Source organism: Gopherus evgoodei, unplaced genomic scaffold (assembly GCF_007399415.2).
Source record: "Gopherus evgoodei ecotype Sinaloan lineage unplaced genomic scaffold, rGopEvg1_v1.p scaffold_36_arrow_ctg1, whole genome shotgun sequence".
Taxonomy (NCBI): domain Eukaryota; kingdom Metazoa; phylum Chordata; order Testudines; family Testudinidae; genus Gopherus; species Gopherus evgoodei.
This window is the reverse complement of record NW_022060038.1, coordinates 70,370-141,990: the sequence shown is the minus strand read 5'-3', so window position 1 is coordinate 141,990 and position 71,621 is coordinate 70,370. Positions and strand designations below refer to the sequence as shown.

Here is a 71,621-nt window from a genome sequence, read left to right as displayed (position 1 = left end):
TCTGCAGAAGAGAAGAGTGAGGGGGGATTTGATAGGAGCCTTCAACTACCTGAACGGAGGTTCCAAAGAGGATTGAGCTCGGCTGGTCTCAGCGGTTGCAGAAGACAGAACAAGGAGCAATGGTCTCAAGTTGCAATGGGGGAGGTTTAGGTTGGATATTAGGAAACACTATTTCAGAAGGAGGGTGATGAAGCACTGGAATGGGTTCCCTAGGAAGGTGGTGGAATCTCCATCCTTAGAGGTTTTTAAGGCCCAAAACCTTGGCTGGCATGATTTAGTGGGTGTGGGTCCAACTTTGAGCAGGACATGGGACTAGATACCTCCTGAGGTCTCTTCCAACCCTGATATTCTGTGATTCTATGAAAAGGAACTATTGACTCAAATTCTCCTTTTGTGATTTTATATTGTATCCATTTGTTTCCACCTCACTCTCGTTTCTAGTTAACTCTCCTTTTTGCTTAACTAAACTGACTTCTGTTCTATTATTAGTACTCACAAGCACCACATGTAATAAAGGAGCGGTGATTTACTGCAAAACTGAATGTGACATACTATAAGCGTCTTGTAACTCCTGTATTCCTCATCTGTATATAATTGTGATATTGCTTAGAAAGCAGGCCATGCGAGGTGTCAGGGGAAAGATTATGATCAGCTGCAAGTCACTATTCTCTCTAAATATGGACGTTAATAGTGTATATGAATTTATGAGACATGCGTTTTATGGTTGGCACTAAAACGTACTGTAAGGTGGGGAATCAACCAGATATTAGCTCCCCAAGGACAACAGCAAGGAACGTAACCAGCGTCCGGGCAGGGTGTGAAATAGCCCATCAGCAGCCATTGTCCAGCAAGGGAGCTACAATTTAATGACTCACCTGCATAAGGCCATACCAGGGGAACTGCTCAACCTTGCCTGGAGACTCAGCAGTGTCCCAGACATTCCTGGACTTGTGTTCTTTCAGCACATGGGACTGAGGGTATGAAACAGAACAAAGAGACCCCACGCTTGGCCTTTCTCCTGTCCCCACCTATGCTGCAAACAACAAGGAGAGAAGACTGAAGACTCCAACAGAGGGGACTGGCCCAAGATTCAAGGGTGAAATCTGTGTGCTGAGAACTACAATATCCAGTGGGGTGATAGAAATTGCTTAATCCAGGTGTTGCCCCATCTAATAGGGTTTATATTTTATATTATTTTGGTGACTAAAGCTGATTTCTTGCCTATCACTTATAATCACTCAAAATCTTCATTTGTAGTCAATAAATGTATTTGACAGTTTGTCTTTACCAAGGAGTTTGCCTGAAGCGTGTGGTAAATCTGCGGAGGTGTTGCAAGGGCTGGTGTATATCCACTTTCCATTGATGAGGTGGGGAACCAGTTAATAAATGTGTACTGCGCGTCTTCAGCAGTGCCAGTCGGTGTATTGCTGAGGTAGAAGGCTGGGAGCTGGGAGAATTTGGTTGGGGCCTTTCCCTGTGTGATTCATGAGCGGCTTTGGGAGCATTCATGCAATCTAGCTGGGGTGGGGAGGAGCTCCACATTCAGTTGTGCTGAGTGATAACAGCACCTTGAGGGGTTTGTTGCTGGTCATTAGCAAGGCATTGAGAATTACAGCCCAGGCTGCAGAGTTCACAGGGCCCTTCCCTCGCATCATCCGTCCCCCGAGCCCCCACCCTGTACCACCGCTTCCCCTGGGTCCCAGTCCCAAACCTTGCTCCCCAATCCCCTGCCCCCCCTCATTTCTCTCTACCCCCTCCCTCTGTCATTCACCATTCTGGCTGTAAGCATTGGGAGGGCTTAACTCTCCAACTTCTATAAGTGATGGGGCCATGGGCCTTGGCCCCCCACATTCTGGTGCCTCAGCGTCCAAACCTGAAACCCTTTAAATCAGCAGCCACTTAGGAAAATGTTTGTCTGGAGTGCAGGGGACTGGACTAGATGACCCATGAGATCCCTTCCAGCCCTACACGTCTAAGATTATCACTGGGTAATGCCCCCTTGGTGTTTCAGGTCAGGTCGACTGTCCTGATCACTTCTGTCAGTGAGGGGCAGAGTCAGAGATTTTGTCTTCTCAGTCCAGACTTGATAGCCTGCAATAGTAAAAGGTGGCAGAAGAAAAGGCTGACATTGACGTGTTTGACTCTGTCTCCATTACTGTCTGTGTGTCAGGGACCACAGGTCTTGAACATCAGTCTAGAGGGCCCTTAGGCACCAGCACACACCTGTTACAAAGTCATTACATTATATGTGAGCGTATTTGATTCTTACGTTTTTGCATGAATACTGTCTGTGTCTCAGTTTCCCTGTGTGCTGCACCAATGCACAGGTGGTGGGAATACGGGTGTGTGACTATTGCTGAGGCCTTTGGGGTCAGGTGACGTCGCTCCAGCTGTCTGCATGTAAGCGATGGTCGGTGACCTTAGTCACCTGAGACCCAGGAGGGGGATGCAACCATGTGACAATTTGCCTAGGAAGAGAGACACAGACAAGGAGGAGGAGTAATGGGCATGTCAGAGGTTGGGCCACTGGAAGCTGGGCAGTCTGCTGTGGGGGACTCGGAGAGATGGAAGTCCAGGATGTCTGTCCTGGTCCTCCCAAGATGAATTTTCTGAAAGACAGAGGTTTTTTGCTAACAAGTTCTGTTCTTCCTTTTTCCATTCTGTCTGAGAGTCATGGCTAACTGTGGAGTTGGGGTGCAAGGCCCTCTGGTTTCCCCACAAAATCCTCTTTCACCTTTGGAGTTTTCAACATGACTAAAAAGACTTGAGCTGTTCAGCTTAGAAAAAAGACCTCTAAGGGTGAATCTGACAGAGGTCTATAAAATCATGCCTGGCGTGGAGAAGTGAATAGAGAAATGTTATTTACTTTCTCACAATATACAAAAGCACAGGATGCCCGACAAAATTAATAGGCAGCAGATTTAATACAAACAAGAGGACATATTTTTTCACACAACAGAGATGTAACCTGGGGAACTCACTGTAAGAGGAATGAAGTGATGGCCAAAAGTACAACTGCATTGAAAAAAGAACGAGACACATGTATAACTGGGAAAACAAAGAAATAGAACAGTCCATGGAGGATTGATCCATCAATGACTATTAGCCAAGACAGTCGGGCAATTCTTACTGAATTGGAGAGGCAACGTAGTGACAGAGGATATGGTAAAAGCTGAAGTGCTCAATGCTTTTTTTGCCTCGGTCTTCATTGGCAAGGTCAGCTCCCTGACTGCTACACTGGGCAACACAGTGTGGGGTGGAGGTGAGCAGCCCTCAGTGGTGAAAGAACAGAGTAAGGACTGTTTAGAAAAGCTGGACACGTACAAGTCCATGGGTCCAGACCTAATGCATCCAAGGACGCTGAGGGAGTTGGCTGATGCGATGGCAGAGACATTGGCTAGTCTCTTCAAAATTTTTTGGTGATTGGGGGAGGCCCCAGATGGTTGGGAAAAGGCAAATCTAACCATATTTTAAAAAGAGAAGGAAGAAAACCCAGAGAACTACAGACCAGTCAGCCTAACTTCAGTCCATGGCAAATTCCTGAAACAGGTCCTCAAAGGATCCATTTTGAATCACTTGGAGGAGAGAAAGGTGATTAGGAACAAACAATATAGATTCATCAACGGCCAGTCATGTCTGACTAAACTAATTGCCTTCTGTGATGAGATAACTGGCTCTGTGGATATAGGGAAAGTGCTAGATGTGATATATCTTGACTTTAGCAAAGCTTTTGATAATAGTCTCCCACAGTATTCTTGCCAGCAAGTTAAAGAAGTATGGGCTGGATGACTGGACTATAAGGTGGATAGAAAGCAGTGACCCTGAGAAGGATTTTGGAGTTTGCATCTCTTTGTGGAAGGTGCTGTAACAAAAATCAAGTTAATGCGTTCAATCCAGGGCTGACTGGGTATACTTCTAGGGCCTGTGTTATACAGGAGGTCAGACTGTGGTTCCGTCTGGCCTTAAACATTATGAATCACCATGCTTGCTGTTGGGTGGTGTGTGGGGGACTGTGCTGCCCTAGACATGTCCTCTTGGGGTGGATCTCCAGGTCGAGGAGGCCCATGAAGACACAGTCAAAGCCACGCCTGCTCAGGTTCTGGGCTGTGCAGTGGAGGGCCATGCAATCCCTGTGCTGTCTCCCTGAGGAGACTTTCTCCTGACTTCCATGCTGGCCCCAAAGTGTGCTCACTTTGCCACAGAGGAAATTAAGAAGGAAAGAAACAAACCCAAGGTGACACAGCAGGTTGGAGGGAGAACAAAGTCTAGAGCCCCTGTCTCCCAAAGTTCAGCACAGTGCACTTCGCATGCTGTATGGCATGTCCTCCTTGGCTACTGCTTTCCACACACACACTGTGCTCTCCCTCTCTCATGGTGACTCTATGCTTGTGCTTTCTTGGTTTGTGGTTTCCCTTCAACTTAGAACAGAGACTTATTCAGTCTGGCTGCTTTTTGTGGAAGTGAGCAGTGTTGTTGTAGCCATGTGTATCCCAGGATATTACAGAGACAACATGAGGAGGAAATAGCTTTCATTGAACCCAAATTCTGAGGTAAGAGAGACCAGCTTTCGACCTAACGAAGTGGAAGGACATAGTTCAAACACGCCTATAGTTCCAGTGAAAACCTGGCTTTAATTTCCAAGTCCCAGAGCATTTTATGTTGCCTCCTTTAGCTCAGCAGGGACCTTCTTCTGCAGCATTGATGAAACACATTGATCACCCGTTTCAGGATCTCTTTTGTTGTCACCCCATAAACAATGGGGTTTAACATGGGGGGAATGAGCACATAGAGGTTGGCCAGGAGGTTGAGAATATAACCCGGGATGATGTGCCCAAATCGGAGTGCAAAAGAGGAGAAAAAAGCCGGTGTGTAGAACATCAGTATGACACAGACATGGGAGCCGCAGGTGTGGAGAGCCTTGAGCCGGGCTTCCTTGGTGGGGAGCTGGAATACGGCCCTGAGGATCAGTCCATAAGATACAGCAATGAGCATAGCATCCAAACCAATTACTAAAATAGCCGTAGCTACGCCATACCAGATACTGACTGTGATGTCGTCGCAGGCCAGTCGGGCTATGTCCACATAGTCACAATAATTGTGAGGCAGGCGGTTGGTTCTGCAGAACTTCAGCTGCTTCACAAGAAAGATGAGAGGGAAAATGAAACAGAAACTTCTTGTGACAACTGCCAGCCCCATCTTCCCAATCACAGAATTGGTTAGTATGATGGTGTATCTCAGGGGGTTGCAAATGGCAACGTACCGATCAAACGCCATGGCCAGCAGGATGGCCGACTCGGCCAGAAAACTGACATGGATGAAGAACATCTGCGTCAGGCAGGCAGCAAAAGAAATTTCCCCTGCTCTAAACCAGAAGACAGCCAGCATCTTGGGCACTGTCGTGGTAGATAACAGCAGATCAGCAGCGGCCAGCATGGACACGAATAGATACATGGGCTCATGGAGGCTTTGTTCTGTTAGTATGATGAATAGTAGGAGAGAGTTTCCAAAAAGTGTTGCAATGTACATCAGACAGAAGGGGATGGAGATCCAGACATGAGACTCCTCCGTACCCGGAATGCCAGTCAGGACATAGGTCATGGGGTCTGAAAAGGTGTGATTGTCAGCTGGCATCATGTGCCATCATTTGGATTTTCTGATCAGTTTCCTGTAACTAACAGCAAAAGAGACAATCAGTGAGAAGGTGAGTAGTGGCTAGGACTGGACTGCATTTGTTACAGTGTGACATGTTCCTCCCGGGTGTCACCTGGAACTGGGTTTTCATTAAAAATGTACACACTTGGACTGAGATGGAGATGGACATAGGAGACGGAAGTGTGGAGAGTCTCTGGGTTAGGCTAAAAGGGGTAAAAAGCACAGGGGATGTCGTGCTGGGAGTCTACTACAGGCCACCTAATCAGGCGGAAGAGGTGGATGAGGCTTTTTTCAAACAACTAACAAAATCATCCAAAGCCCAAGATTTGGTGGTGATGGGGGACTTCAACTATCCAGATATATGTTGGGAAAATAACACCGCGGGGCACAGACTATCCAATAAGTTCTTGGACTGCATTGCAGACAACTTTTTATTTCAGAAAGTTGAAAAAGCTACTGGGGGGAAGCTGTTCTAGACTCGATTTTAACAAATAGGGAGGAACTTGTTGAGAATTTGAAAGTAGAAGGAAGCTTGGGTGAAAGTGATCATGAAATCATAGAGTTTGCAATTCTAAGGAAGGGTAGAAGGGAGTACAGCAGAATAGAGACAATGGATTTCAGGAAGGCGGATTTTGGTAAGCTCAGAGAGCTGATAGGCAAGGTCCCATGGGAATTAAGACTGAGGGGAAAAACAACTGAGAAAAGTTGGCAGTTTTTCAAAGGGACGCTATTAAGGGCCCAAAAGCAAGTTATTCCGGTGGTTAGGAAAGATAGAAAATGTGGCAAAAGACCACCTTGGCTTACCCTTGAGATCTTGCGTGTCCTACAAAATAAAAAGGCGTCATATAAAAAATGGAAACTAGGTCAGATCACGAAGGATGAATATAGACAAATAACACAGGAATGCAGAGGCAAGATTAGAAAAGCAAAGGCACAAAATGAACTCAAACTAGCTATGGGAATAAAGGGAAACAAGAAGACTTTTTATCAATACATTAGAAGCAAGAGGAAGACTAAGGACAGGGTAGGCCCACTGCTCAATGAGGAGGGGGAAACAGTAACGGGAGACTTGGAAATGGCAGAGATGCTTAATGACTTCTTTGTTTCGGTCTTCACTGAGAAGTCTGAAGGAATGTCTAGTATAGTGAATGCTTACGGGAAGAGGGTAGGTTTAGAAGAGAAAATAAAAAAAGAGCAAGTAAAAAATCACTTAGAAAAGTTAGATGCCTGCAAGTCACCAGGGCCTGATGAAATGCATCCTAGAATACTCAAGGAGTTAATAGAAGAGGTATCTGAGCCTCTAGCTATTATCTTTGGGAAATCATGGGAGACGGGGGAGAGTCCAGAAGACTGGAAGGGAGCAAATATAGTGCCCATCTATAAAAAGGGAAATAAAAACAACCCAGGAAACTACAGACAAGTTAGTTTAACTTCTGTGCCAGGGAAGATAATGGAGCAGGTAATCAAAGAAATCATCTGCAAACACTTGGAAGGTGGTAAGGTGATAGGGAATAGCCAGCATGGATTTGTAAAGAACAAATCGTGTCAAACTAATCTGATAGCGTTCTTTGATAGGATAACGAGCCTTGTGGATAAGGGAGAAGCGGTGGATGTGATATACCTAGACTTTAGTAAGGCATTTGATATAGTCTCGCATGATATTCTTATAGATAAACTAGGAAAGTACAATTTAGATGGGGCTACTATAAGGTGGGTGCATAACTGGCTGGATAACCGTACTCAGTAGTTGTTAATGGCTCTCAATCCTGCTGGAAAGGTATAACAAGTGGGGTTCCGCAGGGGTCTGTTTTGGGACCGGTTCTGTTCAATATCTTCATCAACGATTTAGATGTTGGCATAGAAAGTGCGCTTATTAAGTTTGCGGACGATACCAAACTGGGGGGGATTGCAACTGCTTTGGAGGACAGGGTCAAAATTCAAAATGATCTGGACAAGTTGGAGAAATGGTCTGAGGTAAACAGGATGAAGTTCAATCAAGATAAATGCAAAGTGCTCCACTTAGGAAGGAACAATCAGTTTCACACATACAGAATGGGAAGAGACTGTCTAGGAAGGAGTATGGCAGAAAGAGATCTAGGGGTCATAGTAGACCACAAGCTTAATATGAGTCAACAGTGTGATACTGTTGCAAAAAAAGCAAACGTGATTCTGGGATGCATTAACAGGTGTGTTGTAAACAAGACACGAGAAATCATTCTTCCGCTTTACTCTGCGCTGGTTAGGCCTCAACTGGAGTATTGTGTCCAGTTCTGGGCACCGCATTTCAAGAAAGATGTGGAGAAATTGGAGAGGGTCCAGAGAAGAGCAACAAGAATGATTAAAGGTCTTGAGAACATGACCTATGAAGGAAGGCTGAAGGAATTGGGTTTGTTTAGTTTGGAAAAGAGAAGACTGAGAGGGGACCTGATAGCAGTTTTCAGGTATCTAAAAGGGTGTCATCAGGAGGAGGGAGAAAACTTGTTCACCTTGGCCTCCAATGGTAGAACAAGAAGCAATGGACTTAAACTGCAGTAAGGGAGATTTAGGTTGGACATTAGGAAAAAGTTCTTAACTGTCAGGGTAGTTAAACACTGGAATAGATTGCCTAGGGAAGTTGTGGAATCTGCAGAGTAGGTTAGATAAATGTCTATTAGGGATGGTCTAGACAGTATTTGGTCCTGCCATGAGGGCAGGGGTCTGGACTCGATGACCTCTCGAGGTCCCTTCCAGTCCTAGAGTCTATGAGTCTATGAGCCCATCTGTGCTCCCTTTCACACACTGTGCTCCTGTGACAACCTGCAGACCTGCTCCAAATCTTACGCTTAAACCAGCATCCACACACATAGAGACACACCCCGCTGCAGTTACATGCAGGCTCACTGACCAGCCACTGCATGAACCAACAATAAAGAGGCTGCAGCCAAATTAACCACCAGCTTCCCAGATTCGTACCCCCCACTGGAGTGTAAACCCAAAATGTTACAGTCTTACCCTGCCCAGAGAACTGTACAGCGTAAACTCATAGAATTCCCCCCCTCCCTGAATGTGGAAAGGAATATACAACAGCCTCTGCCAGTCGAGCTATGATTTTCCCAGGCACTTCATTCCAACTCACTAGTGTAGATAAAGCAAAAACACCTTTATTAACTACCAAAGATCGATTTTAAGTGGTTATAAGTGTTAGCAAACAGATCAAAGCAGATTACCTAGCAAATAAACAAAAATGCAGCCTAAGATTCATATAGAATCTTAAAATCTATTTTTCATAGATAATAAACTTATTCTGTTATAATCTAAACCATTGAGGTTTGACTAGAGTGCTTGGGGAAAATCTTGGCTTGGTTAACCCAAGTGTGCATGGTTGTCTTCACACTGAGTGATAGGTGTAGGGGTATTAAACACACACACTGCCCAGATTTATCCAGGGCAGGATGGTACTGCTCTGGGGTCCTAGCCTGGACAGCTGGTAGTTCAAAAGTCTCTGTCCAGTTGCAGCTGGGTGTGTCTCTACCTGTGTGAATGCTGGTGAAAGTGCAGGCAGGAGGGCTTTGCAGCTTGTCACAGCAGTACAGGGTGAGAGGGAGCCCAGGCTGTCAGCGGGCTCAGTGGTACCCCAGTTCCAGATGGCACCCTGGGGGGAACCTGTCACAATCAGTATCAAAGCAGCCCTTATAATTGGTTCCTCCTGGGTTATTTTGGACATTTACAGCTATGCTGCTTAAAACCAGCTAACTTCTGCAAACCAGAACAGACCCAGTCCTGGGGTCCTGATTGATTTTCATAGAAGTGTTGCCTGAGTGAAGATCTCAGGATTTGGGGTGCAGAATATTACAAGGCCTGAGGAGGTTTGCAATGAGGTTTACTCTGAACAGTCACGTAACCAAGAACGTCCCAGTCCAGAGCCCACTGACTTCAACAGGAAGACCCCAGTGACTCCTGGGGGAGTGGATCAGGGTAACCCAGTGACCTCTTCCGAACACCCAACCTCAGCGCAGTCACAGGAGCGTATCTCAGAGCCACGGCTCCCGTCCTGCCCCTGCAGTCAGAGTTACGCACCCCCATTCTAGCCAACCCCAGCTCAACATTTCCCAGGTTTCATGTGTTTCCATTCGCCCCTTCACAGATTCATTCCATGCAAACTACTCACCAGGCTCCGGCCCCAGCTGAGGAGGAGGAATCTCTGCCTGTGGCCAGGTCAGGGAGCTGTAGGCGGCAGGGAATCTGCACTGACCAGGGCTGAGGTACAGGGATATTTATACTGCTGCCCTGGGAATCCCAGGGGGAGCTCAGAGCCAGCACCGAGCCCCAGGGACCTGCCTCTGTGCCTGGCTCAGCTGAGGAAAAGCAGCAGGGAATTAACCCTTTCCTTTTCTTATGTGATGAATTGGGACTGTTCTTACTGTGGTCTGTGAATGCTGAGTGGGGGGTGTTGGCCTGGAAGGACAGTCTGCACTGGGGGATGGGAGACTGGCCTGAGGGAGGAGACCTGAGCATGTAATGCTAGAACCCAGGAAGGGGTTAGAGGCCAGGTGACACCTCTGCCTGGGACACTGAACAGAGGCCGAAGGAGAGGCTGGGGGGAGTTGTTCAGCTGGAAGCTGGCTGGGAAATGAGACAGGCACCAGATGGGACTCGAGTCTCTCAACGGGGCTGAGGCCTCCCTGGGGCCCCAGATGGACCTAACTAAAGGGGGTCCTGTTGTCTGTACCGGCAAGACCTGTCCTGGACTGTGTTCCTGTCATGTAAATAAACCTCTGTTTTACTGCCTGGCTAAGTGTCTCGTCTGACTGCGAAGTGGGGGGGCAAGACCTGGTGGCTTCCCCAGGACCCCACCTGAGCGGACTCGCTGTGAGAAGTACATGGAGAGGCACATCCTGAATGCTCCAAGGAGAGACCCGGGATGTGAAGTCATGTGAGCTGCTTGTCCTAAAGACAGTCTGCTCCGAGGGAGAGGACGCTCCCCAAAGTCTGGACTGGCTTTGTGGGATACAGTTGCAGAGCATCTCTCACGGACTCTATAACAACTGGTGGCAGGAGTGGGATATACTGCACCCTCTGGACGGAGCTTCCTGCAGTAAGTGACTGGGGAGCAGTAAAGCGAAGGGGGATTGACGGGGACCAGGTGAGCTGGAGATTCAGAGAGATATGGTGTGATGCAGTAGGGACTGTCTGTGTGGGGAGTGGGAGAGCAGGGGAGGACTTTAGGGGATGAACAATGCCAGGGCCTGTAACCTGAGCTAGGTAAGGGAGGGGAAAGGTCAACACCTTTGCCCGGGAAGGGGACAAAGGAAGGGGGTGGCAGGAGGGAAGCAGTTTGAGTTTGGGCTTGGGGCTGTGTGGGCGGAATTCAGGGTATCCTAGCTAGGATCCAAGCACCCTGAAAGCCCAGAAGGACTCGGTGGAGGGGTCCTGACTGTGCCTGCAAGCCCTGCTGTAACCTGTGTTCCTGTTGTCCAATAAACCTTCTGTTTTACTGGCTGGCTAAGAGTCACTGTGGGTCCCAGGAAGAGGGGTGCAGGGCCGGACTCCCCACACTCCGTGACAACTGGTGACAACGGTGGGATATACTGCACCCCGTGGACGGCGCTTCCTGTAGTAAGTCACTGGGGAGCAGTAAAACGAAGGGGTGATTAACCCCTGGGAGTGTGCGCAAGAAGGGCTGGTGCACTAGGGGTCCCCCTGGAAACTGTGGGGAGCGGCGAGCACCCCAGCCTGTGAGTGCCCAGCAGGAAGATGTATGCCAAGCTGCGCAAGTGTGACCTGCTGGAGCTGTGCAAGCAGAGGGGGCTGCACCCGGGGAGGCTCAGCAAGGGCCAGCTGACTGCCCAGCTGGAGCAGGGAGACCGCATGAATGAACGGAGCCCTGTCTCTGAGGGACGCAGCCGGGCAGATGCAGCGCAGGCACCAGTGTCTGTCCCCGCTGGGAGTGGTCAGCCGGCGGACGAGGGCTTCCCGAGACCCCCCCTTCCTAGGCCTAGGGGAAGGGCGGGGAGGAGCCCAGTGTATACCGAGGGCACCGTGACACCCCCGGCCAGCAGGGGATCCTCCCGGCGATGCTCACCCCCCAGCAGGGGATCCTCCCGGCAATGCTCACCCCCCAGCAGGGGACCCTCCCGGCGACGCTCACCCCCCAGCAGGGGATCCTCCTGGCGACGCTCGGCATCCGTGGAGCGGATGCGGCTGGAATACGAAAGGGAGCTGAGACGGGAGGAGCTCGAGTTAAAGAGGCAAGAGCTGGAGGAGAAGGCGAAACAGCGTAACCATGAGCGGGAGGAGAAGGAGAAACAGCGTAAACATCAGCTGGACCTGGCCCGGCTGAGGAGCAGTGAGGCTCCGGCTGCGGTGAGTGAGGGGGGACCCAAGCCTACAAAGAGCTTTGATAAGCACTTGCTGCCCCGGCGTAAGGAGGGGGAGGACATAGATACCTTCCTGACGGCCTTTGAGAATGCCTGCGAGCTGCACAGGGTTGACCCTGCAGACAGGATCGCAGTTCTCACCCCCTTACTGGACTCCACAGCCGTGGAGGTGTACAGCTGACTGAAAGGGGCGGAGGCAGGGGTCTACGAACTGTTCAAACAGGCCCTGCTCCGCGAGTTTGGGCTGACTCCTGAGATGTACCGGAAAAAGTTCCGGAGCCAGCGTAAAACCCGTGAGGTCACATACCTACAACTGGCCAACCGGGCGCAGGGGTATGCCCACAAGTGGACAGCTGGGGCCCAAACTAAAGAGGACCTGCTTGACCTATTCATACTGGAGCACCTCTATGAGCAGTGCCCGTCCGACTTGAGGCTGTGGTTGGTGGACCAGAAGCCGGAGAACCCGCAGCATGCAGGCCAGCTGGCCGACCAATTTGTGGACAGTCGGGCAGGGGATGGCAGGGAGGAGTCTCGAAGGAGCAAGCCTGCCTCAACGCAGAGAGAGAGTCATCATGGGACCTCCCAAAGGGGGCCTATGGAGAACCCCCCCAAAAGGGGAACAGCCAGCGGCAGGTCCCTCCGACCCACTCAAGGGGACCCACGAGACATGGGCTGCTATCGCTGTGGCCAACGAGGCCACATACGGGCCCAGTGCCTCAAGCTCGGACAGACCAAGCAGACCCAACCTCAGAGGGTGGACTGGGTAAAAACCCAATTGGAGGAGGGGCTACATTCCCAGGAAAGGGGGGCTGGCAACATACCACCTGTGGATGCTCCAGGCTCCGGGTTTTTGGTTTACCGGGTGGGCGCGGGGCTGCCCCTCCGGAAGGAGTGCATTGTTTCCCTGGAGGTAGATGGGAGGAAGGTCACTGGGTACTGGGACACGGGCGCAGAGGTGACGCTGGCCCGGCCCAAGGTAGTGGCCTCAGATCACATGGTGCTCGACACCTACCTGACCCTGATGGGCATGGGCGGGACCCCATTCAAGGTGCCCGTGGCAAGGGCACACCTGAAGTGGGGGGCCAAGGAGGGCCCCAAGGATGTGGGGGTACACCGATATTTGCCCACTGACGTGTTAATGGGAGGGGACCTCAAGGACTGGCCTAGTAACACCCAGAGTGCCCTGGTCGTGACTCGTAGTCAGAGTCGGCAAAGGGCACGGCACCCCGACAACGGGGAAGGTACTCGACCCGAGGTGCAGGACCCTAACCCAGGGAGCGGGGAACGCCCAGGGGCACGGTTCAGAGAGGCTGCGGCCTCAGACCCAGCCAGCAAGAGAGAGCCGGTCCCCATCCCTGTCCCAGCTGCTGAGTTCCAGGCCGAGTTGCAGAAAAATCCCTCCTTGCGGAAGCACAGGGACCGGGCTAACCACAGTGCATTACAGATCATGAGGAGAGGTTGCAAGGAGAGGTTCCTGTGGGAAAAGAGGTTCCTGTACCGAGAATTGGTTCCCCCAGGGGAAGTAGAGTCATGGGGGATCAGGAGGCAGCTGGTGGTTCCCCAGAAGTTTCGTCACAAGCTGTTGTACTTGGCCCATGACATCCCTCTCGCAGGGCACCAGGGAATCCGGCGCACCAGGCAGAGGCTGCTACAGAACTTTTACTGACCTGGGGTCTTTACCCATGTCCGACAGTACTGCCAATCCTGTGACCCCTGCCAGAGGGTGGGGAAGGCCCGGGACAAGGGGAAAGCGGCTTTGAGGCCTTTACCCATCATAGAAGAAGCTTTCCAGAAGGTGGCCATGGACATAGTGGGACCTCTCAGCAAGACGACCCGGTCGGGGAAGAAATACATCCTGGTGGTGGTGGATTTTGCCACTCGCTACCCCGAGGCGGTGGCCTTGCCCTCTATCGAAGCAGACACAGTGGCAGATGTGCTGCTGACAATTTTCAGCTGGGTGGGGTTCCCCAAGGAGGTCTTAACGGACCAGGGGTCCAACTTCATGTCGGCCCTGCTCCGGTCCTTATGGCAGAAATGTGGGGTCCAGCACAACTGGGTCTCAGCGTATCACCCCCAGTCCAACGGGCTGGTGGAAAGGTTCAATGGGACGCTGAAGATGATGCTAAAAACATTTATGAACCAGCACCCGCAGGATTGGGACAAGTACTTACCTCACCTGCTGTTCGCGTACAGGGAGGTGCCCCAGGAATCTACCGGGTTTTCGCCTTTCGAACTGTTGTATGGAAGGCGGGTAAGGGGGCCCCTAGACCTGATGTGGGACGAATGGGAGGGGAAGGCCGCTCCCGAGGGAGAGTCAGTGATGGAGTATGTCCTGACCTTCTGGGAAAGACTGGCCGAGCTCATGGGCCTGGCCAGGGAGAATCTGGCCCGAGCTCAGAGGAGGCAGAAGGTCTGGTATGACCGCACGGCACGGGCTCGTGCCTTCGCCACCGGGGATCAGGTGATGGTTCTCATCCCCCTGAGGAGAAACAAACTCCAGGCCACCTGGGAAGGGCCCTTCAAGGTTATCAAGCAACTGAATGAGGTAAACTATGTGGTGGAACTGTCAAACTGGGCACATCACCGTCGGGTGTACTATGTGAACATAATGAAACCATACTATGACAGGGGGAATGTGGTGTTGGCCGTGTGTGGACATTGGGAGGGGCAGGGAGATGACCCCTTAGTGGATCTATTCCCTGGGACCAAAGCAGGTTCCCCGGTGGAGGCGATTCCCCTCTCTGATCAGCTGACCCCGGGCCAGCATGCTGAGATCAGGGGGGCGCTGCATCTATACCGACAGCTGTTTTCCAACCAGCCTGGACGCACTAATTTGACTGTCCACCGGGTGGAGACCGGGTCACATGCCCCTATAAGATGCTCCCCTTTTCGGGTCACTATAAAACTGCCTAGGATCTTGAAAGAGAGGTCAGGGACATGCTGGCTTTGGGGGTGATCCAGCCGTCTTCCAGCCCTTGGACCTCGCCAGTGGTGCTGGTCCCCAAGAAGGATGGGTCAATCCGGTTCTGTGTGGACTATCGAAAGCTCAATGCCATCACCGTGTCTGATGCCTACCCCATGCCCAGGCCTGATGAGCTCCTAGACAAGCTGGGAGGTGCTCGGTACCTCACCACTATGGATCTTACCAAAGGCTACTGGCAAGTGCCGCTGGACGCAGATGCCAGGCTGAAATCGGCCTTTATCACCCCTCTGGGGCTCTATGAGTTCCTGACCCTGCCCTTCGGCCTCAAGGGAGCGCCGGCCACCTTCCAGCGCCTGGTGGATCAGCTCCTGAGGGGGATGGAGAGTTTTACCGTGGCGTATATTGATGACATCTGCGTCTTCAGCCAGACCTGGGAGGACCACATGTCCCAGGTTAAACAAGTCCTGGACCGACTCCGAAAGGCTGGGTTAACAGTAAAGGCTGAGAAGTGCAAGGTGGGGATGGCTGAAGTATCTTACTTAGGCCATTGGGTGGGGAGCGGCTGCCTGAAGCCAGAACCAGCCAAGGCGGAGGTGATCAGAGACTGGCCTGCTTCCCAAACCAAAAAGCAGGTCCAGGCCTTTATTGGGATGGCGGGGTACTATTGAAGGTTCGTGCCCCACTTTAGTGCCATAGCCGGCCCCATCACTGAACTGTGCAAAAAGGGGAAGCCAGACAAGGTGATTTGGACTGAGCAGTGCCAGGAGGCTTTCCGGGCGCTGAAGGAGGCTCTGGTTAGTGGCCCAGTTCTGGCAAACCCAGATTTTGACAAACCCTTTATGGTGTTCACCGACGCCTCAGACATGGGACTGGGGGTGGTGTTAATGCAGGAGGATGAAAAGGGGGAGAGAGACCCCATCGTGTACCTGAGTAAGAAGCTGCTACCCCGGGAACAAAGCTACGCGGCCATCGAGAAGGAATGCCTGGCCATGGTGTGGGCCCTTTTGGGCTTGGGCCTGTGTGGGCGGAATTCAGGGTATCCTAGCTAGGATCCAAGCACCCTGAAAGCCCAGAAGGACTCGATGGAGGGGTCCTGACTGTGCCTGCAAGCTCTGCTGTAACCTGTGTTCCTGTTGTCCAATAAACCTTCTGTTTTACTGGCTGGCTAAGAGTCACTGTGGGTCCCAGGAAGAGGGGTGCAGGGACGGACTCCCCCACACTCCTTGACACTCCCTGATACAGGTTCTTATAGATTCAAAATAGTAAGTAGTAGGTAGATAAGGCGAGTTAGGCTTATGTTTGTTTTCTTTATTTGCAAATGTGTATTTGACTGGAAGGATTTTAATTTGTACTTGTATACTTAGGCTGGGAGGGTATTCCCAGTGTCTATAGCTGAAAGACCCTGTAACATATTCCATCTTAAATTTACAAAGATCATTTTTATTGTTTTTTTTCTTTCTTTAATTAAAAGCTTTTCTTGTTTAAGAACCTGATTGTTTTTTTAATCTGGTGAGACCCCAGGGGACTGGGTCTGGATCCACCAGGGAATTGGTGGGGAGAAAGGAGGGAAGAGGGAGAGAAAGTTTAATTTCTCTCTGTGTTAGGATTACTTTCTCTCTCAGGGAGAGTCTGGGAGCGGGAGAGACAAGGAGAGGGGAAGGTGGATTTTCCTCTCTGTTTTAAGATTCAAGGAGTTTGAATCACAGTGATCTTCCAGGGTAACCCAAGGAGGGGAAGCCTGGGAGAGGCAACGGTGAGGGAAAGTGTTTACTTTCCTTGTGTTAAGATCCACAGGGTCTGGGTCTTGGGGTTCCCCAGGCAAGGTCTTGGGGGGGACCAGAGTGTACCAGGCACTGAAATTCCTGGTTGGTGGCAGTACTACAAGTACTAATCTGGCAATTGAACTTAGAGAAATTCATGCTGGTACCCCATCTTTTGAACGCTAAGGTTCAGAGAGGGGGTTTATACCATGACAAACTCGAAAGCTTGTCGCTGTCCCCACTAGAAGTTGGTCCAATAAAAGATATCCCCTCCCCCACCTTGTCTCGCTCTGTGTTTATGTAAGATGGTAGGTGGTAGAGAGAGGGGAAATCTGGAGCTGCTCTTCCTCTCATAGCACTAGAACAAGGGACATGCAAAGAAAGTAAAAGGTGGCAAATAAAAACCAATACATGGAAATACTTTCCCACAAAACAAATAATCAAACTGTGGAACTCGCTGCTGCAGGATTTTGTTGAGGCCAAAACTTTGGAAAAATTCAAAAAGCGATTGGACATTTATCTATCAAAAATATCCAGAATTACCAGACCTAATGACCACACACATTTTTGAAAGGAAAGTGACCCCTATGGCTCAGGGTTTAAGCCAATCTCTGTTAGAGATATGGATGGGATGCAAGGTGTGAGGAGAAGATTATCCCATATCCCCTCATGAGAGATACTCACAGCTTCTTCTGAAGTATCTAGGGCTGGCCACTGCTGGCGACTGGCTATTGGGCTCGACGGACATGGCTCTCATCCATTCTGGTAATTCCCATGTTCCTCTACCAAGGCGCAGAGTTGACCTGCTGCAGGACCCACCCTGGGACACACCTCAGCCTAGATTTCAAAAGGTGCTGAGCACTCACAGCTCCCACTCTCTGCTATTGGAGTGGTGGGTGCTCAGCAGCTGTGAAAGGTCTGACCCTGAATGACTCAACTCAGCATCCAAACAGGAGCGTTGGAAGCTCCGAAAACTGGAGGGGGGGGCACCGGTGCCTGAAATGTGGCCTGCACCCCCGCAATGCCTCTTTCCCCAAGGCCCAGACTTGTCCCGCCTCTGCCCCTGAAAACCCACCTCACCCCTTCTCCCCAAGCCGCTGCCTACACCACCCCTCCCTGAGGCCCCATCCCAACCCTTCTCCGCGATCCCCTATGCACTCCTCTCCACCCCCTCCACCGTCACTTGCCATTCTGGCTGTAAGCACTGGGATGGCTTAACCCTCCAACTTCTATCAGTGATGGGGCCAAGGCCCTTGCACCCCTCCCCCATTCCTGTGCCCCAGCATCCAAACCTGAATCCCTTTAAATCAGCCGTCACTTAGGAAAATGTTTGCCTGGAAAGTAGGGGACTGGACTAGATGACCCATGAGGTCCCTTCCTGCCCTACACGTCTAGGATTATAACTGGGTAATATCCCCTCAGGATTCCCCATCAGGTGGGCTGTCCTGATGGCTTCTGTCAGTGAGGGGCTGAGGCAGATAATTTGTCTTATCAGCAAGACTTAATTGGCATCAGTAGTTAAGGGCATCAGGAGAGAAGGTTGCCATGGGCCTGTTTGACTCTGCCTCCATTACTGTCTGGGTGTCAGGGACCACAAGTCTTGAACATCGGGCTAAGGGCACTTAGGCTCTAGTAACCCCCTGTGACAAAGTGGGTTTTTCCTCCTTATTATGTTGTACACAAGTGTATTTGAGTCTTATGTTTTTGCATGAATACTGTGTGTGCCTCAGTTTCCCTGTTGTACTGCACCAATGACTAAGTGGTGGGAATAAGGCTGGGTGACTTTTGCTGAGGCCCTCAGAACCAGACGAGCTGGCTCCAGATGCCTGCACATGAGCGATGGCTGGTGCCCTTCCTCACCTGGGACCAAAGAGGGTGTATGATGTTGCACTCCATATGCTTTTTGAATATATGCTTATAAATGTAAATATGATGTAACTGGAATATGCTTTATGCAAAAAGGTATCATTACAAAGCTTATCATCTACTGAGTGTGATCATCCTATTTGTTTGCAGGTATTATTTCTCTGTCTAGAGTTAGGAGAATAAGGGCTTGTCTACAGCACACAGCTTTTAGTGACAAGGCTTGGGGAGCAAACAGCTGTGCATATCTCTCTATCAGTGTTACAGAGGGTGGAAAATGTATGAGTTTATCCTGTGTAAGTTTTATACAGAGTAAAACAGATTTATTTGGGGTTTGGATCCCATTGGGAAATGGTTGTCAGGTTGCTAGCGAGGTAATTTGCTGAACTGTATTTGGTTAAAGTCTGCACCGTTGAGGGGCTGGCCCAGGCCTGTGTTGCAGCAGGCTGGCGTATCTGGCACAACAAGGCAGGGTTCTGGAGTTCCAAGCTGGCAGTGATAACGGGCTCAGAGGTAATTACAGCTCATCAGGTGACAGTCCCAAGGACGTGTCTGTCATCCAAACTGTCACAGGGGGATGCAACCAGGTGACACTTTGCCCAGGAAGTGAGACAAACAAGAGGAGGAGGAGTAACAGGCATGTCAGAGGTCAGGCCTCTGGAAGCTGGGCAGTCTGCTGTGGGGGACTTGGAGAGAGGGGAGTCCGGGGTGTCCAGCCCAGGGTCCCCCAAGATGGAGTTTGCTGAAAATCACTGATTTCTGTGCTAACAAGCTCTGTTCTACACTCTGTTCCTTTGATAAATAAACCTTCTGTTTTACACACTGGCTGAAAGTGACAACTGACTGCAGAGTCGATGTGCAGGGCCCTCTGGCTTCCCCACAACCTCCTCTTTCATCGTGGGGGTTTCACCGTGACTCGGATGATGCGGGAGTTGGTGGTCATGACTGGGCAGGCGATGGTGTTCTCTCCGCTCTCAGCCAGGCTTAGGGAGGCTCAGGGAGGGCCCAGGAGAGCCGGAGAGGAAGCGGGGGGGGCTGGTTTGCTTCACTGTGGTGAAATTCTTTGTCTTGTTCCTGCTGCTGTGATCACAGATCTATGGGTGGAGGAAGCAGGAGAAGGGAACCGACCTCCCTCAGCCCTTCCTAATTCCAGAATCCAGGCCCCAGTCATGTATACCAGACCCCACCTCTTCACTGCCAGGGCACCAGCTCCCTCCTGCCCTCCTGCTTCTCCAGCAGTTCACCGCACTGCCTGACAGCTGGGCCGACTGTGACATCATCGATGACATCTTTGTGAGCAGTAATGTCATTGGCAGCCCTACCCCCCTGCTCCCCGAAACGGACAGACCCAGGAAAGTTGCTGATCCATCAGAGAGGGCTCAGAGAAGAGTCATGGGAATGATTAAAGGAAGAGAAACCCTGCCTGATAGTGATGGGCTCAAAGAGCCCAGTCAGTTCAGTTTAACAAAGAGAAAGTTAAGTCTAATGACAGTGTGTAAGTACCAACACAGGACACACACATATAAGAATCAGCTCTTCAATCCAATGTTGGAAGTGGAAGCTAGACACATTCAGACTGGGAATAAAGTGGAGATTTCTAACAGCAAGAGGATATAACCATTGGGACAATTTATTAGGGTTGTGGTGGATTCTCTATCACTGACCATTGTTCAGTCAAGATGGGATGTTTTTCTAGAATTTTGTCTCTGGGAATTATTTGTGGGCAGGTCTCCAGCCTGTGAGATGCAGGGGATCAGACTGCATGAGCATAATGTTGCCTTCTGTCCTTGGAATTAGTAAATCAGTGAATAATGGGGATATGAAACCACCAATGGGTCAGTTCCCCTGGTCAGATTCTCCTTGGCCTTGGTGTGATGTCTAGTCTGTAAGCTCCTCAGTACAGGGATCACGTCTCAGTTTGGGAGGTGCCTGGCACAGGCCTTTGGGCCCCACTGGAAACAAAGTTAAATAATAATATTCAGCTGTTCATCAGTGGATCTCAAAGCAGTCTATTAAGGATGTCAGTGTCATTATTCCCATTTTACAGAAGAGGAAACTGAGTTACAGGGAGGCAAAGTGATTGGCCCAAGGTTCTCCAGCAGGGTGGTGGCAGAGCGCTGGGATAGAATGCAGATCTCCTGAGTCACATCCCATATTCACAGCCTGTATCGATGTCATCCAGGGTCTTCATCTCCCTGCCATGCAGATACTTTACCCTGGGGTTACAGGACTGGCCAGGAGAGAAAGGAAGGATCCTTTTCTCTTGTCCTTCGGTGATGTACACTGAGAGCGAGAGGCAACAAACCTAGAGTTGGCGTGTAACAGAGTCTGTAACTAACTCTTTACCTGCCTCCTTCTTCCCGACCCAGAGGGGCCCCCCAGCCCCAACCAGAAGTTACTGTAAAAATGGGAAAATTAAACAGATTGTGAACTTCCAGTTCACTGAGGTACAAACCTCAGTCGGGGGAGGTCCAGGACGATTGGAAAAAAGCAAACATAGTGCCCATCTTTAAAAAAGGGAAGAAGGAGAATCCAGGGAACTACAGACAGGTCAGCCTCCCTCAGTCCCTGGAAAAATCATGGAGCAGGTCCTCAAAGAATCCATTTTGAAGCACTTGGAGGAGAGGAAGGTGATCAGGAATAGTCAGCATGGATTCAGCAAGGGCAAGTCATGCCTGACCAACCTGATTGTCTTCGATGCTGAGATAACTGGCTCTGTGGATATGGGGAAGGCGGTGACGTGATGTATCTTAGCTTAGGCAAAGCTTTTGATACAGTCTGTCCTGGGGCTGGTTTTGTTCAACATCTTCATTAATGATCTGGATGGTGGGATGAATTGCACCTCAGCAAGTTTACAGATGACACTAAACTGAGGGAGAGAGGTAGATGTGCTGGAGGGTAGGGATAGGGTCCAGAGTGACCTGGACAAATTGGAGGTGGTGGAATCTCCATCCTTAGAGGTTTTTAAGGCCTCGCTTGACAAAGCCCTGGCTGGGATGATTTTGTTGATGTTGGTCCTGCTTTGAGCAGGGGATTGGACTAGATACCTCCGGAGATCTCTTCCAATCCTAATATTTTACAATTTTATGATTCTATGAAAGAGAACTATTGACCTAAGTCAGTGGCGGATTAATGATTTTGCTGCCCTTAGGCCTTTAAATAATCGCTGCCCCCGAAAGCTGGCCCCATATGAACTTGTTTTAGTTTTTTTTAGTTTTAGTCTGTATAGTGTGATTTTGGTGTCTACATCTTTGAGTGGCAAACTTATTAATTAATACTGTATAATCCAGAGAAGTTGTTAAATCCTTTTCAATTGTCAAGAGAGAAGGAGAGTTTAATTTTTCTTCACTGAGATTAGCCCTCAAATAGTTTTTCACCGTTTTGAATGCCAAAAATGATCGCTCTGCTGAACAGTTTTTAGCAGGTGTGCAAACGAACATTCGGAAGGCAATCTCAAGATTTGAATATACTGAAGGAATGTTTCGATTTATAAGAAGGCTGCAATATCTTAGAATTGACTTCTTTTCATTTTCAGGAATTTCAAAACCTTCCAAATATGATCAAAAATGTAAACACTCATTCATGAGTGATTCTTCTAAATCGCCTTGGTAGCATAGCTGTAAGTTTTTAGCATGAACTGTTATATCTGCTGTTGAACTATTGGTAATGTTAGAGAGAAACTGAAATCTGCCATAAATTTCTTGATACACATTACTTCTGCATTTCAGTTCAGAACATGCAAGATCTAGTATTGTTCAAAAGGTATCTACTTTAAATATATCTCTACCACACATTTCCACTTCAACTTTGCGTGTCTCCTCAACTTGCACTTTATGCTTTCTTTGTCACTTTGTGTCAAGTTCATAGTCTTCAACTTCAGGTCTTTTTTTTTTGGCTTTCTCTTCGTACATATCAAACAAGTCCCGTATAGAGTTAATGTATCCTATTAGTGAGTTGTAGAGTTCTACAACTGTCTGTATATCAGTACAAACATTTTGCAGTTTTTGGCTAGTTATATGAAATCTTTCCAAGAGTAAGCTCCAAAATACAGCCAGAAAAGCTGCCTCAAGTCGATCAAGTTTTCGCTGCAGGCCTGCAGCTTCATTTCATGTAACAGGTTTCTCAGTAGCATCTTCCTTTATTGTATCTAAAGCTTTAGTTATAGCATTCCAGTTTTCACTCAAATTATGACAATCTTCCACTTGAGATGACCAGCGAGTCTCAGAAAGTCTTTTTATTACTTTACTGGCTGGCTTCAAATTAGAGAGTAAAATCTCCCACTGGTGAGTAGAGGCAGAAAAAAATGAATAAAGATGTTGGACAGTTGAGAAAAATGAACATGCTTCTTGACAACTATCTGCTGCACATACTCTAACCAGATTTAAAGAATGCGCAGAGCAAGGCACATACACAGCATAAGGATTTATAATCTTAATTCTTGCTTGCAACCCGCTATAGACACCGGACATGTTAGTGACATTGTCGTATGACAGGCCATAGTAGTTTGCAATATCTAATCCATAACAATTCAAAGTTGGAAGTACAGCATCAGCTAACTGTTCTGAGTTGTGGCCAGTATTTGGTAAAACACAAAGAAACCTCTCTGCTGGTATGCTGTCATCGTTTACATATCTCAGTATAAAAGCCAATTGATCAACATGAGATATATCAGGAGTTGAGTCAACGCTTCTTGAGAAATATTGGGCTTCTTTTACTTCTTTAATAATATTTGAGATCACATTTGAAGCCATCAGTGTTATAAATTCATTACATGTATAGGATGAAAGATAAGAGAAGTTATCTCGACCTTCATTTCCATAACGTGCAATGTGACTTGCTAAAAACGGGTAGAATTCTGCGACAAGCTCAAGGGCCATCATGTAATTGCCATTATAAGGTGATACAAATTTTTCCACCTTACCTCTAAATGCAAGTCCTCTGCTTGAAAGTTTCTTTACCACTGATACAATCCTCTTCAACACATTTCTCCAATGTATAATGTCTTCTTCCATTTGAAACTTTAAATTCATATCAATTCTTCCAGATATCTTGCCTCTCCTCACCATTGTCAGTACACCCGCTTTATGTTCAGTCAAATTTTCTTGTTCACGTAGTCAAGCTGATATGTTTTTCTAGTCGTGGTATCCACTCTTCGCCAAACTAGAGATCCCTCCAAATAATCAACATGGGGCGCAAAACACGGCTCCTTTGCTCTCCGAATAAACAAGATATTGCCATGGCTTTACTTCACCATTTAAAAGATGTCATTCAAACACATTTTTGGTTAGAACACGCATTTTATCTGTATATTGTCTTTTTGAGTTAATAAAAGCATTATCGATATTTTGTTTAGTACCATGTGTTGATAAATACTCAATTGTAGCATCATTCAATATCCATTGGGCCGGGTCGACACTTATGGTAGATATTCCAATGTCAGACTGAATTTCTGATTGATGTGATTCACAAATCTCTGCAGTATTGTCAAAGATATCCAAAGCAACATGATTCTTGGCAGTTTCTGATACTCTAGTATTTGGAACATTTTCTTCAACACTGACCACAGCCGGAATTTCTTCATTAGTTTTAATATGTACTTTATACATATCAATATTTTCAATATCAACACCAATATTTTCACTTTTTACTTCACTACTGCTTTCAACTTTTTTTTCTGTCTCACTGTTGGCACTTACTGATACAACAAAGGAATCCATTTTCTGCATTTTTGCTATCATTTCATTTTCTCTTTCTTTCTTCTGTATAGCATTTTGCCACCTTAGGCCTAGGCCTTGTTGACCCAGGCAATAATACGCCACTGACCCAAGTTCTCATTTTGTGATTTCATATTGTATCCATTTGTTTCCACCTCTCTCTCATTTCTAGTTAACTCTCCTTTTTGCTTAACTAAGCTGACTTTTGTTTTATTATTAGTGCTCACAAGCACTATGTGTAATGAAGTGGTGGTGATTTACTGCAAAACTGAATGTGACATACTATAAGCGTCTTGTAACTCCCATATTCCTCATCTGTATATAATTGTGATATTGCATATAAAGCATGCCATACGAGGTGTCAGAGGAAAGATTATGATCAGCTAAAAGTCACTATTCTCTCTAAATATGGATGTTATTAGCGTATATGAAATTATGAGACTTGTGTTTTATGGCTGGCACTAAAACGTGCTGTAAGGTGAGGAATCAGCCAGATATTAGCTTCCTGGAGTCAACAGCAAGGAAAGTAACCGGCATCCAGGCAGGATGTGAAATATCCCATCAACAGCCATTGTCCAGCAAGGGAGCTACAGTTCAATGTCTCATGTGCATCAGGCCACACAAGGGGAACTGCTCAACCTTGCCTGGAGACTCAGCAATGCCCCTAGACATGCCTGGACTTGTGTTCTCCTAGCACATGGGACTGAGGGTATGAAACAGAACAAAGAGATCCCACACTTGGACTTTCTTCTGCCCCCACCTATGCTGAAAGCAACAAAGACACTCAGAACCCTGAAGACTCCAACAAAGGGGATTGGCCCAAGTTTCAATGGTGAAATCTGTGTTCTATGAACTGCAGTATCCACTACGGTGATAAAAACTGCTTAATCCAGGTGTTGCCCAGTCTTACTGGGTTTATATCACTTAACCCTCCAACCTCTGTAAGTGATGGGGCCACGGCCCTTGCCCCCCTCATTCCTGTGCCCTGACGTCAAAACCTGAAACCCTTTAAATCAGCAGCCAGTTAGGAAAATGTTTGCCTGGAGTGTAGGGGACTGAACTAGATGACCCATGAGGTCCCTTCCAGCCCTACACGTCTAGGATTATCACGGGGTAATGTCCCCTTGGTGTTTCAGGTCAGGTCGACTGTCCTGATTGCTTGTGTCATTGAGAGGCAGAGTCAGAGAATTTGTCTTCTCAGTCTAGACTTGTTTGGCAGCAACAGTAAAGGGGGCCAGGAGAAAAGGCTGCCATGGGCCTGTTTGACTCTGTCTGCATTATTGCCTGTGTGTCAGGGACCACAGGTCTTGAACATCAGGCTACAAGGCCCTTAGGCACCAGCACATGCCTGTTAGAAAGCTATTATGTTATATGTGAGCCTATTCGAGTCTTACGGTTTGAATACTCTGTGTGCCTCAGTTTCCTTGTGTGTGCTGCACAATGCCTAAGTGGTGGGAATCCTGGTGTGTGACTATGGCTGACGCCCTCGAGGTCATGTAAGGTGGCTCCAGTTCTCTGTATGTAAATGATGGCCGGTGCCCTTCGTCACATGAGACTCAGGATAGGGATGCAACCAGGTGACACTTTGCCTGGGAAGGGAGATACAGATCAGGAGGAGGAGTAATGGGCATGTCAGATGTCGGGTCACTGGAAGCTGAGCAGTCTGCTATGGGGGACTCGGAGAGATGGAAGTCCAGGATGTCCTTCCCAGTCCCCCCAAAGATGAATTTACTACAAGTCAAAGATTTTTTGCTAACAAGTTCTGTTGGACATTCTCTTCCTTCAAAAAATAAACCTTCTGTTTTACACGCTGGCTGAGAGTCACGGCTGACTATGGAGTCGGGGTGCAGGGCCCTCTGACTTCCCCACAAAATCCTCTTTCACCTTGACTAAAAAGACTTGGGCTGTTCAGCTTAGAAAAAAGACCTCTAAGGAGGGATATGACAGAGGTCTATAAAATCATGTCTGGTGTGGACAAAGTGAATAGAGAAATGTTATTTACTTTCTCACAATATACAAAAACCTGAGGTTACCCAATGAAATTAATAGGCAGCAGATTCAATACAAACAAGAGGACATATTTTTTCAAGCAACACAAATGTAACCTGTGGAACTCATTGCAAGGGGAATGTAGTGATGGCCAAAAGTACAACTGCTTTGAAAAAGGAACTAAACACATGTAGAACTGGGGGGAAAAAAATAGATCAGTCCATGGAGAAATGATCCATCAATGGCTATTGGCCAAGACAGTTGGGTATCTCTTAGTGAGTTGCAGAGGCAAAATAGTGATAGAGGATGTGGAAAAATCTGAAGTACTCAAAAGCTCCCCGACGGTTGCACTAGGCAACACAGTGTGGGGAGGAGGTGAGCAGCCCCCAGGGGTGAAAGAACAGATTAAGGACTATTTGGAAAAGCTGGTCATGCACAAATCCATGGATCCAGAACTAATGCATCCAAGCGTGCTGAGAGAGTTGGCTGATGCGATCGCAGAGCCATTGGCCATTATCTATGAAAATTTGTGGTGATCGGGATAGGTCCCGGAAGATTGGAAAAACGCAAATATAGTGCCCATATTTAAAAAAGAGAAGGAAGAAAACCCGGGGAACTATAGACCAGTCAGCCTCACTTCAGTCCACAGCAAAATCCTGAAACAGGTCCTCAAGGAATTCATTTTGAAGCACTTGGAGGAGAGGAAGGTGGTCAGGAACAGTCAACATGGATTCACCAAGGGGAAGTCATGCCTGACCAACCTGATGGCCTTCTATGATGAGATAACTGGCTCTGTGGATATAGGGAAAGTGCTAGATGTGATATATCTTGACTTTAGCAAAGCTTTTGATACAGTCTCCCACAGTATTCTTGCCAGCAAGTTAAAGAAATATGGACTGGATGAATGGACTATAAGGTAGATAGAAAACGGTTACCCTGAGAGGGATTTAGGAGTTTGCATCTCTTTGTGGAAGGTGCTGTAACAAAAATCATGTTATTGGGTTCAATACTTTGGTGACTGGATGTAATTCTGGGGCCTGTTTTATACAGGAAGTCAGACTGTGGTTCCTTCTGGCCTTAAACATGTTTGCTGTGAGGTAGTATGTGAGGATCTGTGTTGCCTTAGTCATCTCCTCATGGGGTGGATCTCCAAGTCGGGGAAACCCATGATGGCACAGTGAAAGCCTCCCCACTCGGGTTCTAGGATGTGCGGATGAGGGCCATGAAATCCCTGCGCTGTCTCCCTGAGGAGACTTGCTCCTGACTTCCCTGCTGGCCCCAAAGTGTGCTCTTTGCCACAGAAGAAATTAAGGAGCAAAGAAACTCTCCCAAGGTGACGCAGCAGGTTGGAGGCAGAAGGAAGACTAGAACCCCCATCTCCCTATGTGCAGTCCAATGCACTTCCCATTGGTGTATGACATGTCGCCCTTGGCTGCTGCTTTCCATTGCCATGAAGAGTGCAGCTCAGATGCAGCTTGTCACCGAAGAGATGCACACACCGTGCTGTCTCATAGGGTGATTTTACATTTGTGCTTTCTTGTTTTGTTGTTTTCCCAACACCTTAGAACAGAGACTCATTCAGTCTGGCTGCTTTTTGTGGAAGTGAGCGGTGTTGTTTTAGCCATGTGTGTGCCAGGATATAAGAGAGACAAGGTGAGGAGGAAATAGTTTTCATTGGACCCAAATTATGTTGGCGAGAGAGACCAGTTCTCAAGCTTACGTAGTGGAAGTACATAGTTAAAACACCCCTAGAGTTCAATGAAAACCTGGCTATAATTTCCAAGTCCCAAAGCATTTTCTGTAGCCTACTTTAGCTCAGCAGGAAGCTTCTGCTGCAGGATCAATAAAATACATCAATAAAAGGGTCAGAGAAGGGCAACAAAGACAATTAAAGGTAGAGAATGGCTTTCATATGAAGAGAGACTAAAAAGACTTGAACCACTGAGCTTAGAAAAGAGACCTCTAAGGGAGGACATGACAGAGATCTATAAAATCATGACTGGTGCGGAGAAGGTGAATAGAGAAATGTTATTTACTTTTTCACACAATGCAAAAACCAGAGCAGCAGGCTTAATACAAAAAGAGAATGTATTTTTTTATGGAACATAGAGCTAACCTATGGAACTCACTGCCAGGGGATGTTATGATGGGAAAGGATTGAAAAAGACTTAGATAAGTTGATGGGGGACAGGTCCATCAATGGCTATTAGCCACGCTGGTCAGGAATGCAAGCCCATGCTGCTGGTGTCCCAAAACCTCTGCCCACCAGAAGCCTGGATGGGAAGACAGAGAGATGGATCACACAATGGTTGCCCTGTTCTGCTCACTCCCTTGAAGCACCTGGCATTTGTCACTGTCAGAAGACAAGAAACTGGGCTAGATGGACCATTTGTCTGACCCAGTTTATGCTGTTTTTATGTTCCTATGAGACATTTCTACTCCAACGCTCCAGGAATGGAAGATGGGAATAAAAGCAGAAACAATATCCTGCAGCATTTTTGTAGCACTAGCAGATGGTTACACAAGACTCATCACATTACCCTCAGTGGCAAAACATTCCACTAGCAGGGGGTAAGACACAACTAATCACACACACAAGATTTTCCTTTCTCTGTCTCTCATGGTTGGTGCACCAGAGAGCATGTACAAATAAGTCCCTCACCCAGTGCACCAGGCCACAGCACTCCCTGACCTCTCTCCCACTCGGTCAGCCCCACAAAGCCACCTGTGTTGGGAAGAGCGTGAGATTAGACTGGGGAAGCCAGGCCCATCCACACAAAATGTTCCCTAAGGGTACGTCTACACTACAGGATTATTCCGATTTTACATAAACCGGTTTTATAAAACAGATTGTATAAAGTCGAGTGCACGCGGCCACACTAAGCACATTAGTTCGACGGTGTGCATCCATGGTCCGAGGCTAGCGTCGATTTCTGGAGCATTGCACTGTGGGTAGCTATCCCATAGCTATCCCATAGTCCCTGCAGTCTCCCCCGCCCCTTGGAATTCTGGGTTGAGAGCCCAGTGCCTGATGGGGCAAAATTCATTGTCGCGGGTGGTTCTGGGTACAGCCTCATCTCTCCCTTTCGTGAAAGCAGCTGGCAACCATTTTGCGCCTTTTTTCCTGGGTGACCTGTGCAAACGCCATAGCACAGAAAGCATGGACCCTGTTCAGATCAATAACGCAATCGTGGACATTGTAAACACCTCGCACATTCTCGTGAGTCTATGCTGAACCGGGACCTGCAAAGCCAGGCGAGGAGGAGGCGGCGGCTACGGCAGCGCGGCAACGAGAGTGATGAGGACATGGACACAGAATTATCTCAAACGGCGGGCCCCTGCACTTTGGAGATCCTGCTGGTAATGGGCAGGTTCTAGTCATTGAACGCCGATTTTGGGCCCGGGAAACAAGCACAGACTAGTGGGACCGCATAGTTTTGCAGGTGTGGGACGATTCCCAGTGGCTGCAAAACTTTCGCATGCGTAAGGGCACTTTCATGGAACTTTGTGACTTGCTTTCTCCTGCCCTGAAATGCCATAATACTAAGCTGAGAGCAGCCCTCACAGTGGAGAAGCAAGTGGCAATAGCCCTCTGGAAGCTTGCAATGCCAGAGAGCTACTGGTCAGTCGGGAATCAATTTGGAGTGGGAAAATCTACTGTGGGGGCTGCTGTTATGCAAGTAGCCAAAGCAATCGTTAAGCTGCTGCTACGAAAGGTTGTGACTCTGGGAAATGTGCAGGTCATAGTGGATGGCTTTGCTGCAAGGGGATTCCCTAACTGTGGGGGGGAGATAGATGGAACCCATATCCCTATCTTGGCACCGGAGCACCAGGGCACCCAGTACATAAACCGCAAGGGGTATTTTTCAATGGTGCTGCAAGCACTGGTGGATCACAAGGGACGTTTCACCAACATCCACGTGGGATGGCCAGGAAGGGTTCATGACGCTCGCATCTTCAGGAACACTACTCTGTTTAAACGGCTCCAGCAAGGGAATTACTTCCCAGACCAGAAAATAACATTTGGGGATGTTGAAATGCCTATAGTTATCCTGGGGGACCCAGCCTACCCCTTGATGCCATGGCTCATGAAGCCATACACAGGCAGCCTGGACAGTGGTCAGGAGCTGTTCAACTACAGGCTGAGCAAGTGCAGAATGGTGGTAGAATGTGCATTTGGCCGTTTAAAGGCGCGCTGGCGCACATTACTGACTAGCTCAGACCTCAGCCAAACCAATGTCCCCTTTGTTATTGCTGCTTGCTGTGTGCTCCGCAATCTCTGTGAGAGTAAGGGGGAGGCCTTTATGGCGGGGTGGGAGGCTGAGGCAAATCACCTGGCCGCTGATTACGCACAGCCAGACACCAAGGCGATTAGAAGAGCACACCAGGAAGCGGTGCGCATCACAGAAGCTTTGAAAATGAGTTTCATCACGGGCCAGGGTACGATGTGACTGCTGTGTTTGTTTCCCCTTCATGAACGCCCCTCCTTTATTGACTCCTTCCCTGTAAGCAACCCACCCTCCCCCTTCGATTACAGCTTGCTTAAGGAAATAAAGTCACTATCGTTTAAAAATCATGTATTCTTTATTAAAAGTCATTCCCTGTAAGCAACCCACCCTCCCCCTTCCATTACAACTTGCTTAAGGAAATAAAGTCTCTATCGTTTAAAAATCATGTATAAAAAGAGGCAGAGAACTGACAAGGTATCCTGTGTGTGGTTTGGGAGGAGGATAGTAGGGAAGGAAAAGGCCATTAAATACATTTCAATGTTATGACAGCCTTTTGGTTGGACTGTCCACTGGGGTGGAGTGGGCAGGTGCACGAAGCCTTCCCCACGCGTTCTTACACATCTGGGTGAGGAAGATATGGATCATGGTGAGTGCTGAGGGTGGTTACACAGGGGCTGCAGCGGCACTCTCTGACCCTGCTGCTCTTCCTGAAGATCCACCAGATGTCGGAGGATATCAGTTTGATCACGCAGCAGCTCCAGCATTGCATCCCACCACTGCTGGTCTTCCTGCCTACACCTCTGATCTTCCTGCCGCAACCTCTCATCTCGAGCGTCTGTCCTATCCTCACGTTCATCCCTCCTATCCTCACGTTGATCCCTCCTGTCCTCACGTTCACTGGCATCTTTCCTGCACTTTGCTACCACGTCCTTCCAGTCAGCCAGATGAGCTCTTTCATTGCGGGTTACTTCCATGATTTCCGAGAACATTTCATCTCGCATCTTCTTTTTCCTCCGCCTTATCTGAGAGAGCCTTCAGGATGGAGTAGGGAGGCTTGAAATATGTGCAACTGCATTGGGGAGGGAAAAAAGGGAGAGAAGTATTTAAAAAGATACATTTTACAGAACAATGGTTAAACTCTTTCACAGTGAACAACACTATTCACCTTACATAGCACATGTGATTTCACTACAAGGTCGCATTTTGCATCTTAATATTGAGTACCTGAGGCTCTGGTGTTACAGATCTCACAGACACAGGTCCGGGCATCACAATTCAGCTTGCATGCGGCCATGGTAAGCCATTGTCTTTCGGCTTCTCCAGGCTTCATATACACAGTGCCCTCTGATGCTTCTTCCTGTTAACATGCAGCAGCAGAAGCCAACCCCCCCCTCCAATTCTTTAGGATGATTGCTTTACCCCTCCCCCCACCGCTTGGCTGGTATCATGGAAGATCACTGCTAATCACCCCCCTTTTCGCCCCCCCACCGCATGCCTGGTAGCTGGGATGATTCCTGCTAGCCAAATGCAAAAAAGTTTAGCGCTATCCTTCCTCCCCTCCCCCCGCTTGGCTATGTGCAAGGAAGGATTTCTTTTAAGCAACAACCCAGTAGGAAAATTGCCATCTCTGTCCCCTTATTTAAATTCCTGAATTTCAACCAGGTTACCATGAACGATATCACTCTGCTGAGGATAACAGAGCGAGATAAAGAACGGATGTTTCTTGAATGCCAGCAATCACTGGGACCATACTCAGCTATGCTTTGTCATGCAATGATACCCGATTACTTGCTACATGCATGGCGTGGTAAAGTGTCTTACCATGGTGAATGGAACATGGCTGCCTTGCCCAGAAACCTTCTGCAAAGGCTTTTGGAGTACCTCCAGGAGCGCTTCATGGAGATGTCCCTGGAAGATTTCCACTTCATCCCCAGATATGTTAACAAACTTTTCCAGTAACTTTACTGGCCGCGAATACATCCCAAGTCCTCATGGCAAATCAATCATTAAAAAATGCTTGCTTGTAAACCATGTTTTATATTTACAAAGGTACACTCACCAGAGGTTGCTTCCATGGCTTCACTGTCTGGGCTACTGGCTTGGGAGGGCTGGGAGAGTAATATGTCTGAGTCACAAAAAGCTCCTGGCTGTTGGGGCTAACAGAGTGCTGTGTGCTCGCTGCAAGGTCGTCCTCCTCTTCCTCCTCCTCCTCCTCATCTTCCCCCTCCGCAGAATCCTCAGCCATGGTTGAGATTACAACCCCCACCTTGGAATCCACTGACGGGGGGGGGGGGTAGTGGTGGCGCAGCCCCCTAAAATTGCATACAGCTCAGCGTAGAAGCAGCATGTTTTCGGCCCTGACCCGGACCTTCCATTTGCTGCTTTGGTTTTCTGGTAGGCTTGTCTGAGCTCCTTAACTTTCACTCTGCACTGCGCTGAGTCCCTGGTGAGGCCTTTGGCCATCATGGCCTTGGAAATTTTTTCAACTATTTTTTCATTTTGTCTTTTGGAACAGAGTTCTGTTAGCACTGAATCCTCTCCCCATTTAGCAATCAGATCCAATCTCCCACACGGTGCATGCTGGAGCTCTTTTTCAATTCTCAGGAGACTGCATTGTTATCCGTGCTGATGAGCTCTGCGTGGTCACCTGTGCTGATCACAGCTCCACGCTGGCCAAACAGGAAATGAAATTCAAAAGTTTGCGGGGCTTTTCCTGTATACCTGGCCAGTGCATCCAAGTTCAGACTGCTGTCCAGAGCGGTCACAGTGGTGCACCATGGGATACCGCCTGGAGGCCAATACCGTCAATTTGCGGCCACACTAACCCTAATCCGATATGGTAATACCAATTTTCGCGCTACTCCTCTCGTCGGGGAGGAGTACAGAAACCGATGTAAAGGTCCCTTTATATGGATAAAAAAGGCCTCGTAGTGTGGACGGGTACAGCGTTAAATCGGTTTAATGCTGCTAAAATCGGTTTAAACGTGTAGTGTAGACCAGGCCTAAGGCAGGCAAATGCAAGGTCTGTGGGATGCAGGCCTTGGCTACAGAATGGGGGACTGAGGCTGGCAAAGCTGTGACCCTGAGAAGGATTCAGGAGTTCTCATATCTTTGTGGGGGGTGCCTTAGCCAAACAGATTCATACTCCGCATTGGAGTGTAAACACAAATTATTGGGCTGAAAACAGGAGTGACGAGTTAAAATTTTAGGGCTTGCTTCAACACTGAATCACCATGTTTGCCATGGGATGGTGTAGGGGGGTGTTTCCTGCCCAAGCCATGTCCTCATAGGGTGGATTTCCAGGATAAGGAGTCTCATGATGACACAGTCAAAGCCACCCCTGCTCAGGTTCTGGGCTGTGCAGAGGAGGACCATGAAAACCCTGCCCTGTCTCCCTGAGGAGACTTGCTCCTGATTTCCCTGCTGGCCCCAAAGTGTGCTCATTTGCCAGTGAGGATATTGAGGAGGAAAGAAACTCTCCCAAGTTGACACAGTAGGTCAGTGGCAGAACGAACGCTGGAGCTCCCATCTCCCCATGTGCTGCACAGTGCACTTCCCATGGCTGTATGGCACATCCCCCTTCGCTGCTGCTTTCCTTGGCCATTGTCACAGAGGAGCACAAACCATGCTCTCGTTCTCATAAAGTAATTTTACTTTTGTGCTTTCTTGTTTTGTTGTTTCCCTTCAACTTAGAATAAGATCACTCAGTCTGGCTGTTTTCTCTGGCAGGGCGCTGTGCTGTTGCAGCCATGTGTGTCCCAGGATATTAGAGAGACAAACTGGGGGAGGAAATAGCTTTCATTGGATCCAAATTCTGTTGATGAGAGAGACCAGCTTTCGACCTTACGCAGTGGAAGTACATAATAAAAATATCCCTACAGGTCCAATGAAAACTTGGGTGTAATTTCGAAATCTCAAAGCATTTTCTGTGTCCTGCTTTAGCTCAGCAGGGAGCTTCTCCTGCACCATCAATGAAACACATAGATCACCAGTTTCAGGATCTCTTTTCTGGTCACCCCATAAACGATGGGGTTTAACATGGGGGGAATGAGCACATAGAGGTTGGCAAGTAGGATAAGAATATAACCTGGGACGATTTGCCCAAATCGATGTGCAAAAATGGGTAAAAAGACTGGTGTGTAGAACATCAGTATGACACAGAGGTGAGAGCCGCAGGTGCGGAGAGCCTTGAGCCGGGCGTCCTTGGAGGGGAGCTGGAAAACGGCCCTGAGGATCAGCCCATAAGATACAGCAATGAGCATGGCATCCAAGCCAATTACTGAAATAGCCACAACTGTACCATACCAGAAATTGACTGTGTTGTCATCGCAGGCCAGCCGGGCTATGTCCACGTAGTCACAATAGGTGTTAGGCATGGGGTTGGTTCTGCAGAACTTCAGCTGCTTCACGAGAAAGATGAGAGGGAAAATGAAACAGAAACTTCTTGTGACAACTGCCAGTCCCATCTTCCCGGTCACAGACTTGGTTAGTATCATGGTGTATCTCAGGGGGTCGCAGATGGCAACGTACCGATCAAACGCCATGGCCAGCAGGATGGCCGACTCGGCCAGAAAACTGACATGGATGAAGAACATCTGCGTCAGGCAGGCAGCAAAAGAAATTTCCCCTGCTCCAAACCAGAATACAGCCAGCATCTTGGGCACTGCTGTGATAGATAACAGCAGATCAGCAGCGGCCAGCATGGACACGAATAGATACATGGGCTCATGGAGGCTTTGTTCTGTTAGTATGATGAATAGTAGGAGAGAGTTCCCAATAAGTGTCACAATGTACATCAGACAGAAGGGAATGGAGATCCAGACATGAGACTCCTCCATACCTGGGATGCCAGCCAGGATGTAGGTCACGGGGGCAAAAAAGGTGTGATTGTCAGCTGGCATCATGCACCATCACTTGGATCTTCGATTCAATTTCCAGGAACTAACAGCAAAAGAGACAATCAGTGAGAAGGTGAGTGTCGGCTAGGACTGGACTGCATTTGTTACAGTGTGATGGGTTCACCCGGGGGGGCACATGGAACTGGGGTTTCATTGAGCCCTCTGACCCCCCAGTCTGTGCACCCCTCACACTGTGCTGCTGTGACAAGCTGCAGACCTGCTCCCCATCTTACACCAGCATCCACACACGCAGGGACACACCCTGCTGCAGTTACACGCAGGCTCTAACCAGCCACTGCATGAACCAACAAGAGAGAGGCTGCAGCCAAATTAACCACCAGCTTCCCAGATTCGTACCCCCACTGGAGTGTAAACCCAAAATGTTACAGTCTCACCCTGCACTGAGAACTGTACAGCGTAAGCTCATAGAATTCGCCCCCTCCCTGAATGTGGAAAGGAATATACAACAGCCTCTGCCAGTCGAGCTATGATTTCCCCAGGCACTTCATTCCAACCCACTAGTGTAGATAAAGCCAAAACAAGTTTATTAAATACCAAAATAGATTTTTAGTGATACCAAGCAGATCAAAGCAGCTTTCCTAGCAAATAAACAAAAATGCAACCTAAGCTTCATATAAAATCTTAAAATCTATTTTTGTAGTTAAAAAACTTGTTATGTTGTAATGTAAAGCAGTGAGCTTTGACTGGAGTGCTTGGGGAAAATCTCAGCTTAGCTAACCCAAGTGTGCATGGTTCTCTTCATATGGAGGGAGAGGCCTATCGGGTATTAAACACACACACTGCCCAGATTTGACCAGGGCAGGCTGGTACTGCTCTGGGGTCCTAGCCTGGAAAGCTGGTGGTTAAAGAGTCTGTGTCCAGTTGCAGCTGGGTGTGTCTCTACCTGTGTGAATGCTGGTGAAAGAGCAGGCAGGAGGGCTTTGCAGCTTGTCAGAGCAGTACAGGGTGAGAGGGAGCCCAGGCTGGGGGGGTCAGCGGTTTCAGGGGTACCCCAGTTCCAGATGGTACTCTGGGGGGAACCCGTCACAATCAGTATCAAAGCTGCCCTTATAATCGGTTGCTCCTGGATTATACAGTTTGTACATTAACGGCTATGCTGCTTGAAGCCAGCTAATTTCTGCCAAATGGAATGGACCCAGTCCTGGGGTCCATATTGATTTTCATGGAAGTGTTGCCTGAGTGAAGGCCTGGGGAATGTTATAGGGCCTGAGGGGGTTTCCAATGAGGTTTACTCTGAACAGTCACATAACCAAGAACGTCCCAGTCCAGAGCCCACTGAGTTCAACAGCAAGACCCCCAGTGACGTCCGTGAGAGTGGATCAGGGTAACCCGGTGACCTCTTCCCAGCACCCAACCTCAGCGCAGTCACAGGAGCGTATCTCAGAGCCCCGGCTCCCCTCCTGCCCCTGCAGTCAGAGTTACGCACCCCCATTCTAGACAACCCCAGCTCAACATTTCCTAGGTTTCATGTTTCCATTCGCCCCTTCACAGATTCATTCCATGCAAACGACTCACCAGGCTCCGGCCCCAGCTGGGGAGGAGGAATCTCTGCCTGTGACCAGGTCGGGGAGCTGCAGGCAGCAGGGAATCTGCACTGACCAGGGCTGAGGTACAGGGATATTTATACTGCTGCCCTGGGAATCCCAGGAGGGACTCAGAGCCAGCACGGAGCCCCAGGGACCTGCCTCTGTGACTGTGAGGAAGAGATGAGAATTAACCCTGTACTCCTGTCATTTGTTTGATCTGCATCAGAGGGGTAGCCGTGTTAGTCTGGATCTGTAAAAGTAGCAAAGAATCCTGTGGCACCTTATAGACTAACAGACATTTTGGAGCATGAGCTTTCGTGGGTGAATACCCACGAAATGATGCATCTGACGAAGTGGGTATTCACCCATGAAAGCTCATGCTTTGCTGTTTGATCTGATCATTTCTCCTTTTGTACGTTATTTAGACACTGAGGCCCTGGCAAAAATCCCCCTTTTCTTTGCAGCCCTGACAAACTCACTACACCACACACAAGTCTTATGGAACGTTGACCCATAAAGAGTAGCCTGTAAGGTGTGTGCAGAAAGCTTGTAACTTGTCAAGCTTCAAAACTATTGCAAAATGCATGTCCAGGTAATAGTTAACAAATAACATATTGATATTGACAGTGAGCTTTACGGACTTGGAGTAGAGGGCATAGTGTGTCTAGCTGATGGCACTTCCAGGAGGGTGTTGTCACCCCACCCTAGTTAGCTGGGGATGTAATGCCAGGCTCAGTTCTCCAGCCTTGCTCCAGCCCAAGATTATAAGTGGAAAACCACCAGAGACAAATGCAGTCAACGCCACTTGGAGGTAAATGAAGGAACATTACAACAGACAGAATTGCTTTGTCTACAGGGGTGAAATTAATAATAAATTCTTATTGGTACGTGGACAGACTTTGGGCCCCAAAAGAGCCTCCCCCAGTCAGCCCATGTGCGCTCCCTGGCCTCCACTGCCCAGACTCTGGCAGTGATTTAAAAGGAACCAGGCGCCGGGAGAGAAGAGTTACCAGAGTTAATGACCACACACATTTTGTAAGGGAGAGTGACTCCCATGGATCATAGTTTAAGCCAATCTCTGTTAGAGATAAGGATGGGATGTAGAGTGTGAGGGGAAGATTATCCCATATCCCCTCATGAGAGATTCTCACAGCTTCTTCTGGCATCTGGTGCTGGCCACTGCTGGGGACAGGCTACTGGGCTAGCTGGACCCGGCTCTTATCCAGTCTCGTGGTTTCCATGTTCTTCTACCAAAGTGCAAGGTTAACCTACTGCACAGTGCCTATGTTCTGTGAGAATTGATGTTTAACGAAACTAGGAGCTGGAACTTTCCAAAAGCGAGCTGCTGATTTGGGAGCCCCCAACCTAGGACACACCTCAGCCAAGATTTCAAGAGGTGCTGAGCTCTCTCAGCTCCCACTCTCTGCCACTGGCATGGCGGGTGCTCAGCAGCTGTGAAAAACCAGACCCTGGATGACACAAGCTCAGCATCCAAACAGGAGTGGTGGATAGGGATGCCAATTTTCCAACTGCAGAGAACTGAACACCCTTGCCTTGCCCCTCCTCTTCTCCGAGGTCCTGCCCCCTGCTCCCTCCATCCCTGCTCCCTCCCTCACTCACTGTCCCCGACCCTTGCTCAATCGCTCAAGGGTTTGGAGGTGCAGGAGGAGATGAGGTCTCCGGCTGAGGATGCAGGATCCGGGGAGGGGCCAGGAAGGAGGAGTTTGGCGTATGGGAGTGGTCTCTGGGCTGAGGTAGGGGGCTGGGGTGCAGGATAAGTTTTGGGGTGCAGGTGGTGCTTATCTCAGATGGCTCCTGGAAGAGTCCTGCGTGTCCCTCTGGCTCCTAGGCAGAGGCACAGCCAAGAGACGCTGCATGGTGCGTGCTGTCCCAGTCCAGAGGAGACAACCTTGCAGATCCCATTGGCCACAATTCCCAGCCAATGGTAGTTGTGGGGCTGGCACTTGGGGTGGGGAGAACGTGGGGAGCCCCCCTGGCTGCCCCCTGCCTGTGACCGGACATGCTGGCTGCTTCTGGGAGTCCCTCAGAGCCAGGGTAGGCAGGGAGCCTGGCTTAACCCCGCTGCGCCGCCATCCAGATTTTTAAGGGCCCCGTCAGAGTTGCTGATTGCATCTGTCAGCGAGGGGCTGAGTCAGAGAATTTCTCTTCTCAGCGCAGACTTGATCGGCGGCAATAGTAAAGGGCACCAGGAGAGGCTTCCATGGGCCTGTTTGACTCTGCCTCCATTACTGTCTGGGCATCATGGACCAAGGGTCTTGAATATCAATCTATATGGCCCTTAGGCACTAGTACACACCTGTGACAATGTTGGTTTTTCCTCCTTATTATGTTGTATGCGGCTTATTTGGGTCTTACAATTTTGCATGAATACTGTGTGTGCGTCAGTCTCTCTGTGTGCGGTACCAGTGCCTCGGTTGTGGGAATAAGGGTGTGAGACTTTTCTGCTGAGGCCCTTGGGGTCAGGTGAGGCGGCTCCAGCTGCCTGCACATAGCAATGGCCGGTGCCCTTCATCACCTGAGACCCAGGAGCAGGATGCAACCAGGTGACCCTTTGCCTGGGAAGGGAGACAAAGAGCAGGAGGAGGAGCAATGTGCACATTGGAGGTTGGGCTGGTGGAATCTGGGCAATCCGTTGTGGGGGCCTTGGAGAAATGGGAGTCTGGGGTATCCGGCCCAGGGTCCCTCCAAGATGGACTTTGCTGAAAGTCACTGATTTCTCTGCTAACAAGCTCTGTTCTACATTCTGTTCCTTCTACAAATACAGCTTCTGTTTTACACGCCGGCTGAGAGTCACGGCTGACTGTGGAGTCAGGGTGCAGGGCCCTCTGACTTCCCCACAAAATCCTCCTTCACCATGGGGGTTTTCACCATGACTCGGATGATGCACGGGTTGGCGGCATTGACTGGGCAGGTGTAACAATGCTGGTTCTGGTGGGACCCAACTGAGAGTGCCAATTTAGGACAAATTGCTTAAAGCAGGACAGTTACAGTGCAAGGCTTGGGATTTTCCACCCTTAAGGCAAACCAAACCAGCCAGACAGAGAGGACTTTGGTCTCACCCCACTGGCTCACCACAAGTCACACAAGCAATTCCCTTTGACACTCCAGTTTCCCAGTCTCACCACCAGTTCCACTCGTTATGGGAACAAATGGTGATGAAAACCAACGCCCCAGTAAAAGAAAAAAGGTTCTCCCGATCCCAAAGGACCAAGGCCCAGACCCAGGTCAATATACAAATCAGATCCTGCCCACAAATCATGCTGTTGCCAGTCCTTTAGAATCTAAAATCTAAAGGTTTATTCATAAAAGAAAAAAGATACAGATGAGAACTAGAATTGGTTAAATGGAATCAATTACATACAATGATGGCAAAGTTCTTAGTTCAGGTTTGTAGCAGTGATGGAGTAAACTGCAGGTTCAAATCAAGTCTCTGATGGGTCATCAGTCCTTTGTTCAGAGCTTCCATTTGTAGCAAAGTCCCTCCAGAGGTAGGAAGCAGGACTGAAGACCAGATGGAGATGAGGCATCAGCCTTTTATAGGCTTTTCCAGGTGTAAGAACCTCTTAGTTCTTACTGTGGAAAATTACAGCAAAATGGAGTCTAGAGTCACATGGGGAAGTCCCTGCACAACCTGCTGATTCACAAGGTCTATTGGCTTTCTCTCAGTGGGTCAATCGTGTAGCTGATGGTCCATAAAGGGCCATCAAGCAGGCTAGGGAGAGCTGACACCAACTTTTCTGGGGTGTCACCCAGAAGCACAGCATAAGTTTGAACTACAGATGGTATAGAGCCAGTATTCATAACTTCAACTATAAAAATGATACACACATAGACAGCATAATCATAACCAGCAAACCCTAACCTCTCCATAGACCCCTTACACGACAATCTTTATACAATAGTTTCTACAAATATATAACAGTGGGTGCAACACTGACCCACACATTATGTCATTAATGTCACAGCAGACGATGGTGTTCTCTCCGCAGTCAGCCACACTTAGCGAGGCTCAGGGAGGGCTGAGGATAGTCGGAGTGTGAGGGGGACTGTGTTTGCTTCACTGTGGTGAAATTCTTAGCATTGTTTTTGCTGCTGTGATCATAGATCCCCGGGTGAGGGGAAGCAGGAGAAGGGAACTGACCTCCCCCTGCCCTTCGTAATGCCAGAATCCAGGCCCAAATCATGCATACCAGCCTCCACCTCTTCACTCTCAGGGCATCAGCTCCCTCCTGCCCTCCTGCTCCTCCAGCAGTTCACCTCACTGCCCCCCAGGCTGGGCCGACTATGACATCGCCGATGACGTCTTTGTGAGCAGTAATGTCATTGGCAGCCCCTATCTCCCTGCTCCCCGAAATGGACAGACCCAAGAAAGATGCTGATCCATCGGAGAGGGTTCAGAGAAGAGCCACGGGAATGATTAAAGGATTAGGAATCCTGCCTGATAGTGATAGGCTCAAAGAGCCCAGTCAGTTCAGTTGAACAAAGAGAAAGTTAAGTCTGATCACAGTGTGTAAGTACCTACACAGGGCACACACATATAACAACAGGCTTCTCTTCCTAGCAGAGAAAGGTCTCACACAATCCAGTGCTGGAAGTGGAAGCTAGACACATTCAGACTGGGAATAAAGTGGAGATTTCTAACAGCAAGAGGATATAACCATTGGGACAATTTATAAGGGTTGTGGTGGATTCTCTATTACTGACCACTGTTCAATCAAGGTGGGATGTTTTTCTAAAATTTCGCATCTGGGAATTATTTGGAGGCCGGTCTCCAGCCTGTGAGATGCAGGGGATCAGACTGGATGAGCACTTCCGGCCTTTGAATTAGTGAATCAGTGAATGATGGGGATGTGAAACCAGCAATGGGCCAGTTCCCCTGGTCAGATTCTCCTTGGCCTTGGTGTGATGTCTAGTTTGGAAGCTCCTCGGTGCAGGAATCACATCTCAGTTTGGGGGGTGCCTGGCACAGGCCTTGGGGCCCCACTGGAAATAAGATTAAATAATAACATGCAGCTGTTTCATCAGTGGATCTCAAAGCGGTCTGTAAAAGATGTCAGTGTCATTATTCCCATTTTACAGAAGAGGAAACTAAGTTATAGGGAGGCAAAGAGATTTGCCCAAGGTTCCCCAGCAGGGTGGTGGCAGAGTGTGGGAACAGAATGCAGATCTCTTGAGTCTCACTCCATATTCACAGCCTGTAAGGATGTCATCCAGGGTCTCCATCTCCCTGCCATGCAGATACTTTACCCTGGGTTACAGGACTGGCTAGGGGAGAAAGGAAGGATCCTTTTCTCTTGTCCTTCGGTGATGTACAGTGGGAGCAAGAGGCAACGAACCTAGAGTTGGTGTGTAACAGGGTCTGTAACTAACTCTTTACCTGCCTCCTTCTTCCCGATCCAGAAGGGCCCCCCAGCCCCAATCAGAAGCTACTGGAAAAATGGGAAAATTAAACAGATTTGAACTTCCATTTCATTGAAGTACAAACCTCAATCAGGGGAGGTCCAGGACGATTGGAAAAAAGCAAACCTAGTGCCCATCTTTAAAAAGGGAAGAAGGAGAATCCGGGAACTAAAGACAGGTCAGCCTCCCTCAGTCCCTGGAAAAATCATGGAGCAGGTCCTCAAGGAATCCATTTTGAAACACTTGGAGGAGAGGAAGATGATCAAGAATAGTTAGCATGGATTCACCAAGGGCAAGTCATGCCTGACCAACCTAATTGTCTTCGATGATGAGATAACTGGCTCTGTGGATATGGGGAAGGCAGTGACGTGATATATCTTGACTTAAGCAAAGCTTTTGATACAGTCTGTCCTGGGGCCAGTTTTGTTCAACATCTTCATTAATGATCTGGATGGTGGGATGAATTTCACCGTCATCAAGTTTGCAGCTGACACTAAACTGGGGGAGAGAGGTAGATATGCTGGAGGGTAGAGATAGGGTCCAGAGTGACCTAGACAAATTGGAGGATTGAGGCAAAATACATTTGATGAAGTTCAACAAGGACAAGTGCAAAGTCCTGCCCTTATGATGGAAGAATCCCATGCACTGGTACAGGCTTGGGACTGACTGGATAAGTGGCCATTCATCAGAAAAGGACCTGGGGATTATAGTGAATGAGAAGCTGGATATGAGTCAATACTGTGCCCTTGTTTCCAAGAAGGCTACCATTATATTTGGCTGCAGTAGTAGAAGCATTGCCAGCAGATCGAAGGAAGTGATTATTTTCCTCCATTCGGCACTAGTGAGGTCAAATCTGAAGTATTGTGTCCAGTTTTGGGCCTCTGACTACAGAAGGGATGTGGACAAGTTGGAGAGAGTCCAGTGGTGGGCAACAAAAATAATTACGGGGCTGGGGCACATGATTTATGAGGCGAGGCTGAGGAAACTGGGCTTATTCAGTTTGCAAAAGAGAAGAGTGAGGGGGAATTTGATAGCTGGTTTCAATTACCTGAAGAAAGTACCAAAGAGGATGGATGTAGACTGTTCTCAGTGGTGGCAGATGATAGAACAAGGAGCAATGGCCTCAAGTTACAGTGGGGGAGGTCTAGGTTGGATATTAGGAAACACTGTTTCACTAGGAGGGTGGTGAAGCACTGGAATGGGTTGCCGAGGGAGGTGGTGGAATCTGCATCCTGAGAGGTTTTAATGGCCTAGCTTGACAAAGCCCTGGCTGGGATGGTTTAATTGGTCCTGCTTTGAGCAGGAGGTTGGAATAGATGACCTCCTGAGGTCTCTTCCAACCCTGATATTCTATGATTCTATGAGACCTGCCCCAGTCCTGCCTCCATTCCCCAGCCTGGCTCCCCACTTGCAGACTGGGCAGCCCCCAAACGGAATCCCCCCATCCCAGCCTATTACCCCCTCAAGCCAACTCTGCCTCCAGAAATTTCCTCATCTGCAAAGTGAGCTGGATAATTGATGGAGGGGATGGTATAACGAGATTGCCTACAATGGCATATGGCCCATCTGCGACTGCTAGCAGCAAGTATCTCCAAAGGCTTAAAAAGATAAACACAATATCAGTTAGCAGATAGCAGTTTTCAGGTATCTAAAAGGGTGCCATAAGGAGGAGGGAGAAAACTTGTTCACCTTAGCCTCTAATGTTAGAACAAGAAGCAATGTGCTTAAACTGCAGAAAGGGAGATTTAGGTTGGACATTAGAGGAAAGTTCCTAACTGTCAGGGTGGTTAAACACTGGAATAAATTGCCTAGGGAGGTTGTGGAATCTCCATCGCTGGAGATATTTAAGAGTAGGTTAGATAAATGTCTATCAGGAATGGTCTAGACAGTATTTGGTCCTGCCATGAGGGCAGAGGACTGAACTCAATGACCTTTCGAGGTCCCTTCCAGTCCTAGAGTCTATGAATCTATGAATATGTTGGGGAAGAGTTAACACGGTATTGGGCAGGGAAATGACTCCTCACCAAGCTACTAGAATTCTTTAAGGCATCAACAAGAATGTGGAGAACAGTGATCCAGTAGCTATAGTGCACTTGGACTTTCAGAAAGCCTTTGACAAGGTCCCTTCCCGAAGGCTCTTAGGCAAAGTAAGCTGTCATGGGATGAGATGGAAGGCCTCCTTGTGGATCAGTAACTGGTTAAAATATAGGAAATAAAGGGGAATAAATGATCCATTTTCACAATGGAGTAAGGTAATCAATGGGCTCCACCAAGGATCTGTATTGTGACCAGTGCTGTTCAACACATTCCTTAATGATACAGAAAAGGCAGTGAACAGTGAAGTGGCAAAGTTTGGAGAGGATACATAATTATTTAAGATAGTTAAATCTAAAGCTGACTGAACAGTTACAGAGGAATCTCACAAAACTGGATGACTAAGCAATGAAATTGCTGATGAAATTCAGCATTGATAAGTGGAAAACAATGCACATTGGAATAAATCATCCTAATTTCACATATATAAGTATGGGGTCTAAATTAGCTATTGCCACTCAATAAAGAGATCGTAGAGTCACCGTGGACAGTTCTCTGAAAACTTCTGCTCTCAGCACAGCAGTGGTCAAAAAGGCTAATAGACTGTTAAGAACCATTAGGAAATGGAGAGAAAATGTCATATTGTCAGTGTATAAATCCGTGGGATGCCCACAACTTTAGTAGTGTGTCCAGTTCTAGTACCCACATCTCAAAAAGAATATAGTGTAACTTGAAAAGGTTCAGAGAAGGGCAACAAAAATGATGAAGGGTATAAAATTGCTTCCATATGAGGAGAGACGAAAAAGGCTTCTACTGTTCAGCTTAGAAAAGAGACAACTGAGGAGGGATAAGACAAAGGTCTATAAAATCATGACCAGTGCAGAGAAAATGAATAGAGAAATTTAATTTACTTTTTCCCACAATGCAAAAACCAAGGGTTACCTGACAAAATAATAAGCAGCAGATTTAATTCAAAGAAGAGGACATATTTTTTCATGGAACACAGCTAGCCTGTGGAACTCATTGCCAGGGGATGTTGTGATGGCCAAACGATTAAAAAAGAATTAGATAAGTTGATGGGGGACAGGGCCATCAATGGCTATTAGCCACGCTGGTCAGGGATGCAAGCCCATGGTGCTGCTTTCCCAAAACCTCTGACCACCAGAAGCCAGGATGGGCCGAGAGGGATGGATCACTTGATGATTGTCCTGTTCTGTTCACCCCCCTGAAGCACCTGGCACTGACCGCTGCAGAGCTTTGCCCTGACCCAGTAGATACTGTTCTCATGTTCTTATCAGACATTTCTTCTCAACAGCTGCAGAAAAGGAAGGTGGGAATAAAATGAAAATAGATTCCCACAGCGTTTCTGCTGGATGTTGTGTGATGTTAACAGAAGGTCAAACAAGCCTCCAAGCCCCAGAAGGAGTCAGCATGTTCTCCTCAGCAGCAAAATGTTCCTTTAGCACAGGGTAAGAAACAGCTAATCACACACACTCGTTCTATTCTCCCTTTCTGTCTCGCACAGTCGGGGGGACCAGAGATCACGTGTAAAAGAGTCCCTCACCCGGTGCACCAGGCCACAGCACCCCTGCCCTCTCTCCCACCCAGCCACTCCCACAAAGCCATGAGTGTAGGGAAGAGAGGAAGATCAGTCCGGGGAAGCCGGGTCCATCCATGCGAAATGACCCGTAAGGCAGCCAAACACAAAGTCCTTGGGACAAAGGCCTTGGCTGCAGATTGGAGGACTGAAGCCAGCAGAGCTGTGACCTTGAGAATAATTTAGGAATTTGAGGAAAGAAACTAACCCAAGATGACACAGCAGGTCAGTGGCAGAAACAAAACTAGAGTCCCTTTATCTCAGCGTGCAGCCCAGTGCACTTCCCACTTGCCCATGGTATGGCCCCCTTGGCTGCTGCATTCCTTAATGATCCGGAAAAGAGTCCAGTTCAGATGTAGCTAGTCAGAGAGGAGATACACACACCGTGCTCTCTCTCTCTCATGGTGATTTTTACATTTCTTCTTCCATGTTTTGCTATTTCCTTTCAACTTAGAACAAGACTGACTCGGTCTGGCTGCCTTTACTGGCAGTGCACAGTGCTGTTGCAGCCATGTAAGTTGCAGGATATTAGAGAAACAAAGTGAGGGAGGAGATGTCTTTCATTAGACCAATTTCTGGTGGTGAGAGAGACCAGCTTTCAAGCTTACACAGTGTAAGTACATAGTAAAAACATATGTATAGTTCCAGTGAAAATTTGGCTTTAATTTCCAATGCCAAAAGCATTTTCTGTTGACTCCTTTAGCTCAGCAGGGAGGTTCTGCTAACACATCTATAAAAGATACTGATTACCCTTTTCAGGATCTCTTTTGTTGTCACTCCATAAACAATGGGGTTTAACATGGGGGGAATGAGCACATAGAGGTTGGCCAGTAGGTTGAGAATATAACCTGGGATGATGTGCCCAAATCGGTGTGCATAATAGGAGAAAACGGATGAGATGTGGAACATCAGTATGACACAGAGGTGCGAGCTGCAGGTGCGGAGAGCCTTGAGCTTGGCGTCCTTGGACGTAAGCCGGAAGACGGTCCTGAGGATCAGCCCATAAGACAAAGCAATGAGCACAGCATCCAAACCAATTACTAAAATAGCCACAGCTAAGCCATACCAGACATTGACTGTGTTGTTGTTGCAGGCCAGCCTGGCTATGACCATATGCTCACAATAGGTGTGAGGCAGGAGGTTGGTTCTGCAGATCTTCAGCTGCTTCATGAGAACGATGAGAGGTAAAATGATACAGAAACTTCTTGTGACAACTGCCAGCCCCATCTTCCCGATCACAGACTTGGTTAGTATGATGGTGTATCTCAGGGGGTCGCAGATGGCAACGTATCGATCAAACGCCATGGCCAGCAGGATGGCCGACTCAGCAATGAAACTGGCATGGATGAAGAACATCTGTGTCAGGCAGGCAGCAAAAGAAATTTCCCCCGCTCTAAACCAGAATACAGCCAGCATCTTGGGCACTGTAGTGGTAGATAACAGCAGATCAACAGTGGCCAGCATGGACACGAATAGATACATGGGCTCATGGAGGCTTCGTCCTGTTAGTATGATGAATAGTAGGAGAGAGTTCCCAAAAACTGTTACAATGTACATCAAACAGAACGGGATGGCGATCCAGAAATGAGACTCCTCCGTACCCGAGATGCCAGTCAGGATGTAAGTTACAGGGTAAAAAACGGTGTGATTGTCAGCTGACATCATGTACCATCACTTGGATCTTCTATTCAGTTTCCTGTAACTAACAGCAAAAGAGAAAATCAGTGAGAACTCCAGTGTCAGCTAGGACTGGAATGCATTTGTTGAGAGAATCAGAGGTACTGATTCTGTTTGACAACTGTGTGACTTCACTGTGTGACAACTGCCTGTCATGTGGGACCGTAAATTCAGAAACACATTTGTGATGCGGAACTGTAGTAGGAAAAGAGCCTGAGACATAAGCCCTTGTGTCAGAGGTCTAGTACGAGATGTGAGGCCTGAGCTAAAGTAATCGAAGCATTGTTGATACAAAGCAAAATTAGGCTGTGAGCTAGAGGCAGGCCCTGCTCACAGTATCTGGCAAGCACAGGGTTGATATTTGAAAACCACACATTTCTAAGAGGTTCTAGGCACAGAGCACTCAGGGAAATTCATTCCAGATGGGTGGTACCAGAACATCTCCATACCAACACTTTCCCTAAAGATGAGAGGAACATGGTGACCCATTCTAAAGATATGGTCAGGATGAGAAAGTGATGGATAGAGATGTACAACATGATGGGTGGTGACCGGCTACATCACAGGGTATCAATTAACTACGTTACAGGGTCAGTATGTAACTTATTTGTATTGATGTATGAAATGGAGCCTCAAAGGGAGTGTCTCTGTCTAGCCTAAGGAGGAACGGAAAGTCCCACTGTTCACTGAGCTGGTTCATTCTAATGGCCATAGATGTATTAATTGTCCTGTAGAGTCTGCAGGATACTAGTACCATGCTTCATCGACAATAAACCTGGCTGGATGCCTTTGTACCTTAATGGATCTTGTGGTCATTGGGTGGTTCGCTCGAGGTCTGCTGTGCCAGCTGTCTGCGCAGAGCTGGGACAGGACAAAGCGAGAACACACTCATTCACAACCAAACATCTAACCACACTGGCGACCCACGACAAGTTACGTACTGCCCCTCTGACATACCATCTCCATTCCAGAAGAGGGAAGATGGTTTGAATGGTTCTGGCCCCAGGTGAATCAGGGCACGTCCTCCTGGTGTTGCTGCCCACAGCAGAATCTCTCCTCCGCACATTTGTCAGTTGTTTTCAGGTCACAAGCAGTGACTGTGAAAGTGAGTTAAAGCAGCCACACGACTGGTTCTTCTGGCACTTCCCCCAGTTTCACACTCACAACTGCGGAGTCACTCCCAGTTTACAATGGAGTGAGAGCAGAACCTCTTTCTTTCACAATCCTCTTGATGGATCCTACTGGCCTGTGGCCTTGACCCAACCAACACTCAAGCACACAAGTAAACTCATTCACAGGGAACTCCCATTGACTTTTATGAAAATACTCACCTGAGTAAAGTTACAAGTTTTTTCAGGATTTGGTCCTAAATACGTGAAGCCAGTCTCAGTTGAGGTCTGGTCTGCACTACAGACCTATATTGGGATAGCTACTTTGCTCATTGGTGAGAACAATCTGCACCTGTGACCCACATAAATATATCAACCTGACCCCCTGTGTAGACACAGCTACAGCCTCTGGGGGAGGTGGATTAACTACGCTGCTGGGGGGAGCTCTTCTCTATGAGCACAGAGCATCTCCACTGACCCACCACAGCAGTGCAGCTGTAGGGGGACCAGACCTCCCGTTTTTAAAGCTTTTTAAAATCCTGTATTTAAGCCCTCCTGCAGCTGGACCAACTTTTTCTTAAAAATGGGCAAATTATCACGTATTTTCTCTCTGCCCCGCATCCATGCTAGCAGGTCCTGCTGCTGGCCAGATCACTGCTTCCCAGATGCCCACCTACCAGCGGTGAGTCGGAGATGTCCAGTGAGTGACGAGGGAGGTGGGTATGCAAGGCTGGTGACAGGGCAAAGATGCAGCACATGGGGCCAGCCGCTCCCCCTGTTGGTCCATCAGCTCAGCCCCCACTATGTGCCGGCTCTCAGATAGCAGGGCTCTCACCCCCCATCCCATTTCCCATTGTCACCAGCTGCACACTGGGAGCTGCAGTGGCAGGTGGGTGTGAGCAGGCACCAGGCAGTGACCAGTTACATGTCGCCTCCGCTTCCCACCTCTCAGCCCTTCACATGCTCCTCCTCTCGCTGTCCTCTCTCTGCTTTGCCCTTTCACTCCCCCAAACCTCACTGCTCCCCCACATCCCGATCCCCAGTGGGGCACGTCCCGCTCCCAGCGCTGTGTGGAGAACCAGCCCCTTGTCAGAGCATTCAGCTCACCAAAAGCCTGTCTGGCAGGCGCCTTCCTTCCCCCACTGCCACTGGGTGGGCCGCTACGCCGGGAAAGACCAAGACCCTCCTGCCCAGAGCACTGGCCAGGAGGTGCTGAGATTCTGTATGAGTCAAAGCCCCTCACAGCACTGGTACAGGGAAGACTCTTCGCCCCTCAGCTAAGCTCTGGAGCGGCGGGAGGGAAGAAGGAAGCAATTTCCAGCCTGTTAATGCCCCGAACCTGCAGGTTTCACAACAACCCCCCCGGGCAGGGTCTTAGCACCCTTTTCACCCCCCAAGCTCCCACCCTGGATTCTGTCCCTGGGTTTGCTGGGGTGCTCTAGGCATCCTCCCTTGCTCAGCCACCTCTCTGGCCAGGTTCGCTGAAGCCCCTGCAGTCAGGTTCCCTGGGACATGGTGCAAAATACATCCTTAGGGCTTAACCCCTTCTTGCCCTCACTGTAGCTGGGGGACAGGAGGCAGCTGGGTTACATTATGGCCAGCAGGAGCCTGGAGGTTTTATCTGCCTTTTGCTATGGCAAGGAAGGGTGAGGATGAGGGAGAGAAGAGATGAGCTCTGCAAAGACATGGGCCAGGTCATCTTCACGACTGAGGATGTGAGGGAGATTCCCAAACCTGAGCCATTCTTTTTAGGTGACAAATCTGATGAACTGTCCCAGATTGACATGTCATTAGAGGAGGTTTTGGAACAAATTGATAAACTAAACATTAATTAGTCACCAGGACCAGATGATTTCACCTAAGAGTTCTGAAGGAACTCAAATGTGAAATTGCAGAACTACTAACTGTAGTCTGTAACCTATCAATTAAATCAGCTTCTGTACCAAATGACTGGAGGACAGCCAATGTGACGCTAATTTTTAAAAAGGGTTCCAGAGGTGATCCTGGTATTTACAGGCTGTTAAGCCTGACTTCAGAACCGGGCAAACTGGTTGAAATTACAGTAAAGAACAAAATTGTCAGATGCATAAAAAGACATAATTTGATCGGGAGAGTCAACATGTTTTTTCTAAAGGGAAATCATGCCTCACCAATCTGCTAGAATTCTTTGAGGGGCTCAACAAGCATGTGGACAAAGGTGATCCAGTGGATACTTAGATTTCCAGAAAGCCTTTGACAAGGTCCCTCGCCAAAGTCTCTTCAGCAAAGTAAGCTGTCATGGGATAGGAGGGAAGGTCTTCTCATGGATCAGTAAGTGGTTAAAAGATAGGAAACAAAGGGCAGGAATAAATGGCCAGTTTTCAGAATGGTGAGAGGTAAACAGTCACGTCCCCCCAGGGATCTGTTCGGGGACCAGTCCTATTCAACATATTCATAAATGATCTTCAAAAAGGGGTAAACAGTGAGCCAGCAAAATCTGCAGATGATATAAAACTACTCAAGATATTTAGGTTCCAGGCAGACTGTGAAGAATTACAAAAGGATCTTTCAAAACTGTGTGATTGGACAAAAAAATGGAAGATGGAATTCAGTGTTGATAAATCCAAAGTAATGCACTTTGGAAAACATAATCCCAGCTATACCTATACAATGATGGGGTCTAAATGAGCTGTTTCCATTCAAGAGAGGGATCTTGGAGTCATTGTGGATAGTTCTCTGAAAATGTCTATTCAATGTGCAATGGCAGCCAAAAATGTGAACAGAATGTTTGGAACAATTAAGAAAGAGATAGATAATAAGACAGAAAATACCATATTGCCTCTATATAAATCCATGGTACGCCGACAACTTGAATACTGAGTGCAGATGTGCTCGCCCCATATCAAAAAATGATATATTGGAAATGGAAAAGGTAAAGAAAATAGCAACAAAAATGATTAGGGGTAAGGGACGGCTTCCATATGAGGAGAGACTGATAAGACTGGGGCTTTTCAGCATGGAAGAGAGATGAGTAAGGGGGGAAATGATGGAGGTCTATAAAAGCATGACTGCTGTGGAGAAAGTGAATAAGGATGTGTTATTTACTACTTCTCATAACACAAGAACTAGGGGTCACTAAATGAAATTAATAGACAGCAGGTTTATAACAAACACAAGGAAGTATTTCTTCCCACAGCGCACAGTCAGCCTGTGGAACTCTTTGCCAGAGGATGTTGTGAAGGGCAAGACTATAGCAGGGTTCAAAAAAGAACTAAAGAAGATCATGGAGGATAGGTCCATCAGTGGCTGTTAGCCAGGATGGGCAGGGATGGTGTCCCTAGCCTGTTTGCTAGAAGCTGAGAATGGGCTACGGGGAATGGATCACTTAATGATAACCTGTTCTGCACCTGGCACTGGTCACTGTCGGCAGACAGGATACTGGGCTAGGTGGATCTTTGGTCTGACCCAGCGTAGCCTTTCTTATGTTCTTATCCCTTCCTCTCCCCTGTGGCTGGAGGCAGCTCCCCTCCCTTCCCTCCCACTCTGTGCCAAAAGGCTGCCGCTGACTAGATTCTGGTGTGTAACCTGACAGAAATCTGCTGGGGGGGGTATATATCTGATCTTCCAGGCCCCCCACATGTTGCCTTAGGAAGACACTCGCAAGGTACTAGGAGAGGCAGGTCCATCCCAGGGGACCAGCCAGGCATGGAGGGCAGAGCATGCAGACAGGGAGGGTCAGGTAGGTGGGTCTGTCACCCCACCTCCCGTGTGAGAGACGTGTACAGGAGTGTGTGTGAGTATCACTTCTCCCTGTGTCTGGAGGGGGTAGGAGAGTGTGTGTCACCCCTCTCTGTGTTGTACTTTTTTTAATGGGAATTCAATTTATTTGATGTTAATTTGAAAGTTTGTACTGCACAGTTCTGATTCATTGCTGTTCAACCTGCTTGAATACGAGTAATTTTACCAGGTGTCCCGTATTCAGCATAGGGAGATATGATCACCCTAAGTAGGAGGAACATTGGTTATCAAAACAGCCCTTATAATTCATTACTTGTGTGTTCTTCAGTTCAGACATTCACCACAAAGCTCCCTGAAACCAGTTAATTTCTGCCAGCCGGAACGGACCCAGTCCTGGGGTCCTTATGGAGTTAATGGAAGTGTTGCCTGAGTGAAGGCTTCAGGATTTGGGGTGCAGAATATGACAGGGCCTGAGGAGGTTTGCAATGAGGTTTACTCTGAACAGTCACGTAAACAAGAATGTCCCAGTCCAGGGCCCACTGAGTGCACCAGCAAGACCCTCAGTGACTCCTGGGGGAGCGGATCAGGGTAACCCGGCGACCTCTTCCCAACACCCAACCTCAGCGCAGTCACAGGAGTGTATCTCAGAGCCCTGGCTCCCGTCCTGCCCCTGCAGTCAGAGTTACGCACCCTCATTCTAGCCAACCCCAGCTCAAACATTTCCCAGGTTTCATGTGTTTCCATTCGCCCCTTCACAGATTCATTCCATGCAAACGACTCACCAGGCTCCGGCCCCAGCTGGGGAGGAGGAATCTCTGCCTGTGACCGGTTCGGGGAGCTGCAGGCGGCAGGGAATCTGCACTGACCGGGGCTGAGCTACAGGGATATTTATACTGCTGCCCTGGGAATCCCAGGGGGAGCTCAGAGCCAGCACGGAGCCCCAGGGACCTGCCTCTGTGCCTGGCTCAGGTGGGGAAGAACAGCAGGGAATTAACCCTTTCCTCCTCTCACTTATTTGATCTGATCATTTCTCCCTTTGTACGTTATGTAGAAAAGTCCTTCTGACACTGAGGCCCCTGGCAAAGAATCCCCTGTTCTTTGTGAACAGCTCATATCTCAGGCCTAACACACTCACGACACCACGCACAAGTCCTATGGAATATTTACCCATAAAGAGTAGCATGTAAGGTGTGTGCAGAAAGCTTGTAACTTCTCAAGCTTCATAACCATTCCAAAAGGCATGTCTGGGTAATAGTTAAGGAATAACATATTGCTATTGACAGTGAGCTTTATGGACTTGGAGGAGAAGTTAGTCACTAGGGCAGTGTGTCTTGGTGATGGCCATTCCAGGAGGGCGTTGTCACTCCATGCTAGTTAGCCGGGGATGTAATGCCAGGCTCTGTTCTCCAGCCTTGCTCCATCCCAGGATGATCAATGGAAAACCATCAGAGTCAACTGCAAACAATAAACACCACATAGAGTTAAATGAAGGAACATGACAACAGACAGGATTGCCCTGCCTGTCAACAGAAACAAAAGTCTGTTTCAGGATAACACAGAGTGGGGAGAGGCCCTCTGGATCCTTTCACTGAGGAGCCATCTTGTGGTGCAGGGAAGTTCTCATGAAAAATTGGTTCCTGGTTTTTGTGAATCCAGCCAGCTCTGCAACAGAGTAAACTGGTGTGGGGTGGAACCTAATTTATTACCTAGGAAAGGGTTCTGTTCACCCAAGTTCTCATTTTGAGATGTTCTGTTGGAACCATTTGTTTCCCTGACTCTCTCGTTTCTAGTGAACTCTCCTTTCTTCTTAAATAAACTGACTTCTGTTTTATTAAACATGCTCACAAGCCCCGTAAGTTATACAGGAGTGGTGATTTATGTTGCAATTGGTAAACTGGGATATGCTGCTCCTTTCGGGGCAGAGAATCTGAATGTCTGCGAGTAGCCAGTGTCAGGGGCAGGATATCACAGGGGATCAATTCACAGGGGTTCAGAGATGGGGGTGCCCCCTTTGTTTCCATGCAAGGCAAAGACAGGGCTGTTGAGGACAGTATCCCATTGCTGAATCAGGGGGTAACAGGGAGCCGTGAGAACCATCACACTTGTTTTTACCCAGTCTGCCTTTAGTCTCACTTAGTCCAACCATCCTGAAAACCTGTATGTGTGTGTGCGTGTCGTGTCATTGTAGCTCCATCAGTCCCAGGATATTAGAAAGACAAGGTGGGGAGGGAATATCTTTCACTGGACCAACTTCTGCCTGTTCACCTTGAATGGTCTCTTAGAATAGGTGCAAACTACTCACACTAAACTATCTGTACCACCTTGTTATAGCTGGGACACCCTCAGTGCCTTTCCCACACCTGACGAACTGCTCCATATAGCTCGAAAGTTTGTCACTTTATCTACCCATAGTTGGTCCAATAAAAGATATCTTGTCCCCAACTTGTCTCTTTCTCTGTGTATATGTAAGTCAGTAAGTGATAGAGAGAGGGGAAATCAGGAGCTTTTCTTCCTGTCACTACACTAGAGCAATGGTCATGCAAAGCAGTGAAAGATGGTAAATAAAAACAAGGAAATACTCTCCCACAAAACAAGTAATTAGACTGTGGAACTCACTGCTGCAGGATTTGGTTGAGGTCAAGACCTTAGCAAGATTCAAAAAGGGATTGGGCATTTTTCTGGGTATCAAAAGCCCCCATGGTTACCAGAGTTAATGACCACAAGTGTTTTGGAAGGGAGATGACCCCTTGGCTCTGGGTTTAAGATAATTTCTGTTAGAATTACGGTCTTGTGAGCAAGACACGAGAAGTTATTTTTCCGCTCTACTCTGTGCGGGTAAGGCCTCAGCTGGAGTATTGTATCTTGTTCTGGGCACCGCATTTCAAGAAAGATGTGGAAAAGACTGGAGAGGATCCAGAGAAGAGCAACAAGAATGATTACATGTTTAGAGAACATGACCTATGAAGGAAGGCTGAAAGAATGGGGCTTGTTTAGTTTGGAAAAGAGAAGACTGAGAGGGGACATGATAGCAGTTTTCAGGTATCTAAAAGGGTGTCATCAGGAGGAGGGAGAAAACTTGTTCACCTTAGCCTCCAATGATAGAACAAGAAGCAATGGGCTTAAACTGCAGCAAGGGAGATTTAGGTTGGACATTAGGAAAAAGTTCCTAAGTATTGGGTTGATTAAACACTGGAATAAATTACCTAGGGAGGCTGTGGAATCTCCATCTCTAGAGCTATTTAAGAGTAGGTTAGATAAATGTCTATCAGGGAAGGTCTAGACAGTATTTGGTCCTGCCATGAGGGCAGGGGACTGGACTCGATGACCTCTTGAGGTCCCTTCCAGTACTAGAATCTATGAATCTATAGGATGCAGGGTGTGAGGGGAAGATTATCCCATCCCATATCCCCTCATGAGAGATTCTCACAGCTTCTTCTGAAGCATCTGGTGCTGGTCACTGCTGGAGACAGGCTACTGGGCTCAATGGACCCGACTCTCATCCAATCTGGTGATTCCCATGTTCCTCCACCAAGGTGCAAAGCTGACCTACTGCACAGCCCCTGTTTACGGTGAGCATTGACATTAAACCAAAAATGGAGCTGGCACTATCCAAGAGTGAGCTGCTGAATTTGGAGGCCTCTTTTCTCTAGCCCCCAACCTGAGACACACCTCAGCCAAGATTTCAAGAGGTGCTGAGCTCTTGCAGCTTCCACTCTCTGCCACTGGAGTGGCAGGTGCTCAGCAGCTGTGAAAAACTAGACCCTGGATGACACAAGCTCAGCATCCAAACAGGAGTGGTGGATAGGGATGCCAACTTTCTGACTGCAGAGAACTGAACACTTTTGCCTTGCCCCTCCCCTTCTCCAAGGTCCTGCCCCCTGCTCCTTCCAACCCTGCTCCCTCCCTCGCTCACTCTCCCCCGCCATTGCTCACTTGCTCAGGGGCTTGGAGGTGCAGGAGGAGGTGAGGGGTCTGGCTGAGGGTGCAGGATCCGGGGAGGGGCCAAGAATGAAGGGTTTGGAGTATAGGAGGGGTGTCTGGACAGAGGTAGGGGGCTGGGCTGCAGGACAAGTTTTGGGGTGCAGGCAGCACTTATCTCAGATGGCCCCTGGAAGCGTCCTGCATGTCCCTCTGGCTCCTAGGCAGAGGCACAGCCAGGAGGCGCTGCATGGTGCGTGCTGTCTCAGTCCAGAGGAGCCAACTCTGCAGATCCCATTGGCCACGATTCCCGGCCAAAGGTAGTTGTGGGGCTGGCACTTGGGGTGAGGAGAATGCGGGGAGCCCCCTGGCTACCCCCCACCTGTGGCCAGACATGCTGGCTGCTTCTGGAAGCCCCTCAGAGCCAGGGTAGGCAGGGAGCCTGCCTTAACCCCGCTGCACCACCATCCAGATTTTTAAAAGCCAAGTCACAGGTGCTGACCAAAGCCACCAGGTAGACTGTCCTGATTGCTTCTGTCAGTGAAGGGCAGAGGCAGAGAATTTCTCTTCTCAGCGCAGACTTGATTGGCGGCAATAGTAAAGGGCGCCAGGAGAGAAGGCTGCCCTGGGCCTGTTTGACTCTGCATCCATTACTGTCTGGGCGTCAGGGACCACAGGTCTTTTGGTTTGGTTTACAGGGCCTTTAGGTGCTAGAACTCAGCTCTAACAATGTTGTTTTTTCCTCCTTATTATGTTGTACGTGAGCCTATTTGAGTCTGACAGTTTTGCATGAATACTGTGTGTGTGTCTCAGTTTCCCTGTGTGCTGCACCAATGCCTATGTGGTGGGAATAAGGATGTGAGACTTTTGCTGAGGCCCTCGGGACCTGGTGAGGTGGCTCTAGCTGCCTGCTCATAAGCAATAGCTGGTGCTCTTTGTCACCTGAGACGCAGGAGTGGGATGCAACCGGGTGACACTTTGCCCAGGAAATGAGACAAAGACCAGGAGAAGGAGCAACGGGTGTGTTGCAAGTCAGGCCACTGGAAGCTGGGCAATCTGTTGGGGCAGACTTGGAGGGAGAGGAGTCTGGCCTGGAGTCCTCCCAAGATGGACTTCGCTGAATGTCACTGATTTCTGTGCTAACAAGCTCTGTTCTACACTCTGTTCCTTCGACAAATAAACCTTCTGTTTTACACTCTGGCTGAGAGTGACGGCTGACTGTGGAGTCGGGGTGCAGGGCCCTCTGGCTTCCCCACAAACTCCTCCTTCACCTTGGGGGTTTCACCGTGACTCGGATGATGTGGAACTTGGCAGCGATGACTGGGCAGGCGATGGTGTTCTCTCCGCTGTCAGCCAGGCTTCGTGAGGTTCAGGGAGTGCTTAGGAGAGCCGGAGTGCAGGGGGTGTCATAAACAGATAGCTAAGGGTTAATGTCTCTTTCACCTGAAAAAAAAGTAACCTGAAGCACCTGACCAGAGGACCAATCAGGAAACTGGATTTTTTCAACTCTGGGTGGAGGGAAGGTTGTGTCTGAGTCTTTGTCTTCTGCCTGCCTCTCTCTCAGCTTTGAGAAGTGATTTCTATTTCCTGCTTTCTAATCTTCTGTTTCCAAGTTGTGAGTATAGAGATCATAAAAACAATAAGGGTTATTGTTTTTCTTTTGTATTTACATGTTTATAGTTGCTGGAGTGCTTTGATTTGTATTCTTTTTGAAAAAGGCTGTTTATTCAATACCCTGTATTTGTCACCTTAATACAGAGAGACCATTTTTATGTATTTTTCTTTCTTTTTATATAAAGCTTTCTTTTTAAGACCTGTTGGAGTTTTCTTTAGTGGGAAACTTCAGGGAAATTGAGTCTGTACTCACCAGGGAATTGGTGGGAGGAAGAAGTCAGAGGGAGATCTGTGTGTGCTAGATTGACTAGCCTGAATTTGCATTCCCTCTGGGTGAAGAGGGAGGTAATTCTGTTTTCCAGGACTGGGAACGGGGAGGGGGAGTCCCTCTGTTTAGACTCATGGAGTTTGCTTCTGTGTAGCTATCCAGGAGCACCTGGAGGGGGGAAGGGAAAAAGGATTATTTCCCTTTGCTGTGAGACTCAAGGGATTTGGGTCTTGGGGTCCCCAGGGAAGGTTTTCGTGGGGACCAGAGTGCCCCAAAACACTCTAATTTTTTGGGTGGTGGCAGCCGTACTAGGTCCAAGCTGGTAACTAAGCTTGGAGGGTTTCATGCTAACCCCCATATTTTGGACGCTAAGGTCCAAATGTGGGACTAAGGTTTGACAGGAGGGGCCGGGTTTGTTTCACTGTGGTGATAGTTTTAGTATTGTTCTTGCTGCTGTGATCACAGATCTATGAGTAGTGGAGCAAGGTTCTCCAGCAGACCCTTGGCAGAGCTTGGGGATAAAATCCAGATGTCCTAAGTCACAGTCCTGATTCAAAGCCTGTGTGGATTTTGCAGCATTTTATACCTTAAGAGAGCATTCTGTAACCCCCATATTCCTCAGTTATAATTAATTGTGATCTTCCGAAAAAATCATGCAATGTGAGCTAATAAAACAGGACACAGGGGCCCCACACTTAGCATTTCTCCTGCCACCACCTACGCTGCAAGAAACAAGGAGACTAAGAAGAATGAAGGGACTGGCCCAGGTTTCAAGGGTGAAATCCTTTTCAAGGGTGGGCTGCATAAGTATTAGAATTGCCAACAGATGGAGGGACTTGATCATTCCCCACTATTCGACACTGGAGAGACCTCATCTGGAGTACTGTGTCCAGTTTTGGGCCCCACACTACAAGAAGGATGTGGAAAAGTTGGAGAGTCCAGCAGAGGGCAACAAAAATTATTAGGAAGATGGAGCACATGATTTATGAGGAGAGGCTGAGGGAACTGGGATTATTTAGTCTGCAGAAGAGAAGAATGAGGTGGCATTTGATAGCTGCTTTCAACCATCTGAAAGGAGATTCCAAAAACTCATAGACTCATAGAATTTAGTGTCAGAAGGGACCAATATGATCATCTAGTCTGACCTTCTGCACAAAGCAGGCCACAGAATCCTACCCATCTACTTCTATAACAAACCCCTAACCTATGTCTGAGTTATTAAAGTCTTCAAATTGTGGTTTGAAGACCTCAAGCTGCAGAGAATCCACCAGCAAGTGACCCGTGCCCCACGCTGAAGAGGAAGGCGAAAAACCTCCAGGGCCTCTGCCAATCTGCCGCAGAGGAAAATTCCTTCCCGACCCCAAATATGGCGATCAGCTAAACCCTGAGCATGTGGGCAAGACTCACCAGCCAGCACCCAGGAAAGAATTCTCTGCAGTAACTCAGATCCCAACCCATCTAACATCCCATCACAGACCACTGAGCATACTTACCTGCTGATAATCAAAGATCAATTGCCAGAATTAAGCTATCTCATCATACCATCCCTTCCATAAACTTATCAAGCTTAGTCTTAAAGCCAGATATGTCTTTTGCCCCCACTACTCCCCTTGGAAGGCTGTTCCAGAACTTCACTCCTCTAATGGTTAGAAACTTTGATCTAATTTCAAGTCTAAACTTCCTAGTGTCCAGTTTATACCCATTTGATCTTGTGTCTACATTGGTACTAAGCTTAAATAATTCCTCTCCCTCCCTAATATTAATCCCTCTGATATCTTTATAAAGAGCAAGCATATCGTCCCTCAACCTTCTTTTGGTTAGGCTAAACAAGCCAAGCTCTTTGAGTCTCCTTTTATAAGACAGGTTTTCCATTCCTCGGATGGATGGATCTAGGCTGTTCTCAGTGGTGACAGATGACAGAACAAGAAGCAATGGTCTCAAGTTGCAGTGGGGGAGGTCTAGGTTGGATATTAGGAAACACTATTTCACTAGGAGGGTGGTGAAGCACTGGAATGGGTTACCTAGGAAGGTGGTGGAAACTCCTTCCTTAGAGGTTTTTAAAAAGCCTTGACAGAGCCCTGTCTGGGATGATTTAGTTGGAACTGGTCCTGCTTTGAGCAGGGGGTTGGACTAGAACCTCCTGAGGTCCCTTCCAACCCTGAGATTCTATGATTCTGTGATTCTATCATCTGTCTATTATGAACTGCAATATCCAGTGGGGTGAGAAAAAACTGCTTAATCTAGACGTTGCCCAGTCTAACAGGGTTGAGAGTTTAGACGTTGTTCTTATATTTTCTTTTATTTTGGTAACTAATCTGACTGTTTGCCTATCACTTAATGTTACTTAAAACTATCAATTATGGTCAATGCATTTGTTTTACTGTTTGTATGAAGTGTGTAGCAAAACGTTCCACTTTCCATTGATGAAGTGGTGAAACAATACATTTGCACTGCTCAAGACGGTACATTCCTGATGTACAGTGCTGGGAGATGTGGGGGTCTTGGCTCTGGTGCCTTTCCCTGTGTGATGCATGAGTGGTTCTGTGAACAGTCATGCAATCTAGCAGGCTGTGGGGCTCCACATGCTGTTGTGCTGAGTGATAACAGCACCAGGAGGGGTTTTCTGCTGGTCACTAGCAAAGCATTGTGAGGCACAGGGGGCACAACGGTCCCGGCTATCCCATCACAGATGTCATTCAGGGTCTACATCTCCCTGCCAGGCAGATACTTCTCCCTGGGGTTACAGGACTGGCCAAGGGAGAAAGGAAGGATCTTTTTCTCTTGTTCTTCAGTGATGTACAGTGGGAGCAAGAGGCAACTAACCTAGAGTTGGTGTGTTACAGGTTCTGTAACTAACTCTCTGCCTCCTTCCTTCCTCCCTGAGCCAGAGGGACCCCCCCCACATACACCAGAAGCTACTGGAAAATGGGGAAAACTAAACAGGTTGTGAACTTCCAGTTCATTGAGGTACAAACTTCCGTCGGGGTAGGGGTAGGGTTTGGGTTAGGGTTACAAAACAGAAGCTACTGGAAAAATGTAGAAAATTAAACAGGTTGTGAATTTACAGTTCACTGAGATGCACACATCAATTGAGGGATGTCCAGGACAATTGGAAAAAGGCTAATATAGTGCCCATCTTTAAAAAAAGGAAGAAGGAAAATCCGGGGAACTACAGCCTCACCTCAGTCCCTGGAAAAATCATGGAGCAGGTCCTCAAGGAAACCATTTTGAAACACTTGGAGGAGAGGAAGGTGATCAGGAATAGTCAACATGGATTCACCAAGGGCAAGTCATGCCTGACCAACCTGATTGCCTTCTATGATGAGATAACTGGCTCTGTGGATTTCGGGAAAGTGGTGGATGAGATATATCTTTCAGAGTGGCAGCCGTGTTAGTCTGTATCAGCAGAAACAACAAGGAGTCCTCGTGCCACCTTAGAGACTAACACCTTTATTTGGGCATAAGCTTTCGTGGGCTAGAATCCACTTCATCAGATGCATGGAGTGGAAAACACAGTAGCAGATATATTTATACATAGTACATGAAAAGATGAGAGTTGGCTTACTAGGTGGGGGATCAGACTAACAAGACAATTTAATTATCAGCAGAATACCAAGGGAGGAAAAATCACTTTTGAAGTGGTAATGAGGGTGGCCCATTTCAAACAGTTGACAAGAAAATATGAGTAACTGTAGGGGAAAATTAGTAAGGCAAAATTAAGTTTCGTAATGACCCATCTGTGACGAGTTGGATCACAGATACTCCCTTGGGGCTGCCAACTAATGTCTCAAGATTACTTCTGCCCCTGCCTTCCCTGTCTTCCCATATTGGGACTTCAGTACCCTGCCTGGTTTGAGCCAGACCCGCTAGTGTGCAGCAAACCCCGTCCCAGGTCTGACCCATATCCCCTAATAGTTGTAGGCTTAATTGAAAGCAGGTTAAGAAGTGTTCCTATCTTTAACGCTCAGATGCTCAAACCCCAAATAAATCCATTTTACCCTGTATAAAGCTTATATAGGGTAAACTCATCAATTGTTCGCCCTCTATAACACTGATAGAGAGATATGCAAAGCTGTTTGCGCCCCCCACAGGTATTAATACATACTCTGGGTTAATTAATAAGTAAAAACAGACGTTTTGGAGCATGAGCTTTCGTGGGTGAATACCCACTTCCTCAGATGCATGGGGACATGCATCTGAGGAAGTGGGTATTCACCCATGAAAGCTCATGCTCCAAAACGTCTGTTAGTCTATAAGTTGCCACAGGATTCTTTGCTGCTTTTACAGATCCAGACTAACACGGCTACCCTCTGATACTTAATAAGTAAAAAGTGATTTTATTAAATACAGAAAGTAGGATTTAAGTGGTTCCAAGTAGTAACAGACAGAACAAAGTGAATTACCAAGCAAAATAAAATAAAACACACAAGTCTAAACCTAATACAGTAAGAAAAATGAATAGAGATAAAATCTCACCCTCAGAGATGTTTCAGTAAGCTTCTGTCACAGACTAGGCACCTTCCTAGTCTAGGCACAATCCTTTCCCCTGGTGCAGCTCTTGTTCCAACTCTGGTGGTAGCTAGGGGATTCCTCATGATTGACGCCTCTTTTATTCTGTTCCACCCACTTAAACATCTTTTGCATAAGGTGGGAATCCTTTTGCCTCTCTCTGGGTTCCCACCCCCTCCTTCTCAGTGGAAAAACATCAGGTTAAAGATGGATTCCAGTTCAGGTGACGTGATCACATGTCACTTTAAGACGTCATTACCCACTTGCCAGCCCCCAGTATATAGAAAAACTTACAAGTAAAACAGAGCCATCTTTACAGTCAATTGTCCTGATTAATGGGAGACATTAAGATTCCAAATCAACATTAATGGCCCACACTTTGCATAACTACAATAAGACCTCAGAGTTATATTTCATATTTCTAGTTTCAGATACAAGAGTGATACATTTATTCAAATAGGATGACCAGCTCAGTAGATTATACGCTTTGTAATGATACCTTGCAAGAGACCTTTTGCATGAAGCATATTTTAGTTACATTATATTCACACTCATCAGCATACTTTCATAACATCACATAGATTGAAACATCACACAATCCACTCCCAGTCTTTATTCAGGCCTAATTTTATAGTGTCCGGTTTGCAAATTAATTCCAGTTCTGCAGTTTCATGTTAGAGTCTGTTTTTGAAGATTTTTTATAGAAGAATTGCCGCTTTTAAGTCCGTAATTGAATGACCAGGGAGGTTGAAGTGTTCTTCTATGTTTTTGAATGTTGTAATTCCTGATGACAGATTTGTGTCCATTTATTCTTTTGCGTAGAGGCTGTCCGATTTGTCCAATGTACATGGCAGAAGGGCATTGCTGGCGCATGATGGCATATATCACATTGGTAGATGTGCAGGTGAACGAACCCCTGATGTTGTGCCTGATGTGGTTAGGTCCTATGATGGTGTTCCTTGAATAGATTTGCAGACAGAGTTGGCACCGGGGTTTGTTGCAGGGTTTGGTTCCTGGATAAGTGTTTTTGTTCTGTGGGGTGCACTTGCTGGTGAGTATTTGCTTCAGGTTAGGGGGCTGTCTGTAAGTGAGGACTGGCCTGTCTCCCAAGGTCTGTGAGAATAAGGGATCGTCCTTCAAGATAGGTTGTAGATCCTTGATGATGCGCTGGAGGGCTTTAGTAGGGGTCTGTAGGTGATGGCTAGTGGCTCTAGATATCTTGACTTTAGAAAAGCTTTTGATATGGTCTCCCATAGTGTTCTTCCCACCAAGTGAAAGAAATACGGGTTGCATGAATGGACTATAAGGTGGATATAAAGCTGGCTAGATCGTCGGGCTCAGTGGGTAGAGATTAACAACTCAATGTCTAGTTGGCAGCTGGTATCAAGCGGAGTGCCCCAGGGGTTGGTTCTGGGGCCAGTTTTGTTCAACATTTTAATTAATGATCTGGATGTTGGAATGGATTGCACCCTCAGCAAGTCTGCAGATAGCACTAAGCTGGGGGGAGAGGTAGAAACGGTGGAGGGTAGGGGTAGGGTCCAGAGTGACCTAGACAAATTAGAGGATTGGGCCAAAAGAAATCTGATGAGGTTCAAGAAGGAGAAGTGCAGAGTCCTTCCCTTAGGATGGAAGAATCCCAGGCATTTCTACAGGCTGGGGACCGACTGGCTAAGCGACAGTTCTGCAGAAAAGGACCTGGGGATTACAGTGGATGAGAAGCTGGATATGAGTTGACAGTGCACCCTTCTTTCCAAGAAGGATAATGGGACATTGGGCCGCATTCGTAGGAGCATTGCTAGCAGATCAAGGGAAGTGATTATTCTCCTCTATTCGGCACTGGAAAGGACACATCTGGAGTAATGGGTCCAATTTTGGGCCCCCTACTACAGAACAGATGTGGGCAAATTGGAGAGAGTCCAGTGGAGAGCAAGAGAAATGATTAGGGAGCAGGGGCACATGATTTATGAGGAGAGGCTCAGGGAACTGGGCTTGTTTAGTTTGCAGAAGAAAAGAATGAGGGGGGATTTGATAACAGCCTTCAACTACCTGAAAGGGAGTTCCAAAGATGAAGGAGCTTGGCTGTTGTCAGTGGTGGCAGATGACAGAACAAGGAGCAATGGTCTCAAGTTGCAGTGGGAGAGGTCTAAGTTGGATATTTGGAAAAACTATTTCACTAGGAGGGTGGTGAAGCACTGGAATGGGTTACCTGGGGAGGTGGTAAAATCTCTATCCTTAGAGGTTTTTAAGGCCCTGCTTGACAAAGCCCTGGCTAGGATGATTTAGTTGGGGTTGGTCCTGCTTTGAGCAGGTGGTTGGATTAGATGACTGTCTGAGGTCTCTTCCAACCCTAATCTTCGAAACAAATCTTAGGAATAAATGGTCCATTTTCACAAGAGAGTAAGGTAAACAGCAGGGTCCCCCCATGGATCTATACTGGGACCAGTGCTGTTCAACACATTCCTTAATGATCTGGAAAAGAGAGTGAACAGTGAAGTGGCAAAGTTTGCAAGGATACAAAATCATTCAAGATAGTTAAATCCAAAGTTAACTGAGAAAAGTTACAAAGGGATCTCACAAATCTGGATGACTGGGCAACAAAATGGTAGGTGAAATTCAGCATTCATAAGTGCAAAATGATGTGCACTAGAAAAAATAATCCTAACTTCACATATATAAGGATGGGGTCTAAATTAGCTATTGCCACTCAATAAAGAGATCGTAGAGCCACTGTGGACAGTTCTCTGATAACTTCTGCTCTAGGCACAGCTGTGATCAAAAAGGCTAATAGACTGTTAAGAACCATTAGAAAATGGAGAGAAAATATCATATTGCCAGTGTATAAATCCATGGTACACCCACATCTTCAGTAGTGTGTCCAGTTGTAGTAGCCGCATCTCAAAAAAGTTATTGTGTAACTTGCAACGGTTCAGAGAAGGGCAACAAAAAATGAATAAAGGCGTAGAACGGTTTCCATGTGAGGAGAGACTAAAACGTCTTATATTGTTCAGCTTAGAAGAGACAACTAAACGGGGATATGACAGAGGTCTATAAAATCATGTTATTTACTTATGTACACAATGCAAAAGCCAAGGGTTACCTGACAAAGTAAATAAACAGTATATTTAATAAAAACAAGAGAAAGTATTTTTTTTCATGGAGCACAGAGCTAACCTGTGGAACTCATTGCCAGGGGATGTTATGATGGCCAAAGGATTAAAAAAATAATTAGATAAGTTAATGGGGGATAGGTCCATCAACGGCTATAAGCCAAGATGATTGGGGATGCAAGCCCTTGCTGCTGGTGTCACAAAACCTCTGACCACCAGAAACCAGGATGGGCTGAGAGGGGATGGATCACTTGATGTTTGTCCTGTTCTGTTCACCCGCCCTAAGCACCTGGCACTAGCCATTGTTGGAAAATGGGACACTGCGCTAGCTGGACCTTTGGCCTGACCCAGTATATACCGTTCTTATGTTCTTATCAGACATTTCTTCTCAACAGCTGCAGGAATGGAAGGTGAGAATAAAGGAAAAAAGATTCCCACAGCATTTCTGCTGGATGTTGTGTGACGTTAGCAGAAGGTCAAACAAGCCTCCAAGCCCCAGAAGGAGTCAGCAAGTTCTCCTCAGCAGCAAAACATTCCTTAGCACGAGGTAAGAAACAGCTAATCACACACACAATTCTATTCTTCCTCTATCTCTCCCACAGTCATGGGGACCAGAGATCATGTGCAAATGAGCCCCTCGCCCAGGCACCAGGCCACAGGACCCCCTGGTCTCTCTCCCACCCAGCCACCCCAAAGAAGCCACGAGTGTAGGGAAGACAGCGAGATCAGCATGGGGAAGCCGAGGTTCGCTCAAGGTCTGTTGTGCCAGCTGTCTGAACAGAGCTGGGACAGGACACAACGAGAACACACACACATTCACAGCCAAACATTTTGCCACACTGGTGACGCACGACAAGTTACTTACTGCCCCTCTGATGTAACATCTCCATTCCAGAAGAGGGAAGATGGTTCGGATGGTTCTGGCCCCTGGTGAAGCAGGTCACACCCTCCTGGTGTTGCTGTCCACAGAATGTCTCCTCCTCACGTTTGCTCAGTCACCCTGAGGGCTCCAGCGGTGACTGCGAAAGTGATTTAAAGCAGCAACACGACTGGTTCTTCTAGCACCTATCCCAGGTTTCACACTCACTTCTGCAGAGTCACTACCAGTTTATAATGGGGTGAGAGCAGAACCTCTTTCCTTCACAATCCTCCTGCTGGATCCTACTGGCTCTGAGGCCTTGACCCAACCAACACTCAAGCCCACAAGTAAATTCATTCACAAGTAACTCCCATTGACTTTTATGAACGTACTCACATGAGCAAAGTTCAGAATTTGGTCCTTAATATGTGGGACAATCTCGGTTAAGGACTGGTCTGCACTACAGACCTATATCAGGATAACTACGTTGCTCAGGGGTATGAAAAATCCTCGCATGTGAACGACATAGATATACCAACCTGACCCCTTGTGTCGACATAGCTACAGCCTCTCGGGGAGGAGGATTAACTACGCTACCGGGGAGCTCTCCCCCATCAGCGCAGAGCGTCTCCACTAACTCACCACAGTGGTGCAGCTGTGCGAACGCAGCATTTTAAGCCTAGCTGAGCTGGTAGCTCTGCTCCAGAGCACTACAGCTGCAGCAGGTGAAGGGAGACCAGACATCCCATTTTTAAAGGGATAGTCCAGTATTTAAGCCCGCCTGCAGGTACTCCAACTTGTTCTTAAAACAGGTAAATTGTCTTATATTTTCCATCAGTACTGGCCGGTCCTGCTGCTGGCCAGATCCCTGCTTCCCAGATGCCCGCCTACTAGCAGTGAGTGCAGGGGTCCAGTGGCCGATGATGGGGTTGGGTGTGCAGGGCTGGTGGCAGGGCGAAGATGCAGCACATGGGACCGTCCGCTCCCCAGCAGCCTGGCCGACAAGCTCCTTCCTTCCCCCAGGAAAGCCCAAGACCCTCTGTCCTGGGGCGCTGGCCAGGAGGTTCTGAGACCTGCATGCGCCAAAGCCCCGCACAGCGCTGGTATGAGGCAGCCTCTCCACCTCTCAGCTAAGCTCTGGAGTGGCGGGGGGGGCCAGGTGGGACGCAGTCTCCAGCCTGTTCATGCCCTGAAACTGCAGGCTTCACAGCAGCCCCTGGGACAGGGGCTTAACACCCTCTTTATCCCCAGCCCCCAAACTTGAGTCCTGCCCCTGGGGGTGAGGGTCTGCTCCATCTCCTAGGCATCCTCCCCTACTGAGCCACCTCTCTGGCCCAGATCACTGAAGACTCTGCAGTCAAGTTCCCTTAGCCCTGGTGCACAATGCCTCCCTGGGGCTTAACCCCTTCCTGCCCTCACTCTAGTCGGGGGACAAGAGGCAGGTGGGTTACGTCATGGCCAGCAGCAGCCTGGAAGTTTCAGCTTCCTTTTGATACTGTACTGGCAGGAAGGAACAAGCTGTTTCCAGCCAAGGGATGGTGGAGGAAGGGAAGAGGAAGAGAAGAGATGAGCTCTGCAAAGACACGAGACAGGTCATCTTCACGGCTGAGGATGTGAGGGAGATTCTCAAACCTAAGCCGTGCTTTTTAGGTGACAAATCTGATGAACTGTCCCAGATTGGCATGTCATTAGAGAAGATTTTGGAACAAATTAATGAATTAAACAGCAATAAGACACCAGGTCCAGATGGGATTCACCCAAGAGTTCTGAAGGAACTCAAATGTGAAATTGTAGAATTACTAACTGTAGTCTGTAACTATCATTTAAATCAGCTTCTGTACCAAATGACTGGAGAACAGATAATGTGACACCAATTTTTTAAAAAGGGCTCCAGAGGTGATACTGGCAATTACTGGCCAGTAAGCTTGACTTCAGTACCAGAAAAACTGGTTGAAACAATAGTAAAGAACCGTATTGTCAGAAGTATAGATTAACATAATTTGTTGGGAAGATTCAACATATTTTTTCTAAAGGGAAATTAAGCCTCGCCAATCTGCTAGAATTATTTGAGGGGGTCAACAAGCATGTGGACAAAGGGGATCCAGTGAATATAGTGTACTTAGATTTTCAGAAAGCCTTTGGCAAGGTCCCTCACTAAAGGCTCTTAAGCAAAATAAGCTGTCATGGATAAGAGGAAAGGTCCTCTCATGGATTGGTAACTGGTTAAAAGATGGGAAACAAAGGGTAGGAATAAATGGTCAGTTTTCAGAATGGTGAGAGGTAAATAGTGTGTCCCCATGGGTCTGTACGGGGACCAGTCCTATTCAACATATTCATAAGCGGTCTATAAAAAGGGGTAAACAGTGAGGTGGCAAAATTTGCAGATGATACAAAACTACTCAAGATAGTTAAGAGCCAGGCAGACTGCAAAGAGTTACAAAAAGATCTCTCAAAATTGGGTGACTGGACAAGAAAATGGCAATTGAATTTCAATATTGATAAATGCAAAGTAATGCACATTGGAAAACCTAATCTCAGCTATACCTATAAAATGATGGGGTCTAAATTAGCTGTTACCACTCAAGAAATAGACCTTTGAGTCATTGTGGTTAGTTCTCTGAAAACATCCACTCAGTGTGCAGCAGCACCAAAAAAGCTAACAGAATCTTGGGAATCATTAAGAAATGGATAGATAATAAGACAGAAAATATTATCTTGCCTATATACAAATCCATGATACACTCATATCTTGAATACTGTGTGCAGATGTGGTAGTCTGATCTCAAAAAAGATATATCGGACTTAGAAAAGGTTCAGAAAAGAGCAACAAAATGATTAGGGGATAGAACGGCTTCCATATGAGAAGAGATTAATTAGACCGGGATTTATCACCTTGGAAAAGAGACATGTAAGGAAAGATATTATTAAGATCTATAAAATCATGACTAGTGTGTAGAAAGTAAATAAAGAAGTGCTATTTACTCATTCTCATAACTCACGAACCAGGGATTACCATATGAAATTAATAGGCAGTAATTTAAAAACAAACAAAAATATTTTTTTTTCACACAACGCACAGTCAGCCTTGGGAACTCCTTGCCAGAGGATGCTGTGAAGGCCAAGACTATAACAGGGTTCAAAAAAGAACTAGATAAGTTGATGGAGGATAGGGCCATCAATGGCTATTAGCCACAAGATGGGCAGGGATGGAGACCCTAGAGTCTGTTGGCCAGAAACTGGTTGAATGGGCCACAGGGGATTGATTACCCGATGATTCCCTGTTCTGTTCACTCCCTCTTGAGCAGGATACTGGGCTAGATGAACCTTTGGTCTCATCCAATACGGCCATTCTTATGGTCTCATCCCTTCCTCCCCCCACACTCCCCCGTCGCTGGAAGCAGCTCCTGTCCCTTCCCTCCCGCACTGTGTGGAAAGGCTGCTGCTGGAAAGATTCTGGTGTGAACCTGGCAGAAATCTGGGGCAGGGGGTATGTAACCTTGATTCCCCCCCACATGTTGCCCTGGGAAGACATAGTGTGAGGTAACAGGGGAGGCAGGAGCGTTCCGCACAGGGAGGGTCAGGTTGGGTGGTCGGTCACCCCCCTTCTGTGACAGAGATGTACAGGAGTGTGTGTGTGTCACCTCTCCCCATGTGTGTGTGTGGGGGGGGTTAGGACTGTGTGTGTCACCCCTCCCTGTGTGAACCCTAAAGCCTTAAAGAGAAGAAGGTAATTATAAAGAATCTAACTACGCAGTAGTTGTTTTTAACAGGTCCTCAGTCAACTTGTTGTTAATTTGAACATTTGCACTGCATCGTTCTGATTGATTGCCATGGAGCTCCCTTGAATACGAGCAATTTTACCAGGTGTCCTGCATTCAGCATAGGGAGATAAGGTCACCCTAAGTAGGTGGGACATCAGTGTCTAAGCAGCCCTGATAATCGGCTGCTCCTGGGTTCTATAGTTCTGACATTCACAGCTAAGCTCCTTGAAACCAGCTGATTCCTACCAACCAGAACTGACCCAGTCCTGATGTTCTTATGGAGTTAATGGAAGTGTTGCCTGAGTGAAGGCCTCGAGATTTCGGGTGTAGAATATTACAGGGTCTCAGTAGGTTTACTCTGAACAGTCACATTAACCTAGAATGGCCCAGTCCAGAGCCCACTGACTTCAACAGCAAGACCCCAGTGATGTCCGTGGGAGTGGATCAGGGTAACCCAGCGACCTCTTCCCAACACCCAACCTCAGTGCAGTCACAGGAGCGTATCTCAGAGCCCCGGCTCCTGTCCTGCCCCTGCAGTCAGAGTTACGCACCCCCATTCTAGCCAACCCCAGCTCAACATTTCCTAGGTTTCATGTATTTCCATTCACTCTTTCACAGATTCATTCCATGCAAACGACTCACCAGGCTCTGGCCCCAGCTGGGGAGGAGGAATCTCTGCCTGTGACCGGGTCGGGGAGCTGCAGGCGGCAGGGAATCTGCACTGACCAGGGCTGAGGTACAGGGATATTTATACTGCTGCCCTGAGAATCCTAATGACGGGCTCAGAGCCAGCACGGAGCCCCAGGGACCTGCCTCTGTGACTGTGGGGAAGAGAAGAGAATTAACCCTTTCCTCCTCTCACTTGTTTGATCTGATCATTTCTCCATTTGTACGTTATTTAGAAAGGTTCTTGTGACACTGAGGCCCTGGCAAAAAGTCCCCTGTTCTTTGCAAACAGCTCTTGTTTCAGGCATGACAAACTCACTACACCACATACAAGTCTTATGAAATATTAACCTTTTAGGATTAGCATGTAAGGTGTGTGCAGAAAGCTTGTAACTTGTCAAGCTTCATAACCATTGCAAAAGGCATGTCTGGG

General features: G+C 47.9%; 3 protein-coding genes across 3 annotated transcripts; all 3 read right to left on the bottom strand.

Annotated features, from left to right (window-relative positions):
* Positions 1-4,668: 4,668 nt before the first annotated feature.
* LOC115641854 (olfactory receptor 52B2-like) lies at positions 4,669-5,634 on the bottom strand. Its single transcript, XM_030545222.1, has one exon. It carries the CDS (start codon positions 5,632-5,634, stop codon positions 4,669-4,671), a length of 966 nt encoding a protein of 321 aa, XP_030401082.1.
* Positions 5,635-34,454: 28,820 nt separating this feature from the next.
* Positions 34,455-35,387, bottom strand: LOC115641852 (olfactory receptor 52B2-like). The gene has a single exon (XM_030545221.1). The coding sequence runs from the start codon at positions 35,385-35,387 to the stop codon at positions 34,455-34,457; it is 933 nt and encodes a 310-aa protein (XP_030401081.1).
* An 8,524-nt stretch (positions 35,388-43,911) lies between these two features.
* On the bottom strand, positions 43,912-47,648 carry LOC115641944 (olfactory receptor 52B2-like; the record flags this gene model as incomplete). The annotated part of the gene is made up of 2 exons (XM_030545290.1): positions 46,734-47,648; positions 43,912-43,941 (listed from the first exon to the last, which is right to left on the bottom strand). Coding segments are annotated over exons 1-2 (945 nt in total), but the record flags the coding sequence as incomplete, so codon positions are not given.
* Between the last annotated feature and the right edge of the window lie 23,973 nt (positions 47,649-71,621).

Excerpts from the sequence above, each read along its gene's own strand:
- LOC115641854 (XM_030545222.1), bottom strand. The coding sequence starts at position 5,634 with ATGATGCCAGCTGACAATCACACCTTTTCAGACCCCATGACCTATGTC.
- LOC115641852 (XM_030545221.1), bottom strand. The coding sequence starts at position 35,387 with ATGCCAGCTGACAATCACACCTTTTTTGCCCCCGTGACCTACATCCTG.